Genomic DNA, 72,089 nt, shown 5'->3' with positions numbered 1-72,089 from the left:
AAATAAGCAATAATTCTTATTTCCTCATCTACTATTGAATCAACTTTTGCAGCCATACATCATTTTCACGCAGCTCACTTCTGAGATTAACCTGCAGAAACCAAACATTTGCTCAAACAACACTTTCTACACATCTAAAACCTACAAACAACAAATTATTGAATTCTAGGTACTTAACCAAACATTTTCAAACCAAAAGCCTATAAACTTACCAATTGTTTATGGACATTTTTATAACGCGGATACAGGTAGGCAGCGTCTCGTATATATCGATCTAGCCATATAATGCCGAAACCACAAGCCTACTGCAGCTCTATCTCTATCGGTGGGAGGTAGATGCCTTATATTTCCTGTGATCAAACGCTCCAACGCCAAGCATACGAGAGGACCACAATCCCCTCTGGGTCCTTTCGTTTGTTGTGGTGCGGTCTCGTCTCTGCTAACTGTAATATTGAGCTTCTTTGGCTTCTTGTTTCCAGAACGAGTCTAATAATTTATCGCGTCCAAGAATTTAGCCAAATGAGAGCTCCATTCCTTAATAATATCTCTTAAATCAGCCAATGATATGTAATTTATCATGCTGTCATATACTATTGCCTTAAGGGATGGGAGTTGAAGCTCGACGAGAAGCCAATGTTTAAATTCCAAAACAGGGATAAACACCTACAATCATAAGTAATAATTCATTCATTTGCGCACTTATTTATGAATACCTTTAAACTCAATCTAAAATAAATACTTACCTTATCGACCTCCCACCATGCAGGATAAAGTTTAGCTTGTCCATTGCCCAACGCAAATGATTCATCTCGTTGATTCTTCAAGTGAACGGCGTTAAAAGACATCGGCATAATTGTATATCGTGTATTTCTTTTATTTTCCTTAAGTTTCCTAATTATTAGAAGACGTGACACCCACGCATCGATATGTTGTTTTACAAAAAAAAGACATATATTAGTAACTTACATAAATTTTAAAAAAAATAATCAAATTGAAATATAAGAAAAATATAAGACTTACCCCTCCATCGAAATAGCCATTGTCTTCGACCCCTAATAATACGCCCCACCAAGACCGATCAAGCAATAAATAGATATCATCGTTGAGCTTGCATATGTCAGTGAAACACCCCTGGCTCCGCTCATGTAGATAAAATCAACTGCGGTCTTAGCCCAAAGGGTGTTATCTAGAATTGTGTCCAGTAGTTGTCTCCTCTCCACTTCAGATACCAGTATGGTACTGGCCGGTAACTCATACGAGAGCCAACTCTCATCCATCATGTCCGGCACGTCAAAGGGTTTCTCAAGAATCTTACATATGACGCCATGTGAATCGGGCTCTTGAATGGTGGGAGGTACCTCTTCAACGATGACAGTGGCCTCTTGAACGGTGGGAGGGGACTCTCGAGGAATGATAGGGGCCTCTTCAACGATAGGAGTGGACTCTTTAGGGATGACAGGCGAGTCGGGCTTCTTCTTGCGGTGTCTTCGCACTATTGGGGTGTACGGAGACTTAATAGCACGTGCACGCCGTCTGATGCATGAACTCTATCGTGCAAGAAAAACCCGACGTAAAGCATCCACCTTATCGGGCCGCTAAATAATTAAATACAAAAATCAGTAAATAAATAGACATGATATTTAAACAGTGAAAACAAAGACAAATATGTTTCAAACTTGCATTGAATTCACCAAAGTCATTATTCTATCATAGTTCACAAAATGCATCAGATAACAAAGGCAAATATGTTTCAAACTTGCAACACTGTCAACTTAGTATTTGTCTTTGTCTATTGGTTGAAGTAATGCAATTCATTCAAGTTTCAATTTACAGAAGAATAATAGTTTATGGAACTTAAAATCGCAACGTGAAAAATGACTATCGCAACGCGAAATGAAAATCGCAACGAGAGAATCGTAATGCGAAATTAAAATCGAATTGCGATTTTTGGTTTCGCGTTGCGATTTTTGGTTTCGCGTTGCGATTTTGTCGTTGCGATTTTCATTTCGCGTTGCGATTTTCATTCTCTCGTTGCAATTTTCATTTCAACCAAAAGATAAAACAGTGTTTCTAAAATATAGTTTCAAGAATAAACTATTTCTTCTTCTTCTGCAAATTGAAACTTGAATGATTGCATTACTTCAACCAAAAGACAAATACTAACTTCAGAGTATTAAAGAATACATAGTTTAGCAGAATTGGCAGCAAACGAACAAATTTACTTTCAACCAAAAGACAAAACAAAGACAAATACTAACTTCACAGTGTTAAAGAATACACAATTTAGCAGAATTGGCAGCAACCGAACAAATTTACTTTCAACCAAAAGACAAAACAAAGACAAATACTAACTTCACAGTGTTAAAGAATACACAGTTTAGCAGAATTGGCAGCAACCGAATAAATTTACTTCAACCAAAAGATAAAACAAAAGACAAATACTAACTTCACAGTGTTAATAAACAGTTGAGCAGTATTGGCAGCAACCGAATAAATTTACTAAGCAATCTAAGTGAAATTACGAGTAAATTTATCATCAAGTTAAATATGGAAAATCTTAAACTTACCTCGTTGCGTAGAGTATGAACCTCATTCTGTAATGATACTACCATCTCATGTAGAGCGGCAACCTCACCACGTAAAGTAGGCACCTCCACACGCCATGCACCATCGTTATCGCGTAGAGTACTGATCTCCTCACGCAAGGCATTCACCTCATCACGTAACTCCCTTGACTCATCCCATGGAGGTGGAGAACAGGGAGATAGAAGTCGTGGCATCTTTGCCGGTCGCCTATCATGAGGTGATGGTGGAGAAGAGGCTTGATGATGTGACGGGATAGGTGATGGCTCTCATTGTAGAGGTGTATAGTCTGGTCGATCAGGTGATGGCTCTGGGTGAGGTGATGGCTCTCGAAGTGGAGGAAGTGGAGGCTGCTCATCATTCGTTCCATCAAGAAAACGCTGACTAGCTTGCCACCAATCAGTGGTAAGCTCAGCCTCCGTGGGTGTCAGTCTCATTAATGGAGTGTTGGCCTCCTAAAAATATAAAAACTCAAACAAAGTTAAACGTCTACTATTAATAACTTGTTTATATATGATAGTATTTGTGTTAACTTACATTATTTATTGTCGCATATGGTATTAAGTCTTCCCAATCCAACAGACGTTTCCTCTTCCAGGAAATAGCCCTAGGAATATCATTTGAAGTTTTTGATGCATATGCCCGCATGCTGGGGAAAGCCTCGAATATCCAAATCTACAAACAATATAATAACAAACATTAGTAATTGTTAAATAATTAATTATAATTTTGAAAACATTATATAGAAATTCTTACCTTAAAGGCCCAAACAAAGCCTGACAAAGTGTATTTCGACCCATCGCCACGCAAACTTTTGCGGTCACCAAAGGCATACGACAACTTAGTCTAGGTAGCTTTCCATATATACGAACCCCACGGAAACAGATTCCATGCATTTAGGTCCTCTACCAATAATATTAGCTCCTGAGGAATAGGTTTTCTGGACTCTCTGCCTAAAAAGCCAGCATACAAAAGTAGTAGAAGGCATACTCGGATAACATCGACGTCATTCATCCGAGTAAAACCATCTTTCTTATTAAACAATTTCTTCAGGTCGTTGACGTGTAAGTTCGGCTTCTCTATTGACTCATTAGGAAAAACCATGGATAACCATGATGGGCGGGTGATATGACGAGTGTACCGGCATCATCGTGTCTGAATCGTAGACCAGTGATTAAGCAGAACTCCTTCCGCCCAAAACAAGTATACGCCAATGGAAAATGAAACCATATCTCTTCCTCACCACGTTGTATACTGTCGGGTAGATCGCTAGTCATGGTCTGAAGTCACAAATGGGTCAAATTAGCATCTCCACCCGGATGCTGTACTCTCAGCCATGGCCTGAAGCAGGTTTTCTCAAACAATTTTCTTTGTGCAGGTGAAAGCTTCGAAGCAATTGTAGTGGCTAGGCTAACTTTATTCCTTAATGTCATTGAAACCGAAAAAAATTTCTATAAAAACAATAAACATACCAAGTTAGATATACCAAAAACTACACTGTGAAGATATACCAAAAACAATAAACATAAATAGTAGTTTATTCTTGAAACTAAACTTTGCAACACTGTTTTGTCTTTTGGTTGAAATGAAAATCGCAACGAGAGAATGAAAATCGCAACGCGAAATGAAAATCGCAATGCGATTTTTGTTTCGCGTTGTGATTATCTCGTTGCGATTTTCATTTCTCTCGTTGCGATAGTCATTTTCGTATTGCGATTTTCATTTTCATGTTGCGATTTTAAGTTTAGAAACTATTCTTCTTCTGCATTACTTCAACCAAAAGACAAAACAAAGACAAATACTAACTTCACAGGGTTAAAGACTAAACAGTTTAGCAGTATTGGCAGCAATAGAATGAATTTAATAAGAAATCTAAGTGAAATGGTTAATCTATTATTGAAATTACCAGTAAACTTATCATCAATTTCAATATGAAAAACCTAAAATAATGCAAAAATTTCAAAATAAAAATAATTAAAAATACTAACCCTCGGAGGTTGATTTTCTATTTCTGAATGATTGTGAGGGATTTCTGACCGTGAATGGTTGTGAGGGATTTCGTCGGCGATGGGGACGGAAATCTTCGGAGATGGGGACGGATTTCGCCGTAGAGAGTGAGAGATGGAGATGGGGTTGAGTTGTGATTTTAGGTTTTAGGTTATGAGTTACGATTATGGGATATACTGTGGACGGTTCAGTTTTTGATATATTAAGAAATTCATGTTTGGAATTTGAAAAAAAAATACGCGTTAATACGAATGGCGCTATGTAAATTGCATTGCGATTTTCCTAATTCGCATTGCGATTTACGTATTCGCATTGCAATTTTCCTAATTCGCATTACGATTTACGTAATCGCGTTGTGATTTACGTAATCGCGTTGCGATTTACATATTTTGCGAATTAGGAAAATCGCAATGCGAATACGTAAATCGCAATGCGAATTAGGAAAATCGCAATGCGAATACGTAATCACATTGCGATTTACGTAATCGCGTTGTGATTTTCCTAATTCGCATTGCGATTTAGGAAAATCGCAACGCGAATTTGGGAAATCGCAATGTGATAGTCAGAATCGCGTTGCGAATCTGGAAACTGATTTGCGATACCGGAGATCGCGTTGCGAATTATCGATCGCATTGCGATTTAGTTGGTCATTTTGGCGAATCCAAAAAAAGTTGGTTAAAATCGTATATTATAAGGCATTTTTGGTCACTGAGGTTATTTTCTCTAATAAATAAATATTATTTGGTTTGAAACGGGGGCCAGGCAGCAGGTTTGGTTCGAATATAACAGACCGTCGGTATACTAAAACAGGATTGTCGGCGCCGAGACTTTACCGGCAACAGGATTACGGATTGACAAACTCACAGTCAGCCTTACCGTGGCCTTAAACGGCCGACCACCGTACCACAGTAGTTGACAAAACAAAACATAACCGACTGGAAGGGTTCACGGCCAAGACAACAACTGCCAACTGCGACCCAAGGCTTATGGGTCTTCCTCAATGAGCCTCTGACCATGTTAGACCTTCCCCTTGCAAACGCCGGTCGCGTAAAGCTATACATAGCCAAACGAGGCCCTCCCTCATGACGAACGCGAGCTGATGTTTGTGGGTTCCACGAAACCCCTTACCAACGATGACGTTCGGGCTTAAGAATGATGGTTGACGGCTCACCTGCACGGACGGCGAACGGCGACGATTGGAAGAGAGGGCGGTGACGTTAGAGTTTAGGAAGAGAATGGAGAAAATGAGGAATCGGGGAAGGGGCATCGCACAGTTAAAACATATAGGTGCCTTTGGTGTAAGAAATGTAAGATTACCAGTGAGAATGTAAGATTATCAGGGAATAAAATTACTGAGAATGTTATATTTTGTATTTGGTTGGTTTAGCTAGAATGTAAGATTATCGTATTTGGTTAAAGAAATAAAAGATTATTGGATTGTATATTTGACCAAATTGTTCTTATTATATATTTATTTTTTTAACAAGTTGAAAAGTATTTATATATTTTCTTTTAAAAAAATTAAATTTCATAAAATTTATATATTTTTTATATAAAATTCAAAATAGAAAAAGGTTTAATGAAATGATAAAATTTTATTTTAACCCTTGAACTTCATATAAAATTTTAATTATAGATTTTTTAAAAAACTAAAATAGTTTAAGGATAAATTTTTAATTGAATCTTCGTAGAATTTTTATTATTCAATGACAGAAGAATGATGTTTTTGAAAAAAAAAATTAAGGGCATTTTAGTCTAAAAAGTTGGTAATCTAACAACACTTAAGAAAATGGAGGTAATGACATTCCCAGTAATATACCCCAAAAAATCTACTATTTGTAATAAAACATTACCAGGAATGAGATTCCCGACCAACCAAACAAGGGAATGAGGATTCCATTTCCATGGGAATCTCGTATTCCTTGAACCAAACAACCCCATAGAGATAGAGTTCTAAATAAAATAAAATTGGGTTATTTATAATGTTGGCCATTGTACTTTTTAGGGTTCATGAAATATATTCTAATTTTCTAGTTTTATCAATTTAGTAAACAATTAAAATTAGGGATTTAAGGCAAAACCCCCATATTCTAAGGTTTGAGATTTGGGGAAAATTTGGAGTGTTACAATTCTTCGATCCTTAAGGAAAAATTCGTCCTTGAAATTTATCAAAATGAAAATAGAATGAATTAAGGAAATACCTTTGGTATCATCTAGCTTATTTCGATTCTCATACCCCTGAGTAGCATATACCAACTCATGTTATCTCACTGCAGATCTATCTAAATCGGTTTACCTCTACTAGCCGAACCAAAATTTATCGATCTAGCCTAATCCCTAACTCGTGTCGATGCTTGAAATGAAACATGAGACTGACTAGGACCATAATAACCAATATATAGGAGAGGACAATCCCTGAAGCGATGCTCTAAAGACCCACAATGAGGATACACTCAAGTCTTCCTCCAACACTCTCCCAGATGCCTCTTCTGATGATACAAACATTGTGGTACACCTCGAGTATCAGTCGAAACCCCCAACACTAACAGTCAAAACAACAAATGTCATCAATTAACTCGTGTATATTATTGAGAATCATAATCTTCTCTCCATCTCTTACCAAACAAATTCACATACGCAACCTAAGTAGATGGTTCCGATTGCCTCCAAGATCTATCAAGATTTTATAGTTTAGGTCCCGACGACAGTGGCTCAATCAAGTTCTATACCTCCAATCGTTGTTTAAACTTATCTTAAACTTGACCGATAGCTAATCGAGAATTCATACGGGGTAACATAATGAACTATTTATAAATGAAAAAATCCTAAGGTTTAATTTGATACTTGAAGTTCTGACATAAAACATTTATTTACTTATGAAAAATAGGGGAAAATAAGAAGGAAATGTTTTTTTTAAAATTCCATAAATCCCATCTTTACCAGAAAATTTTATATGCATGAAAAAATCATTTTTAGTTAAAAAACTTTATGGTCGAGCTCTACAGTTCGAGGGTTGAACCAGGCTCTGATACAACTAAATTTAACCCCTTAAATCTGACCTAGAAGAATTTAGGTTGAAGCTAGAGAGTTGTGTTGAAACTTGTCTCTTACAAAACCATAAAACCATTTTTGATTCAAAACTCAAAATTTAAAATTAATATTTCAGAAATATTTTTCAAATTCAAACTTTAAAATTTATTATTAAAAATAAATAATAGTATAAGGAATTCATATATGAAAAATAAATATTTAAAACATGCATAATTAATCTCAAAATTAATTATAATGTTTGAAGTCCCAATTACAAGTAATAAAAATAATTCTCAAAATAAAAAGTCAAATAAAATTAATAAAGTTTTATTCAAAGTGATAACTGTGATTCTCCAAGTATTGATTTTTCTAAGTACGGGTATCTGAAAGAGAGAAACTAAGGGGGTGTAAGCTATTAAGCTCAGTGTGTCTCTATAGTGCAGTAGTAAAAAATAATACATCACAAGACAAACATACAATTTGATTCAACAAAATATTCACAATTTGAGAAAATATGCAATATATATGCATCCAAACACCTTATACCATCCGAAGAGTAGGTTTCCCATAACCACTCTAACTACTGACACCATCCAAAGTGGGGTCCGCCACAAAGGTAGAGAACATTGAATCCGAAGTGAAATTCACCCCGTCAGGGGAAAAACTTAACTTCCCCTATCAATAATTGTACCAACATGAAATGAAGAACGGAATACAAATCTGAAGTCTGATCCGATCCTAATAACACATACTCAAATATCATATATCTGAATTTTGATTCGATCCAAACGTAATATTTATATATACAAATAATCCGAATGCATCTCATAAAATTTCAGTCTGCCATATCAACATATTTCACATAACATATGTTTTTGAATTATATCATATACAATAATATCACAAAATCCACCATGCTCGAAGTCAACTTCTAAACAACATGCTTAACCGAATTATATTTAAAGCAACAATACACATAACAGTCATGCTTCAATCAATTTTTCAGTCAGACAAACAATCAATCAACACAACATAATATATCACCGGATAGAGACACACATTGACAAAATAATTCTAACGGTTAACATAACTTTTCCCACGATCAGTTCAAACAGTGGGTCTAACTAAACCAACTCCTACACCAAAAATAATAATTATTATTATTTATCTAATTTATCAACAAATCCGAATCCAAAACTAAAGTATAACTAAACTCATGTTCGATTCTCGTAATACGAGTCGATTCAAAATTAACGGATAACGTAGAAGGAGGTGGTAAATCTGATTACGGTTTGATATTTCCTGCTAAATACGAAATTCGAATTAAAATCTCAATTCACCGATTTTCAAAATTTTTACGGTAAAGAGGCATTGTATCGATAATAAATAAATATTATCTGGTTTGAGACAGGGGTCGAGCAACGATTTGGTTCGAATATAACAGATTGTAAAGAAAGTTTTGAGGTACCTGAAAGAGATAAAGAACTACATGCTTACATTCAAACGATCAGATTGTTTAGAGGTTATTGGCTACTCCGATTCAGACTTTGTTTGTTGTGTTGATTCATGTAAATCAATATCGGGTTACATACTTATGTTTGCCAATAGAGCTATATCTTGGAGGAGTGTCAATCAAACCTTAACTGCTACTTCCACTATGGAGGCTAAGTTCGTTTCTTGTTTTGAGGCTACCTCACATGGAGTATGACTAAAGAGTTTCATTTTGGAAGTCTAAGTAAACACATCTACATTAAGGATCTAGCCATAAGGGAACATATTAAAGAAAAGAAAGTCATCATTGAGTACATTAACACTGAGCAAGTGTTAGCTGATCCTTTAACTAAAGGCATACCACTACATAAATTTAAGGATCATGTTGTCACTATTAACCATGTTTCCACTTTGTAAATATTTGTTGTAAGAACTATTTTAATAAAATTCTATTCAATTTGATATTTCTCATTTTGTTTTGTGCACATTAATTTTAATTATTTCGATAAATATCATTAAAGTTTGGACCTAGAATAAACATTGGGTTTATTCATTAAGAAAATTGGCTAAGAGTTGAGACATGATACATTGTGATACATGGAAGATATGACTTAACTATAGGAGAAAATATCGATATGATTCATGCATTATGTTTTTGTAACCCCCTCAGACCGATGCGGATAACCCGATCCAGTTTGGAGTGTCACATTAGGGCCACCGGAGTGACCCACTGTAAAAATGGCGAAAAATTTAAAACTTTTATTAAAACATGTAACTTATAAAATCATTTATCTGTATGTAGAAATGAATCAGATTTTCAAACTCATATATAAACTAAAATACAATTACATGCCCCCTAATCAAATGTACCGTACTCTGCAAACAGCACCAACTCCCTCACTGGAGTCGATAACTGCACTGATACGATTCTTTTAACCTGAAAAGGTGAATAGCAGAGTGAGCTTCAGAAAGCTTAGTAATACAGAACTACCAGATGACGCTGAAGAACGTGCAGATATAGATAAATGTATTTTTCCTTATTGGTTCAGATATTTACATATTTCTTTGGCTGAGCTGAGGTCCAATTGATATTTCAGGTAGTAACAGATAATATTTAGTTCAGATGGAAATATTTTAGATATCTAGGTTCAGGAGATCAGAATAGGTTATCTAGTGTGTTCCCATAAAACCAGTGAAGAGATACGGATCTTTTCTTTTTAAATAGTAGTAGTTTAAAAACATATTTTTATTCAAAAACCATATTAATCCCTCCAACCAAACGCTCCATAATGTGTAGGTTCCCCAGAACCATACACCCACCTATACACCAAGTAAGGACTTACCCTGAGCACAAAGCAGAAGAGCCTGCAGTAATGGTAACTTCCTCTAATAACACCTTCCCATAAAATGTTTATCAAAAATCATATTATTCCCTCCAACCAACACTCCATAATGTGTAGGTTCCACAGAACCTTACACCCACGTGCACACCAACTAAATTCCATGATTTCATAAATCAAGAACAAGTCATATTTTCTATTGAAAACATGAAACCATATAACACATTTCATTTAACCATAATTCCATTATTTCATAAATCATGTACAATTCATACTTTTCGATGAAAACTGTAATTAGAGATCACATACCATTTGACATGGTTCATAAACCAGAAAATCAATACTTTCATTAAACTCATTTGAAACATATAAAACTACCATGTAGTACATGTGGAACACACTAGAGGATCAAAATATTTATCAGATATTCTACAGAGATACTGGATAATCTTATGGGCAGAAAAACAATGATCTTCAATTTACCGATAGAATGTCGAAATTTAGAACCACTATAGGAATAGTTCAATAACTAACGGAATCATCAGTTATTCAGAATATAACTTGAGCTGATAAGGAAGAAATGAAGATTCAAGACATTTACAGTCGGCGTCGATTTATCATATTATTAAAATAACTCAAGTTTAATAACTCCCAAAACTAATGCATGTTGACCGGTCTATTCGTTTTCCGACCAGGTATTCACTCTTTAATACCAACAGTTATTATCCATAAATCAACTTTTGAGTCATCACTGAACATATCTTAAGGAGATGAACAAATATTCTAATGGTCTTTATTTCATTTTGACGCTTTCACGATACCATGAAATGCTGACGTACTTGATTTGTGGTTCATAATCCATAGGGATGATAGATCATGTAAGTTCATCAGAATTTCCAGGCTTATACTAATCACTTACTTAATCCTCAGTCATTGAGGTTACTTAGTTCATTTAGCATTCAAGTCTATTCCAGTTACCTCGGGATTTTCTAGATTAATACAAACGTTCCTGAATTTCAGATACATATTTTACTTCCGATCCATTTAATTTGGTCTTTATGGTTGATTTGTCGAACAAACGTCCAATTCTTAGTACTAAATGCGATCTATAGTTGAGCTGAGCTGAATACTTCCAAAATTATCATCGAGCTAAACTTGAGTAGACGATCACGCATTCAAGTAATATCTATGCCGTTCAGGTACTGACATATTATTAAGGTTGATCGGTTTACTTAAGTTGTGTTCCATAACTTTTTAAAGGTATCCAATACCTATGCTTATTTAGATTCCTTAATTAATCCAAGGCATTTACTTAGAATAGAACATAAGGGTATTTTGGTAATTTTGGTGTTCAGTTTTATTCCATTTATTTTAGAGCTCGAAGATATCCAATCATTCATGAGCTTGGTGGTATTCTTGGGTCATTTCCATTATAGGGGTATTTTGGTCATTTTACAGTTTCAATGTATTTTAATCATTTCGAACAATTATGACAACAAAACACCCCCGACAAATTGTTCTTCAGGTATTTACTCATAACTTGTATATTTCCGGGTCAAGTGCCTTCTGAGATTTTACAAACGGAATATCATGAATTTTCCTACACTAAGTCAGGATCTTAACAATCAAATCCGTACTTAATTGAGTTAAGTACGAATTCTCAAAGTATTTTCCCATTCAGGGTCAACTCAGACTATTTTACCTCTCAAGGGCATTTTAGTAATTTCTTAACCAGATAATTTCGATATTAGCTCTTAACGAAATAATTATAATTTAGAGATCATATGATTAATTACTTTCTTGAACACTCTCTGATCTTGAAATGATTCCCTTAACAGACTTCTAGTATCATTCATAAACCCTCATAGGATTAAAAACTGGTTATCCATAATTTCCAAGTAAAACTAATATTTCTTATGCACATCACTATTTTTATCAAATTATTATGTCTGTAAAAACCTCTTATTCAACTTCCATATTCAAATCTTGGCTTTTTATAACATAAGGGTATTTTCGTAAATTTACCCTACCAAAGTATTCTCATAATTTCTCATCCAAGTACCTTTAACATTTAACCTTTCATGAAATAAATTATAAGTTATAGATCTAGGTTGATTTCTTTATCACTAAGTACATAACTTGTAATTTAATTTTAACAATCCCTCAATTTCTTATAAAAGTCATCTGAACCATAATCAATTACTGAATCTTTTTACCATATTCAGATCGAGTGTAGAAATTAATTAACTACACAAATAAGACTAACATTATCTTAATCATGCATTTACCAATATTCACTTGTTTCGTAAAGCATAAAGAGGTAGTAAAGTATTACCTCGATTTTCATGCTATATTGCTCGACCATTTAAATTAAATTCGAACGCCCTCGATCTTGAAATCGACTTCCAATAATTCCTCAGATACATATTAACAGAAATTTTATAAAAAACGAAACTTAATTCCGAAAAACATATCGAATTGGGTGATTAATCAGTGAAAACAGCTTATCGGATTTGAATTTGGTGAAACGAACTTCAAAATCAGAACATCAACAAAACCCAAAATATTAGTCTTAAATTCCAGCTCACCAACTTGATTTCTAGCTTCCAATCTTTTTCTAACGAACACGGATAATTTATCGTACAAATACGACTTCCAATAATTTTCCTTTCCATAAAAAAATAACTTATTAAAATATAATTAATAATTTGAAAACCCAATTCGCATAACTAAAAGCTTGAAGAGCTAGTAATATTTAATTACTAACATCATGGACTAAATTGATCTTGTAAAAACTATTATGTCATAACTATAAACACTTGGAAATTAAGAGACAAAGTAAATATCTCACCAAACTTGGATGACATACCATGTGGTTTACCCCTTTATTTTCCTAGAGAACACCAACGTAATTTTTCATGTTGGAATCATAACCCTATTTTCCCTTTGTCTTCATATGATATTCCTTTTTGTTTTCCCTTAATTTTTGAATTTCCAAGAATCTCTTTGATCTTATTCTATCTCTCTTAAAAAGTTAAATTGCCTTTTCTTTCTTGGCTTTAACGAGGCAGTAGTAATAACCATAGTAGAGCCATCGTTAGCTGCTCCATCTTCTTCCTCTGTAGTCTGAACCCCTCGGTTTGCTTGTTGGTAACTATGACCACCCCAAAACTTAAAGCTGCTATAAATAGTAAGATCCGAAGAGCAACATCGACTAGCGAATAGTTGAAAGTGAACTTAATTGGCGCTGCAACCGCTTATTCTTCCAGTACTTCTTCACCAACAATATTTTCTCCGATGAAACCTTGAAAATAATATGTTTTTTTTCTGAACAAGGTCGACAATACCCTTAAAGTTTTCTTCTAAGCCAATCGGAACTTACACAGCTGCAACTTGATGCCAGAGCTTAGACCTAGACTGGTTGAGAACTTTCCATGGTTCAACAGAGCTCGTAGAGAACAACGAAGCATGAGAACGAGTGAAGATAAGGATAAGTTTGGGCTTGTATTTTTGTCCTCCTAAATGATTTCCTCCATTACGTATATACACTATATAAAAGAAAGACTTTCAAAATATCTCAATTGTATGGTTCATGGAAATCTAAATAAAATAATAATATAAAAAATAATAAAATTCCCATCTCACCTAACAATTTGTCCACATTCAACCTAATTCTGAACAAACCACGTGAATGTTATAATTAACTAAAGATTGAGGTGTTACAATTCTCCTCTCCTTGAAAGAATTTCGTCCTCGAAATTCATTTATGTCACAGAATTGCAGAAATGAAAATTCCTAATAATTCTTCCATATTTTCAAGTAGCTTTTATAGAAATATGGATCCTCCACTAATCCTTAACCAATTGAGCATACATTCTTATCAGAACTTTTCCTCATTTCAATAAAAGAATCTGAACAAAAATTTCCTTGATGAGTCAATTCAGTCTTGGTTACGTGAATAGGCTCATAAAGCAATAGCATATCTCAATTTCATTTATGGAGTCGGGTAAGCATTTCTCGGATAATTAACTCTCACATGGCTCGTGAGGTACTTTACAGCATTTAGACATATATTATTGGAATTCCTTTTTGTATAAGTATAGCCTTAACAGATAGAAACTTCAGTTTACTCGTTACAGATAGGGACTCAGTCCTAGAGTTCCGGCTCAGAGAGGTACGATTGCAGTCTAGGGGCATGTATTGATCAGACATATTTTGACATTCGACAGGCCGGTCTATCTTGAAAATTTTTGACTCAAACCATACCTCTGATACCACTAAATGTAACCCCCTCAGACCGATATGGATAACCCGATCCAGTCTGGAGTGTCACATTAGCGCCACCGGAGCGACCCACTGTAAAAATGGTGAAAAATTTAAAACTTTTATTAAAACATGTAACTTATAAAATCATTTATTTGTATGCAAAAATAAATCAAATTTTCAGACTCATATATAAACCAAAATACAATTACATGCACCCTAATCACATGTACCGTACTCTGCAAACAGCACAGGTAAAACTCCCATACTGGAGTCGATAGCTGCACTGGTATGATTCTTTTAACCTGAAAAGGGGAATAACATAGTGAGCTTCGGAAAGCTCAGTAATACAGAATTACCAGATGATGCTAAAGAACGTGCAGATACATATAAATGTATTTTTCCTTATTGGTTCAGATATTTACAGATTTCTTTGGTTGAGCTGAAGTCCAATTGATATTTCAGGTAATAACAGATAATATTCAGTTTAGATGGAAATATTTCAGATATCTAGGTTCAAGAGATCAGAATAGGTTATCTAGTGTGTTCCCATAAAACCAGTGAAAAGATACGGATATTTTCTTTTTTAAATAGTAGTAGTTTAAAAACATATTTTTATTCAAAAACCATATTAATCCCTCCAACCAAACGCTCCATAATGTGTAGGTTCCCCAGAACCATACACCCAACTACACACCAAGTAAGGACTTACCTTGAGCACAAAGCAAATGAGCCCGCAGTAACAGTAACTTCCTCCAACAACACCTTCCCATAAAATGTTTATCAAAATTCATATTATTCCCTCCAACCAACACTCCATAATGTGTAGGTTCCACAGAACCTTACACCCACCTGCACACCAACTAAATTCCATGATTTCATAAATCAGGAACAAGTCATATATTCTATTGAAAATAGGAAACCATATAATATATTTCATTTAACCATAATTCCATTATTTTATAAATCATGTACAATTCATACTTCTCGATGAGAACCATAATCGGAGATTACATACCATGTTGACATGGTTTATAAACCAGTAAATCAATACTTTCATTAAACTCATTTGAAACATATAAAAATACCATGTAGTACATGTGGAACACATTAGAGGATCAAAATATTTATCAGATATTCTACAAAGATACTGGATAATCTTATGGGCAGAGAAACAATGATCTTCAGTTTACCGATAGAATGTCAAAATTTAGAATCACTATAGGAATAGTTTAATAACTAACAGAATCATCAGTTATTCAGAATATAACTTAAGCTGATAAGAAAGAAATGAAGATACAGGACATTTACAGTCGGCGTCGATTTATCGGATTATTGAAATAACTCAAGTTTAATAACTCCCAAAACTAATGCATATTGACCGGTCCATTCGTTTTTCGACCAGGTATTCACTCTTTAATACCAACAGTTATTATACATAAATCAACTTTTGAGTCATCACTGAACATATCTTAAGGAGATGAACAAATAATTTAATGGTCTTTATTTCATTTTGACACTTTCACGATACCATGAAATGCTGACGTACTTGATTTATGGTTTATAATCCATAGAGATGATACATCATGTAAGTTCATCAGAATTTCCAGGCTTATCCTAATAAGTTACTTAATCCTCAGTCATTTAGGTTACTTAGTTCATTTAGCATTCAAGTCCATTCCAGTTACTTCGGGATTTTCCAGTTACTTCAGGATTTTCCAGAGTAATACAAACGTTCCTGAATTTCAGATACATATTGTATTTCCGATCCATTCAATTTGGTCTTTGTGGTTGATTTGTCGAACAAACGTCCAATTCTTAGTACTGAATGTGATCTAGAGTTGAGCTGAGCTGAATACTTCCAAAATTATCATTGAGCTAAACATGAGTAGACGAACACGCATTCAAGTAATATGTATACTGTTCAGGTACTGACATATCATTAAGGTTGATTGGTTTACTTAACTTGTGTTCCATAACTTTTTAAAGGTAGTCTTATACCTATGCTTATTTGGATTCCTTAATTAATCCAAGGCATTTACTTAGAATAGGACACAAGGGTATTTTGGTAATTTTGGTGTTCAATTTTATTTCATTTATTTCAGAGCTCGAAGATATCTAATCATTCCTGAGCTTGGTGGTATTCTTGGGTCATTTTCATTACAGGGTCATTTTCATTACAGGGGTATTTTGGTCATTTTACAGATTCAATGTATTTCAATCCTTTCGAACAATTATGACAATAGAACACCCCCGACAAATTGTTCTTCAGGTATTTACTCATAACTCAGATATTTCCGGGTCAAGTGCCTTCTCAGATTTTACAAACGGAATATCAGGAATTTTCCAACACTAAGTCAGGATCTTAACAATCAAATATGTACTTAAGCGAGTTAAGTACGAATCCTCAAAGTATTTTCCCATTCAGGGTTAACTCAGACTATTTTACCTCTCAAGGGAATTTTAGAAATTTCTTAACCGGATAATTTCGATATTAGCTCTTAACGAAATAATTATAATTTAGAGATCCTATGATTAATTACTTTCTTGAACACTCTCTAATCTTGAAATGATTCCCTTTACAGACTTCTAGTATCCTATACAAACCCTCCTAAGATTAAAAACCGGTTATCCAGAATTTCCAAGTAAAACTAACATTTCTTATGCACATCAATATTTTTATCATATCAATATGTCTGTAAAAACCTCTTATTCAACTTCTGTATTCAAATCTTGGCTTTTTATAACATAAGGGTATTTTCATAAATTTACCCTACCGGAGTATTCTCATAATTTCTCATCCAAGTACCTTTAACATTTAACCTTTGATGAAATAAATTATAAGTTACAGATCTAGGTTGATTTCTTTATCACTAAGTACATAACTTGTAATTTATTTCTAACAGTCCCTCAATTTCTTATAAAAGTCATCTGAACCATAATCAATTACTCAACCTTTTTACCATATTCAGATCGAGTGTAGAAATTAATTAACTACACAAATGAGACTAACATTATCTTAATCACGCATTTACCAATATTCACATGTTCCATAAAGCATAAAGAGGTAGTAAAGTATTACCTCGATTTTCATGCCATATTGCTCGACCATTTAAATTAAATTTGAATGCCCTCGATCTTGAAATCGACTTCCAATAATTCCTCAGATACATATTAACAGAAATTTTATAAAAAATGAAACTTAATTTTGAAAAACGAATCGAATTGGGTGATTAATCAGTGAAAAACAGTTTACCGGATTTGAATTTGGCGAAATGAACCTCAAAATCGGAACATCAACAAAACACAAAATATTAGTCTTAAATTCCAGCTCACCAACTTGATTTCTAGCTTCCAATATTTTTCTAACGAACATGGATAATTTATCGTACAAACTTCTAATAATTTTTGTTTCCATAAAAAAATAACTTATTAGAATATAATTAATAATTTGGAAACCCAATTTGCATAACTAAAAACTTGAAGAGCTAGTAATATTTAATTACGAACATCATGGACTAAATTGATCTTGAAAAACTATTATGTCATAACTATAAACACTTGGAAATTAAGAGACAAAGTAAAGATCTCACCAAACTTGGATGACATACCTTGTGGTTTACCCCTTTATTTTCCTAGACAACACCCATGTGATTTTTCATGTTGGAATCATAACCCCATTTTTCTTTATCTTCATATGATATTCCTTTTTGTTTTCCCTTAATTTTTAAATTTCCAAGAATCTCTTGGATCTCATTATATCTCTCTTAAAAAGGTAAACTGCCTTTTCTTTCTTGGTTTTAACGGAGCAGTAGTAGTAACCATAGTAGAGCCATCGTTAGCTGCTACATCTTCTTCCTCTGTAGTCTGAACCCCTCGGTTTGCTTGTTGGTAACTATGACCACCCCAAAACTTAAAGCTGCTACAAATAGTAAGATCCGAAGAGTAACATCGACTAGTGAATAGTTGAAAGTGAACTTAATTGGCTCTGCGACCGCTTCTTCTTCCGGTACTTATTCACCAACAACATTTTCTCCGATGAAACCTTGAAAATAGTAAGTTTTTTTTTGAACAAGGTCGGCAATACCCTTAAAGTTTTCTTCTAAGCCAATCAGAACTTACACTGCCGCAGCATGATGTCGGAGCTTATACCTTGACTGGTTGAGAACTTTCCATGGTTCAGCAGAGCTCGTAGAAAACAACGAAGCATGAGAACGGGTGAAGATAAGGGTATGTTTGGGTTTGTATTTTTGACCTCCCAAATGATTTCCTCCATTACGTATATACACTATATAAAAGAAAGACTTTCAAAATATCTCAATTGTATGGTTCATGGAAATCTAAATAAAATAATAATATAAAAAATAATAAAATTCCCATCTCATCCAATAATTTGTCCACATTCAACCTAATTCTGAACAAACAACGTGAATGTTATAATTAACTAAAGATTGAGGTGTTACAATTCTCCTCTCCTTAAAAGAATTTCGTCCTCGAAATTCATTTATGTCACAGAATTACAGAAATGAAAATTCCAAATAATCCTTCCATATTTTCAAGTAGCTTTTATAGAAATACGGATCCTCCACTAATCCTTAACCAGTTGAGCATACATTCTTATCAGAACATTTCCTCATTTCAATAAAAGAATCTGAACAAAAATTTCCTTGATGAGTCAATTCAGTCTTGGTTACATGAATAGGCTCATAAAGCAATAGCATATCTCAATTTCATTTCTGGAGTCGGGTCATCATTTCTCGGATAATTAACTCTCACATGGCTCGTGAGGTACTTTACAGTGTTTAGATATATGTTATTGGAATTACTTTTTGTAAAAGTATAGCCTTAACAGATAGAAACTTCGGTTTACTCGTTATAGATAGGGACTCAGCCCTGGAGTTCCGGCTCAGTGAGATACGATTGCAGTCTAGGGGCATGTACTTATTAGACATATTTTGACATTCGACCGGCCGGTCTATCTTGAAAATTTTTGACTCAAACCATAGCTCTGATACCACTAAATATAACCCCCTCAGACCGATGCGGATAACCCGATCCAGTCTGGAGTGTCACATTAGGGCCACCGGAGTAACCCACTTTAAAAATGGCAAAAAATTTAAAACTTTTATTAAAACATGTAACTTATAAAATCATTTATCTGTATGTAGAAATAAATCAGATTTTCAAACTCATATATAAACCAAAATATAATTACATGCCCCCTAATCACATGTACCGTACTCTGCAAACAGCTCCGGAAGAACTCCCTCACTGGAGTCGATAACTGCACTGGTACAATTCTTTTAACCTGAAAAGGTGAATAACAGAGTGATCTTCGGAAAGCTCAGTAATACAGAACTACCAGATGATGCTGAAGAATGTGTAGATATAGATAAATGTATTTTTCCTTATTGGTTCAGATATTTACAGATTTCTTTGGCTGAGCTGAGGTCCAATTGATATTTCAGGTAGTAACAGATAATATTCAGTTCAGATGGAAATATTTCAGATATCTAGGTTCAGGAGATCAGAATAGGTTATCTAGTGTGTTCTCATAAAACCAGTGAAGAGATACGAATCTTTTCTTTTTAAACAGTAGTAGTTTAAAAACATATTTTTATTCAAAAACCATATTAATCCCTCCAACCAAACGCTCCATAATGTGTAGGTTCCCCAGAACCATACACCCACCTACACACCAAGTAAGGACTTACCCTGAGCATAAAGCAAAGGAGCCTGCAGTAACGGTAACTTCCTCCAACAACACCTTCCCATAAAACGTTTATAAAAAATCATATTATTCCCTCCAACCAACACTCCATAATGTGTAGGTTCCAGAGAACCTTACACCCACATGCACACCAACTAAATTCCATGATTTCATAAATCAGGAACAAGTCATATTTTCTTTTGAAAACAGGAAACCAGATAACACATTTCATTTAACCATAATTCCATTATTTCATAAATCATGTACAATTCACACTTTTCAATGAAAACCGTCGGAGATCACATACCATGTTGACATGGTTCATAAACCAGTAAATCAATACTTTCATTAAACTCATTTAAAACATATAAAACACCATGTAGTACATGTGGAACACACTAGAGGATCAAAATATTTATCAGATATTCTACAGAGATACTGGATAATCTTATGGACAGAGAAACAATGATCTTCAGTTTACCGATAGAATGTTGAAATTTAGAATCACTATAGGAATAGTTCAATAACTAACGGAATCATCAGTTATTCAGAACATAACTTAAGCTGATAAGGAAGAAATGAAGATTCAGGACATTTACAGTCGACATCGATTTATCGGATTATTGGAATAACTCAAGTTTAATAACTCCCAAAACTAATGCATGTTGACCGATCCATTCGTTTTTCGACCAGGTATTCACTCTTTAATACCAACAGTTATTATCCATAAATCAACTTTTGAGTCATCACTGAACATATCTTAAGGAGATGAACAATTATTCTAATGGTATTTATTTCATTTTAAAGCTTTCACGATATCATGAAATGCTGACGTACTTGATTTATGGTTCATAATCCATAGGGATAATACATCATGTAAGTTCATCAGAATTTCTTGGCTTATCCAAATCACTTACTTAATCCTCAGTCATTAAGGTTACTTAGTTCATTTAGCATTCAAGTCCATTCCAGTTACTTCGAGATTTTCCAAAGTAATGCAAACGTTCCTGAATTTCAGATACATATTGTACTTCCGATCCATTCAATTTGGTCTTTGTCGTTGATTTGTCAAACAAACATCCAATTCTTAGTACTGAATGCGATCTAGAGTTGAGCTGAGCTGAATACTTCCAAAATTATCATCGAGCTAAACTTGAGTAGACGAACACGCATTCAAGTAATATATATGCCATTCAGGTACTGACATATCATTAAGGTTGATCGGTTTACTTAAGTTGTGTTCCATAACTTTTTAAAGGTAATCCAATGCCTATGCTTATTAGGATTCCTTAATTAATCCAAGGCATTTACTTAGAATAGGAGACAAGGGTATTTTGGTAATTTTGGTGTTCAGTTTTATTCCATTTATTTCAGAGCTTGAAGATATCCAATCATTCCTAAGCTTGGTGGTATTCTTGGGTCATTTCCATTATAGGGGTATTTTGGTTATTTTACAGATTCAATGTATTTTAATCTTTTCGAATAATTATGACAACAGAACACCACCGACAAATTGTTCTTCAGGTATTTCTCATAACTCGGATATTTTCGGGTCAAGTGTCTTCTCAGATTTTACAAACGGAATATCAGGAATTTTCCTGCACTAAGTCAGGATCTTAACAATCAAATCCGTACTTAATCGAGTTAAGTATGAATTCTTAAAGTATTTTCCTATTCAGGGTCAACTTAGACTATTTTACCTCTCAAGGGCATTTTAGTAATTTCTTAACCAGTTAATTTCGATATTAGCTCTTAACGAAATAATTATAATTTAGAGATCCTATGATTAATTGCTTTCTTGAACACTCTCTGATCTTGAAATGATTCCCTTAACAGACTTCTAGTATCATTCACAAACCCTTCTAGGATAAAAATCCGGTTATCCATAATTTCCAAGTAAATCTAACATTTCTTATGCACATCAATATTTTTATCATATCAATATGTCAGTATAAACCTCTTATTCAGCTTCCATATTCAAATCTTGGCTTTTTATAACATAAGGTTATTTTCGTAAATTTACCCTACCAGAGTATTCTCATAATTTCTCATCCAAGTACCTTTAACATTTAACCTTTGATGAAATAAATTATAAGTTACAGATCTAGGTTGACTTCTTTATCACTAAGTACATAACTTGTAATTTATTTCTAGCAGTCCCTCAATTTCTTATAAAAGTCATCTAAACCATAATCAATTACTGAATCTTTTTACCATATTCAGATCGAGTGTAGAAATTAATTAACTACACAAATGAGACTAACATTATCTTAATCATGCATTTACCAATATTCACATGTTCCATAAAGCATAAAGAGGTAGTGAAGTATTACCTCGATTTTCATGCCATATTTCTCGACCATTTAAATTAAATTCGAACGCCCTCGATCTTGAAATCGACTTCCAATAATTCCTCAGATACATATTAATAGAAATTTTATAAAAAATGAAACTTAATTATGAAAAATGGATCGAATTGGCTGATTAATCAGTGAAAAAATAGTTTACCGGATTTGAATTTGGTGAAATGAACCTCAAAATCGGAACATCAACAAAACCCAAAATATTAGTCTTAAATTCCAGCTCACCAACTTGATTTCTAGCTTCCAATCTTTTTCTAACGAACACGGATAATTTATCGTACAAATACGACTTCTAATAATATTCATTTCCATAAAAAATAACTTATTAGAATCTAATTAATAATTTGGAAACCCAATTTGCATAACTAAAAACTTGAAGAGCTAGTAATATTTAATTACTAATATCATGGACTAAATTGATCTTGTAAAAACTATTATGTCATAACTATAAACACTTGGAAATTAAGAGACAAAGTAAAGATCTCACCAAACATGGATGACATACCTTGTGGTTTACCCTTTTATTTTCCTAGACAACACCCACGTGATTTTTCATGTTGGAATCATAACCCCATTTTCCCTTTGTCTTCATATGATATTCCTTTTTATTTTCCCTTAATTTTTGAATTTCCAAGAATCTCTTGGATCTCATTCTGTCTCTCTTAAAAAGGTAAACTGCCTTTTCTTTCTTGGTTATAACGGGGCAGTAGTAGTAACCATAGTAGAGCCATCGTTAGTAGCTCCACCTTCTTCCTCTGTAGTCTGAACCCCTCGGTTTGCTTGTTGGTAAATATTACCACCACAAAACTTAAAGTTATTACAAATAGTAAGATTCGAAGAGCAACATCGACTAGAAAATAGTTGAAAGTGAACTTAATCGGTGTTGCGACCGCTTCTTCTTCCAGTACTTCTTCACCAACAACATTTTCTCCTACGAAACTTTGAAAATAGTAAGTTTTTTTTCTGAACAAGGTCGAAAATACCATTAAAGTTTTCTTCTAAGCCAATCGGAACTTACACAGCTGTAGTATGATGCCAGAGCTTAGACCTAGACTAGTTGAGAACTTTCCATGGTTCAGCAGAGCTCGTAGAGAACAACGAAGCATGAGAAGGGGTGAAGATAAGGATAAGTTTGGGTTTGTATTTTTGTCCTCCCAAATGATTTCCTCCATTACGTATATACACTATATAAAAGAGAGACTTTCAAAATATCTCAATTGTATGGTTCATGGAAATCTAAATAAAATAATAATATAAAAAATAATAAAATTCCCATCTCACCCAACAATTTGTCCACATTCAACCTAATTATGAACAAACCACGTGAATGTTATAATTAACTAAAGATTGAGGTGTTACAGTTTTGACTTTAAGTTATCTTGGGCAATATGAACCAAGAAGGAGAATGTAAATAATTAAAGTAACTAGCACTTAATTAAAGTAGCCCTTAAAGTTGGTTCATGCTCAACTCCCAACTTCCATGTAGGTTCCACTCTATTTGGAGTTTAAAATGGACATGTGTTAAAGGTAAGATATAATGGGTAGTTTTTGGGTGGTTTTTTATGGGAAACCACACCTATAAATATCTCTCTGAGCCAAAGTCCCTAAGCACCAAAAGCATTCAAAGCATTTACAAATTTAGAAAGTTAGGAATTTATTTCATCTAGTGAGATTTTTGAGTGGTTGAAAGATCCTTGGCAGTTCTAGCTTTGGTGCAGTCAAGTTCGAAGTGCTCGACGGTGTTTCGTGGTGGTTCATAGTTGTCGATGGTGGTTTGACGTATTTCATGGTGGTGCATTCAAATCTCGGATTTCGACATAAGGTATAAGCAATGGTTGAAGATATTTATAATGCTCCTTTACGCTATATTTATGCTCAATGTATAAAAGCATGTCTAACAAATTTTTCTCTCAGCAACTTTGTCTGCTTATTTCTTAAAATAAAGAAGTGAGAAAAAATAGGGATAATCATTTGTTTAGTTGGTTTTGACAATAGACGAGTAATACAATACAAAAAAGATGACGCCATTCTTGTTTCAACAAAACCAATCTGTCTCGAAGAATATCTAAATTCAAAATATTAACCACATTTTTATCCTTATTCCATTAAAAAGATGCTCAAAAGTACGGTTGTTGGTGATCAAGATCAATGATCATGCATTGTTCTGACTCAAACAGTGCAATCTAAATTCAATATCCAAAAGATTTTATCAACTTTTCGGATAAGAATTAAACCATGTATAATATCGTCTAACACTATGTTCTAACTCTAGTCTTTCAACTTTCCAATGATCTAAACACCCATTAATGAAGCTAAAACAAACGTCGTCGATCTTATAGTAAAAAAATCAGGAGTAATAATTAGAAAGTACCTTAAATACTAATTCCTAACCCTAATTAGGTTAGGGATAGAGTTTTTATTTAAAGGGGAAAATGTAATCATTGGAGATATTTGACTCTCCACCGTAGCAATCCAAGTAAGTAAATAATGGTCTACTTGTGCTTTTTGTTATCCCTGTTTACGGTTAACATCGAGTGAACAATTGTAACAAACAATAACATTAGTGACTGATTTGTGACTTTTGAAACATCAGTAGTGAAAATGAAAACTTACTTGAACATTAGTGACCATTTACGTAATTTACCCTTGTTATAATTTTTTTCATATCTTTTTTTAATACAAAGGGGATGAAATTAAGTTATCTTGCTAAAGGTAAGCTTCTATCAACATGCAGAATCCATGCAATAGCGGTAGGGTTGTGCATAATGAGTGACAACGAGAGGGTGACTCCAAGAGGCCTCTGTGATAGCATTTGTATCTTTATTACCTTCATGGCATATAACACTCAAATCCAGTCCAATCCGAATATCCATGGATTACAATGTCACACGGGACTACCGAATATCCATGGATTACAATGTCACACGGGACTACCGAATAGTAACCCATAAAATTTTCTTTAAAATATGTTTTGTAAAACGATTGATAATAATTCATCCATAATAATTAAAATAAACATGGTAATAATATAAGTTTACAAAATATGGGGAGCTCCCAAAACTTATCCAAAATAATAAAATATTGATTTCAAATCAAAAGTTACGGCTGAATACACATAAGGGTCCATAAATAGTACATACCCTCTAAGAAAGACTCAAGATATACTCTGATGGTCTCTACTGATATGATCTGCATCACTGGAACATCTATGATGATAACTCCCCATGAATGACCTCTTGAGAACCTGCACACGGAAAAACATTCTGAATGATGAGGTTATGAGCTCAGTGTCTCACTAATAATTGTACTACACTACATGCATTCATTAAATGAGTTGGCTAGTGGCACAAGTCTAAAACATGCAAAATACTGATCTACTAAGTTGTGACTGACATCATGGTGCAGCCAAGGGTTCTGCATCTCAGAGCTCACACACCCCTCTAGCCTGTCGGTATACCCTCGGGCACACTAGGGTGAGATATAGAATCTGCATCAGAAATGTACACCCGTCAACTTACATCATCGAGTCTTGGGGCATCCACTCCCAGTCGGCTGCTAAAGCGCCTTGGCACTAACTTGGATATCCATTGGCTGTCGTATTCTACTAAGAGAGACTCGAGTGTCCTAGTTATTTCCCGAGTGTCAAACAAGGCTAGTTTTATGTAAACCTAGCTATTACTGTTTTTATTGTTATGATATTAATTATTATTCTCGCTTGAAGTCTTATTTGTTGTTATACTGGTGTATTGGGATACCTTGTGTATGATCCCTTAACCTTTAGATTATTTATCCAAAATTGTTCGTGGGTATCGATACTGACCCTTTAGTATCGATATTAAACCTCTCGTATCGATACCTTCCTACCGATATTGATACTCCCCGACTGATATAGGCAAATTGGGTAAGGTAGTATCGATACTTTATGTTGAGTATCGATACTCTGATGTTAGGGTATTGATACTTTTCTGAGTATTGATACCAAAATTAGGTTTGATGTTTTAAAAATTATCCCAGTATCGATACCCCCATTGGGAGTATCAATACCCCTGCCTTGGTATCGATATTATATATGAGTACCGATACCAATTTTGTATTCTGGAATGTTGGTCTCGATACCAACCCAGCCAATATAGAAATCGAGACCCTAATATCGATACTCCTTTGATTATTATTGATACTGCCCTTTAAAACTTGCCTAATTTTTTTCTTGGTTTATGAACAGTGTTGATATTGTTCTTACAGTATCAATACCCCTGCTACAGGATGCTCTGTTTTGGCATGAAAAAATCTTTATCTTTCTACCCCAAAATCCCCATTGAGGTCCCCAAATGATGTTTAAGTGTTTTTATCTAATATTAGGGGTCATAAAAAGTCTGTAAACATGCTTAAAACACCTAAACAATGCAATCTATCATGATCATGCTTCAAGCTTATGCAACCTACCAAAACTAACCTAAAGAGCTACATGTGGTACAGTTGAGTTAGAAGAGAGTTACCTTGCTAATATAGGCTGCTGAAAACATCCACGGTTTAACCCAATGTGAGCTTCTCTTTACCCCTTGCTTTGGAGTTTTCACCAACTTCTCTCACTAAGTAAGAAATCAAAACAAGGATTACTAACATTGTTGGGAAGCTTAGAGGAGAGTCTAAAACATTTCTAAAAGTTTAAATCATTCCAAAATAAGATGGTTTGCTATAGGTATCTAAAACCCCCCACTAAACCCATATTTAGTAACCTTAACCAAAACTTGTCATTGAGAGCTTAAATGGAAGCTAAGGAAATGGAGATTATGATTTTTACCTTCAGAATATTTAACTAAGCCTACTAGTTCAACAAGTTATTACCTTTAACTTGTCCACTTGAAGAAATAAGGAAGAAATAAAATGAAGGCTTCGAAGAAGAAAATAAAAAATGGTGGGAAATGGGTTCTGCCATGTGACTGCAACACCCCAACCCGTATCCGACCCATATACTAATCCGGGCTGTCACATTGACTTCTCAAATCGTTTACTTTTAAAAGATAGTTGAAAATTTAAACTTTTTATTATATAAAAACGGTGAAATCCCTTGATCGAAGTATATAAAGAAAATTCAAACTCCCTCTGAAAATAAATGACTTATTAATTTACATAAATACAATAAAGTCCATTTACAAAAATGATTAGAGCATATACGATTTAACCTTTAATTACATGCCAACCATATTTAATACAACAAAACACGTACTATTAAATCTATTCTGATCTGATCTTTGGAAGGCTTATGTTGTCTTGACTCCTAACTTTAATCTTCTTGCTTCTCTGAACCTACGTGTGAAACACTCACACGCTAAGTCATTGACTTAGTGAGACATATAAAATGTATAATAAAACATATTCTAAGCATTCCATACAATATTGTAAATAAACTATAAAACACATCATATAACAAAAGCATAAGTGCACATATTTATATCCTCATCAGCATCAGCATCATTATCATCATCATCATCAATATCATTATCAACATCATTATCATTGTCACTATCATTATCATATTTCATTATATCTTTTCTTTTAATAGCCCATGGTACATCATTGAGAACTTAAGGTATGTGAGTGCATTGAGGTTGTGCACTAGTGTTGCCACCACAGCTCATATAAATTGCATCGAAGTGCCACATAGATATGTCCCGAAGGACCACATAGTATTGTCCCGAAGAACCGCGTAGAAATGTCTCAAAGGACCACATAGAATTGTCCCGAAGGATCGCGTAGAACCCTCGACTCTTGGCATGCCAATTATACCCTTAGCTTTCATATCACATACTTATGGGCTTTACCATTTACACATTTCACATATTCATATAATCACGTAGTTCAATATCACATAGACATATAATCACATAAGTTCTTGTCACGTAGCTTATATCACATGTTCATATAATCACTTATGCCAATCCCACATAGCTTATATCATATTTTCATGTAATCATATAGGTAAATGTTATTTAGCTTATCTCACTTTTTCATTTAATCACATAGGTCAATTATATCATTTCACGTAGGTTATCACACAAACATGTATTCACATAGACATGTAACACATAGTATAACATGTAATACATAGCTCAAGTATAACAATGCACGTAACATATAGACAAATGCATGTACTTATGTACACATATAAACTATATCAATAATATACTTGAATTCATAAAATCATGCAATCTAACATTGGAAATAGACTCATCACAAGTCTTATTTCCCATACACCATATATTATATTAGTATGCACTCACTTTGGCCTCACTTAATCAAAGCAAAATACTTATAACTCTTGAATACTTTTATGACTTCGAATCATCTTAGACTTGCCTTCATTCGATATCTACACAATAATATGATTGGTATAAATATCGGTATTCATATCAATATAATCAACCCTTAATAACATAAGCTAAACGAAGCACTTAGTTCAAAATTTCAATCTGAATAGTATCAGTACCCCAGGCACAATACCAATACTTCCTCAATAAGGTATCGATACTTTACTTCAGTATCGATGCTCTTCCTAGATTCTGGAATTCATCTTATAAAAATGGTATCGATACTTGAACATAGGTATCGATACCCCTGGTATCGATACCATTCCTTCGATATCGATACTCTTAAAATGATTCATCAACTTTTACCTTATGGTATCGATACTGCTCATCTAGTATCGATACCCAGACCCCAATATCATCTATTTTTTCTTTGAAGTATCTGTATTGTTCATCTAGTACCGATACCCCTTACCCAGAACTTGCTCATTTCAACATGAAATTTGTTCATACTCCCTTAAACCTTCCACTATGACCTCCTCTCAATCCTTTAAACTTAACTATACTAATAAAAACTAACTTATTTTACTCTAACACACTTAATCATCCAAAATCCCATAATTTCACTTGAAACTAAAAATCTTACAAAAAATTCAACATATTCTAAATTCATTTCTAACACTTTAGATTTCTTATTTCAGCTTATGACAAGTCAAATATGACTTCAAATTCCATTTATTAACCTTTTCTCATCAATTCACTTAAAACCTTTTTTCTTCAATCACCCATAACTTGAAATTCTTTTAGTTTATACTTCTCTTTTAGCTTCCTTAAGCTTTCCTAACACTCCAAGAAACAAAACCAAATTAAAAATGAAAGAAATAATCAAAAGCAAACATACTCACCTTAGGTAGGAACTCACGGTGGAGAGGAGGAAAAAACGATGAAGAAAATAGAGAATTCTAGACTTCCTTATTACTCATCTTCCCTTTTCCACGTGTTTATAATATACTCCTCATAAATTTTTAATTCATTAATTGTCAAAAGACCAAAATTCCCTTTCTTCTTTTAATCTTTGCTAAATAATCCTATATAAAAATATTCCAAGCAAATCCTTGAACTTTCTAATTTATCTAAATTGACCACAAAATTTTAAAATCTTGAACTTTGGTCACTAGACCGGTTTTTGGGATGTTACAATTCTCCCCTTAAGAAAATTTGTCCTCGAATTTTCATTGCACAAAAAGAGATGGTAAATTGTCTACGCATAACATCCTCACGTTCCTATGTTACCTTCTTTATAGATACACCAATATTTATCTCTTTGACTACGGTTACATAGCCAAGAAATACAACCATAAACAATTCCACGTCACACTTGGTCAACTTAGCCTGCCATTTTTCTTTAGATCCTTTTAACTCTATTACACTCACTTCCCATAATCTTTTTAAAACCTGAATAATCTACTTAAACTAACTATCTGTCTATACATGGATAGAAATTCTACAGTTAAATCAAATTTCTGAGATCACGTTCAAAGATTTCCATAACTATAAGATAGCCTTAAATCTTCATCAGATATAATTGAGGAATATACTTCACGAAATCAAACAATCTTTTCATATAATCACACGTACATATCCATAGAATATTCACCTTTCTAAAATAAAGGGTGATAACTTATTCAATTTGTTCATAAACATCCAAATTTAATCTCCAAAGAAATCCTGATACAAAGTTCATAACAACTCTTGATCATTTCCATTTCCATTGAAAATTGCTTACTTATATACCAAACTTATAATCTACACCTTGTAATAATCCTTGTCATATTTAATACTTGTCATATTGAATCCTTTAAACTCAATAATTTAATTTCCTTAGCTCTATATTCCTTTACAAATTAAAATCTCCTTGCAATATAGGTCATTTCTTTTATTCCGATCTTTTAAGCTCTTTAAAGGTTTCTCGGAATAAGTTTCTCATACCTCAAACAAATTTGACACAACTTATTCACCCGAGCACTATGCCATAATGGTTTAGTCAGTAGTACCTCGTTACTTATTGCTTTCAATTGAATTTTTCAATTCTCTCACCAATTACTACTAATATATAAATATTTTGATCCCGGATCTATCAAAACCAAAATTAATTTACCAAAGAGTTGAAAAGTACATGCGATGATCTCTGGATCATTGCGATCTTCATTAGTCTTTATGTTGTAGACTCGGGCAGTTGAACGCATATCATGTTGAGTGGATGACTCAGACTGATTTCTTCCTCGACCTCTGCCTCTACCTCTGTGAGATACCATAACAGATCATTCGGTTTGTGCAGCCTTATCAGTCATCAATGGACAATCCCGGATAAAATGTCTGGTGTCACCACATCTAAAGCAGGCTCCGGAGACCACTCGACATAATCCGGTATGATTCTTTCCACAATGTTGAAATTGCCTCGATTGACTTAGATTTGATCTTTTAGAAGAGGATGCAGCTGACTCAGACCTAGTATGAGGTTGAAAACCAAAATCTATGCCTATCTTTAATGGTATTGAACTCGATGAAACACCAGTTCTCTTAATCATCTGAGATTTTTGTTCTCCATACCTCTCATTCTAAGCTCTCTCTAGAGCTTTAGCACGATTAACCACTTCTTGAAACGAGGACAGATTCAAAGCTAACAACAACTCTTTTAATCTAGGGCATAAGCCCTCCAAAAACCAATCACATACAACCTTTTAAGTCGGGATTAGCTCAACAACAAATCTACTTAACTTATTAAACTCACATTCATACTCATACATGGTGTAATTCCCTTGCTTCAAGCTCATGAATTCTTGCTTCATTTGCCTAATAAATTGATCACCAATGTACTTATTCTTGAACTCTTCTAAAAAAAATGACCACGTCACTTGATCATTTGACATTCTCATGGTGACATTCGTCCTCCATACTCTAGCTTACCCGCGTAGTAACAAAACTTCTCCATTTCAGAATAGTGGAGACCTTCCAACATTATTTTCACATCATTTAACCAAAGATCCACAACGACAGGACCTTCCTCAGTTCACCCTTGAACTTGGGTGCTCTTAACCCTTTTAACTCTTTCACTACATTCATTCTAGGAGTTAAGGGAGTAGGAAGTTGAAAACGCGTCAGAATAACATTCAACGTCCTGAAAAATACCCCCTGATCTTGTACAGACACTCCCTGAGGTATCTTCTCTTCACCTTGCCTGGCTAGGGCAGGTGAATTACTACTAACATTCATGTCTATCATCTCCCGCTTCACTTCGGGAGCTCTCATGGTCAGACATCTAATAAAACATAACAATACAACTCTATTAGCAAGACAACACACTCTGTACACTATCAGATCAGAAATTTTCACTTTTTGTTAGCTTGTATACTTTTTAAAACACACTTGACTTCGATTTGAGCCTAGAATCGGCTAAACCATAACTCCGATACCATTAAATGTAACACCCCAACCTGTATCTGACCAGTATACTAATTTTGGGTGTCAAATTGACTTTTCAAATTGTTTACTTTTAAAAGATAGTTGAAAATTTAAACTTTTGATTATATAAAAATGGTGGAACCCCTTGATCGAAGTATATAAAGAAAATTCAAACTCCCTCTAAAAATAAATGACTTATTAATTTACATAAATACAATAAAGTTCATTTACAAAAATGATAAGAGCATATACAATTTAACCTTTAATTACATCCAAACATATTTAATACAACAAAACAAGTATTGTTAAATCTTTTCTGATCCGATCTTCGGAAGGCCTAGATTGTCTTGACTCCTAACTTTAATCTTCTTGCTTCTCTGAACCTACGTGTGAAACACTCACACGCTAAGTCATTGGCTTAGTGAGGCATATAAAATGTATAATAAAACATTTCATCACTTAATCATATTCTAAGCATTTCATACAATCAGGTAAAGAAACTATAGAACACATCATATAAAAAAACATAAGTGCATATATATATATATATGTATATATATACTCATCAACATCAGCATCATTATCATCATCATTATCAATATCATTATCAACACCATTATCATTGTCACTATCATTATCATTATCATAGTTCATTATATTGTTTTTCTTTTAATAGCTCATGGTACATCATTGAGAACTTAAGGTATGTGAGTGTATTGAGGTTGTGCACTAGTGTTGTCACCACAACTCGTATCAATTACACCGAAGTGCCACATAGATATATCCCGAAGGATCACATAGTATTGTCTCAAAGGACTGCGTAGAAATGTCTCGAATGACCACATAGAATTGTCTCGAATGACCGCGTAGAACCCTCGACTCTTGGCATGTCAATTATACATTTAGCTCTCATATCACATACTTATGGGCTTTACTATTTACATATTTCACATATTCATATAATCACGTAGTTCAATATCATATGGACATATAATCACATAAGTTGTTATCACGTAGGTTACATCACATGTTCATATAATCACTTATGTCAATCTCACATAGCTTATATCATATTCTCATGTAATCACATAGGTAAATGTTATTTAGCTTATCTTGTTTTTTCATTTAATCACATAGGTATCAATTACACTGAAGTGCCACATAGATATATCCCGAAGAATCACATAGTATTGTCTCAAAGGACTGCGTAGAAATGTCTCGAATGACCACATAGAATTGTCTCGAATGACCGCATAGAACCCTCGACTCTTGGCATGTCAATTATACATTTAGCTCTCATATCACATACTTATGGGCTTTACTATTTACACATTTCACATATTCATATAATCACGTAGTTCAATATCATATGGACATATAATCACATAAGTTGTTATCACGTAGGTTACATCACATGTTCATATAATCACTTATGTCAATCTCACATAGCTTATATCATATTCTCATGTAATCACATAGGTAAATGTTATTTAGCTTATCTCGTTTTTTCATTTAATCACATAGGTCAATTATACCAGTTCACATAGGTTATCACACAGACATATATTCACATAGACATGTAACACATAGTATAACATTTAACACATAGCTCATGTATAACAATGCACGTAACATATAGACATATGCATGACTTATGTACACATAAAAACTATATCAATAATATACTTGTATTCATAAAATCATGCAATTTAACATTGGAAATAGACTCATCACAAGTCTTATTTCCCATATCACCATATATTATAGTAGTATGCACTCACCTTGGCCTCATTTAGTCAAAGCAAAATACTTATAACTCTTGAACACTTTTATGGCTTGGAATCATCTTGGACTTTCCTTCGTTCGATATCTACACAATAATACGATTGGTATAAATATTGGTTTTCATATCACTATAGTCAATCCTTAAAAACATAAGCTAAACGAAGCACTTAGTTCAAAATTTCAATATGAATAGTATGATACCCCAGGCACAGTACCGATACTTCCTCACTGCGGTACCGATACTTTACTTTAGTATCGATACCCTTTCTAGATTCTGTAATTCATCTTATAAAAATGGTATCGATACTTGAACATTGGTATCGATACCCCTGGTATCTATACCACTCCTTCGGTTTTGATACTCTTAAAATGATTCATCAACTCTTACCTTATGGTATCGATACTACTCATCCAGTATCAATACCCATACCCTGATATCAACTATTTTTACTTTGAAGTATCAGTAATGTTCATCCAGTACCGATACCCCTTACCTAGAACTTGCTCATTTCAACATGAAATTTGACCAAACTCCCTTAAACCTTCCACTATGACCTCCTGTCAAGCCTTTAACTTAACTATACTTATAAAAACTAACTTATTTTACTATAAGACACTTAATCATCCAAACTCCCATAATTTCACTTGAAACTAAAAATCTTACCAAAAATTTAACATGTTCTAAATCCATTTCTAACTCTTTAGATTTCTTATTTCAGCTTATGACAAGTCAAATATGACTTCAAAATCCATTTATTAACCTTTTCTCATCAATTCACTTAAAAATCCTTTTTCTTCAATCACCCATAACTTGAAATTCTTTTAGTTTCTACACCTCTTTTAGCTTCCTAAAGCTTTCCTAACACTCTAAGAATCAAAACCAACATAAAATGAAAGGAATAATCAACCGGAAACATACTCAACTTAGGTAGAAACTCACGGTGGGGAGGAGGAAAAAAAGATGAAGAAAATAGAGAATTCTAGACTTCCTTATTACTCATCTTCCCTTTTCCACGTATTTATAATATACTCCTCATAAATTTTTAATTCATTAATTGTCAAAAGACCAAAATGCCCCTTCCTCTTTTAATCTTTGCTAAACAATCCTATATAAAAAATATTCCAAACAAAACCCTAAAATTTCCAATTTATCTAAATTGACCGCAAAATTTTAAAATCTTGCACTTTGGTGACTAGGCCAGTTTTTGGGATGCTACAGTGACCTCATAAAAATAAAATAAATTCAACCTTTCAAACTAAGAAGGGATTAATTACTTCCTTGGTCCTCCTGATTTTAGTTGTAAAATAAAAATGCCCTTTTTATCCACTATTAGGCTCAATCCAAGCCCAATTTCATTAAATCTTGGGTCAAGGCTTCCTAAAAGCCAAAGAATCAACCAAAGCCCATCTCAGGTTAGTACAAAACTCCTAGCCTGGGATTCGGGTCGTTATACGGCCAATATGCACGAATTGAATACTCTATCTTCTAGAGATTATCCCCTTCAAATGACTAACCATATATGAAATCCCATTCATGTACTCACCTTGCCTCAGTAGGAAAAATGCCTTCTTGCAATTAGTTTCCACCGTAACACGATGAGCACCAATCTCCCAAGCTAAATTCAAACCCTCATAAACTCCATAAAGTTTTGCATCCAATAGAGAGCAAGCATAAAGATATTTAGAGAAGCCCGATATCCATCGCCCTTGGAAATCTCGGATAATCCCTACACAAGAAGCAAGACCTGTAGAAAGATTTCTGGCCCCATCAGTGTTAATTTTCAACCAATTCGGAGGGGGAGGATGCCAATGAAATGAGTTGCATTGGCCACGCATGGGATTCATATGGATAAGACTTCTTCAAACTAAAGCGATAATAGTTTCTCTCTACAGTCTTCTAGCTCGGTGAATCATACTCTCACGATCGGGGTTATCCTGATTGAAGATAGTATTGTCTCTACAGTTCCATAAACACCACACCACAACCCTAAAAAAAATATCCCAATCGCTTCCATCAATCGAAAAATACGCATGGTCCCTAAGGTTCACACAAACCCACTCAATGAATTCTTTTCATTTCTTTAATTTTATGTTAGAATTGCTTAAAATATTCATCATATTTTATTAGTTTGGAGTGATTGCAAAATAATATATGTTTGAAATATTCTCAATCATTTAACAATGAACTCTCAAACACATGTGCATATTGTACTCGAATTCGAAACCTCTAAGAATAACAATTATCTCTTAACCACTAAAGTCGCTTATTTAATATAATTTACTGGTTGTTGTGCTGGTATAATATGAAATTATTCTATTTGGACATTAATAGTGCCGAACTGTTTTAGGTTGACAAAAAATATTTTCTAAAGATGTATGTTTTCCAAATAAAAAAACATCATTAATTATATTAAATTAAGTATAATTTCATGCTTATAAAATCAATTCCAATAAAAAATATTAAGAAATTTTGAAAGTTAGTTATACGTGAAAAAAATTAAACTACTCCATGATATCCAAAATTGGACCTTGATGATTATATATTGTCTTGTTTTTTTAAAAAAAAAAATGTGTCGCGACCGTCTTTTGGGTGGGCCAGAATTGGGCTTCGACTTAAATAAAACACGTTAGAGTCACCACCGATTATTTTTAAAACATTATTTAGGCTGATTGAACACCATCTTACCTGATCTGTGTCTTACCAAAGAAATGTCAAATTCGGAAGTCGGTTACAGTCACGGAATGATTAGCACCCTTGAACTGCCCTTTCGGTTCTAATTAATTTCCATTTGTCTTTAATTAAGAAAATTGCAAGTTAGATTAAAAGGTAATATATGATCCAAATTACTTACCTCTGACGAATTTAAAAGTGTACCCTTAAGAAGTCAAGAAACGTGTTAGATAGAAAAAAAAGTTAATGAAAATAAAGAAAATAAAAAAACAAATGAAATAAAAAATGAGATAAAGAAAATAAAAATAAAGATAAAGAAAAAAATAAAGATAAAGTAAAGATAAAAAGTAAATGAAATAAAGATAAAGAAAATAAAAGAAATAAAAAAATAAAGATAGAAAATAAAGAAAATAATAATAATATATATATAATAAATAAATAAAGATAAAGAAAATAAAAATAATAAAAAATAAGATAAAGATAAATAAGATAAATACAATAAAGATAAAGAAAATAAAATAAAATAAAGAAAACATAATAATAAAAAAAAGAAAATAATAGTAAAAATAATATATATATATAATAAATAAATAAAAACAAGAATAAAACAGAGAAATTAAAAAGCGCAAGGACCAAATTGAAAGAAAAATAAGTTTGGTGTTAAATTTCAAAGCAACATCGGGATATAAATTCAATTTAAGGCCAAAATGGACTTCTAAAAATAACGGGGGACCAAAATAGAATTTCCCCTTTTATATTGAAAACACACGGATCCTAAGGGTGTATCGAGTCAATACGCGGGTCAGAAACTGGGTCAAGGGTCGACTATAAAAGTCAAAAACCATAAACAATAAACAGATTTTCATAATGCCCCCTCTCAAAAGATCAAAACGCAGACCCAAAAAATCCTCTGGGAGTTCTTCATGTTCTTTGTGAAATGAAGAACACCGCTACAAATACCTAGTTTCCGGCCAGCCACCGCCTCACCGACCACCATATATCGGCACCGGCCACCGTTCATCGGTGGTGGCAAAAAAACTTTTTGTATTTTTTTGAAAACTCTTCCCCTCCCCATCTCGAAAATCCAAACCTTTTTTAAAAACTAGCCTCGATGAGGGTTAGATCTGAGTTTGAAACTCTAGAACCCTCCCCTAGTTCATCGGCTTTTCGAAGCAAAATAAAGGGAAAATGAAGCTACATGCAACGACCACTATACGCACGAGGTAAGAAAAAATACCTTCTTTATTTCTTCAAGGTTTTTACAAATCTTTTTTTATGCTTCTCATGTTTTCTTGATAATTTTCCGTCCATTGTGTTCCATTTACATGCTTATTTATAGTCTAGAGTTTACTTTTTTTAGTTTTGATATTCCTAGAGTTGTATTCGAACCAAAAGACTATTTGTTGTGTTACTTGACTTGATACCAAAGAAACACCGAGAAACTCGGGTTGTTGGAGGCGGCTGAATTGTAACTCCTCTTTGCGGTGTTGAAATAACTAATTAGTAGATTAGGGTTTAGGAACCCTAATTGATCTGGGCCAGTTCAGGTCTGGGTTTACTTTGGTCATATGGGCTTGTAATAGATGATGGGTGTAATTGGGCTTGTAAAAAAACATGTATTAGTTTAAATAAGACAATCATAGTATATATATATATATAATGTATGGACGAAAATTAGTGTCCACAGTTGCCCCTCTTTGCCCATAGTCGTGTAACGGGAATAGGGCAAAGATTACAAGACACAATTTTCATCTATAAATGTATCCATGCATTTAACATCCTCCATCTCATCGAATGTCCTCTGTCATGGAGTTGAAATTCGATGTTAAGACTGGTTTGGCAATTTGGATTAAATCGTGAAATGACTCCCTCACTATGAGGTTGAGTTGAAAGGAAAACTCTGAGCACGATATTCTTCGTCGCGAAGTTGAAACCGAACTCAAAGCTTTGGCAAGTAGCTCCTAGATCGTCTTCTAGTCCAAGACACTTTGTTGTTAAGCTGAAACTTGTCTTGAAGACTTCGGTGTTGCTGTGTTACAGATGACTCCTTCGTCGTGAAGTTGGGTCAATCTTTTGGGAACGATATTCTTCGTTGTGAAGTTGAAATCGTAGGAAAATCGAAAAGTGACTTCTTGTTGCTACTCTTGACCTTGGTCTTCTTATTGACTTAAAGACCTTGGAGTAAAAATTTTGGCCGGAAAGTAGTTCCTTGTTGCTATCATGTGGTTGATATGTCATCGAGCTGAATGGAGTCAAACTCGACAGTTTTTGTTGACAGAATAATTTTTCTCGACTTAAGCTATACTGTAAATTTGACATGCCCTTGAGATGAATGTAATCGAACTCAAAGGTATTTGTTGACAGATAGCCCTTCACGCCTTGAGCTATGTTGTAATAGGATGGGAGATAACCCCCTATTGTTGAAGATGACTCATTTGCTGTGAAATTGAGTCAATACACTTGGGCACAATATCCTTCATCGTGAAGTTGAAATCATGGATGGCTCATTCGCTGTGAAGTTGAGCTTTTAATTGGATATCCTTCGTTGTGAAGTTGAAATTCAATCTTGTGAAAGTTGCATTGTTTCGAGTCCAATATCCTTCACTGTGAAGTTGAAATTGGCTCCAAATAAAACTGGAAAGTTGCTTGTTGACAAACAACTTTTCTCGACTTAAGTTGTGTTGTAACTCTCCTCTAAATGAAGGATAGCCCCCCTTCGTTGGCCTAAGTCGATCTTAAATATTTAGATGACTCCCTTTCACGGGAAAGCTCATTGATAAATTCTATCAGTCGGATATCATCCGTCGTGGAATTGAAATCTGGCTTGAAAATGTTAACTGGAAACTAGCTACTCATTGTTGAGTTAAGCTTAACTGGATATGTTCTGAATTGGTACTCAAACCCATCTGAATTTGATTCTAAGATCTGTCGGTCTTTCAATAGGTCAAATCTGTTGAGGTGTAGCTCCACGATGCTAAGTTAAGCAACCAACATCAATTTCTGAAGGTGCTTTTAAATCGAGTATCTTTCTTCTTAAAGTTGAAACTTGACTCTAAAATCTGAAAAAAAATATATATATGCAAAAAATGATAAATGTGATGCTCTTAAGCATGTATAAGATGCATGTAACATGAATTAGTTCTGTTTTATCTCCTGGACAGAGTCTCGTGCTTTGTCTACCGATCTGGTCCTTGGAATCGATCATGCCCCATTTCTTATTGGGTTGCAACCTTTCACATTTGAGACTGTCTTGGTTGAAAATGTTTTTCTTCTTTATCTTATTTTAGGAGGGAAAAAGATATAAGAATTCTATAAAACATTGCCCCTTAATTCAGGCTTGCAATCGAATCAAAACATAAACATGGGTTCATAGAAAATCAAAAGAATCAATAACTCTTAAATACTTTCAGAGTTATAACTCTTTGAAAAATGTTCAAGTTGATGAGTTGGTTTCAGGTTGGCTTCCTATTTTCTAAGATTTTGGCCACCAAAGTGTCATTTTTTTAACATCACAACATGCCCCTCTTTATCGGCTTGTCATTTTAATCGGATGCAGACAAAATGACGTAACTAACATAATCAATTACTAGACCTTCTATTTCGATCCTCTGAAATCTTCCATTTGTTCAAGCTTTGTAGGCTCCTCTAACAAAGGCAGTGCAGAAGTATCGGTCTAAAAAATGAAATTCTTGGGTGCTCATGTGAAATTGACTATAACAAGTCTTCTTTAACTCCCTTAGTCCATCTTTACCGAAATTCCTTATTTAGATAAATTTAATTTGTCATTGTCTGGCTAGCTGAATCTTATCCATAAATTCGGGGCGTTTAACCAATTGCTTTAGAGGGACAGCTTAATATCATATTAACTGAAGGGTTCATCTCATCACAAAGTCTTCGGCCTAACAATTGCAGTGGAGCAAACACCGAATTGCCAAGTGTTTGAGCAATGTCATGGTTTGAATGCAATCTATTCATAAATCCAGGGCTTTCGAGTTTCCTCTATAACCAATTACTTTAGTGGAATAGCTCAGTTTTTACGGATTCAATTTCTTAAGATTGTCAAGAAGAACATGTCATAGTCTAGGTGTTTATTGAAAGTCAAAAATTTCATCTTTAGAGTTCAATTTCCAAGCAATTGACTTAAACTAGATTCACCTACTCGACCATTCCATCTGCGAAGATCATCATCATCATTGAATGTCTTAAACAAAAGTATAGTAATTTCATATGCAAAAGATGCCACATGTTGTCCGCTCGTATGCATACCTAAATACCAAGCCTCTTGTTCATTCCCTTACGAGAGGAGAAGGCTATATCGGTTCTTGTAAGAGAAGGGTACGGTGTTCGAGCGTATCTTCTGGGGTAAGGTCAAATTCCTTTGTTTTATTGATTTTTAATTATGTCACTTTGTCAAAGATATATGTAATCCCAAATCATTTGCAGAGTTTTTTAATTCAGCTGATATTCAAAGAATTTCAAGTCTGCAAATTTGATTCATTTCTCGTTATTGTTAAAGTAGCATGAATTCATTTAAATCTCTTTACAAAACAAAAAGAAAGCTTGAGAAAAGAAAAAACGAATTCAAACAAAATGCTGCAAATGATAAAATGATCTTTCTCCTCACTTGGATGCCCCCGAGTTATTGATGTCGATCCAATCCTTTTTACGCACCTTCTGCATAATTATCTTGAACTCATAACATTTCTCAATAGTGTGCCCTGGGATACCTCCATGGTATTCACAGTTAGCGTTCTCATCATACCATCTGGGGTAAGGGGGATTCATGGGTTCCACCGGATATGGTGACACTACGTGGGTGTCAAAAAGTTGTTGGTAAAGCTCTTTGTAGGTCATGGGAATAGGGTTGAAATGTTCCCTTTTCATTTTCTTCTTATGTTCTCTAGAATCTTGCCTAGAAATACCTGACGGTACAACTGCAGTTGATTTTGGGTTGAAGATTGTAACATCTTTATTAGTGTTGTAGGTGTTGATGTTGTTAATCTCTATGTCCCTCTTCTTCATAGGGGGTTTCTTGCTTGCCTCTCCTTCCTCAATCTTGCCTTGTTTTATGGCCGTTTTACCATTTCTCCGGTCATGACTAAGTCTGAAAAATTACCAGATGTGATTGCAACCAGGTACCTGAAGTAAGGAGCCTTCAGTGTTTGCATGAAGAGCCTCCGATTTTATTTCTCATCCAAGGGTGGATGAACTTGCACAGCCAAATCCCTTCATTTTTGTGTTTATTTTTTGAAACTTTCGTTACGCTTCTTTTTCATGCCTTGTAGCATAGCTCAATCTGGCCTCATGTCATTGACGTGTTTGTATTATTCCATAAATGACTTGGCTAATTCCTTCCAAGTCTTGATATGGGATCGGATTAGCTGATGGTACCACCGTATGGCTGAACCGGACAAGCTCTCCTAGAAGTAATGAATCAGGAGTTGATCATTTCCCACGTATCTTGTCATCTTCTGACATAACATAGTGATGTGGGCTGAAGGGCAACTGTTTCCATTGAACTTCTTGAATTCGGGGACTTTAAACTTTGGTAGAAGCACCAAATCTGAGACTAGGCATAGCTCTAATGCATCTACTCTGTAGTAATCATAGTCCCCTTTGATCGTCTTTATTTGGTCTTCCAACAGTTTAATTTTTTCTTACATCTTCTTTGCTTTGTCTTCCTCATCAAAATACGGGATATGGTAATCGTCCAGATTATTGTCAGGGTTGGTTGCAGAAGTTTGTATCTTTGCAACAGATGAGGCTTTTCCTTTTGCCATAGATAAGTCCCCTTGTAGTCCGGGTAATATTTCGGGTGAAATAACCACCTGTGGGGTCGGTGGTATAGTTACCCCTTTAGACGAACCTGCCCCTGGTACACTCGCTTATTGTAAACCATATAACTTGGCCACAATTTGATCGACCAAGGATTCTTGGCTTTTCGTGATTGTGTCTAGGGTGCTCTGACTATTCTGAGTTATCTTTTCTTTTAGCTATCTATGTAGCTTCAACATATTCTCCTCGATTTGAGCGATTATGGCCTCCATTTGTCTTTTCTTTGTTTTGGTATTGTACGGATGATACGTGTCTAGAGTTTATGGAGGCAAACTTGGCGTTTGTTCTTTCTTCTGATGAGACATTTTCTGTTAGTTAATATGAATGTAAAAACATGGAAAAAAGAAAAATAAATATGGAAAATAAAATGCAAAGTATGAGATGCATGATGTATGAAATTTAGGGGCATTGATCCAAAAATGTGTTTGTTATTATAAATAGTACTTATTTAAACAAAAGTGTTTTATCTTTTAAGAGACAAAATAATCTAAAGGTACATCCGGACTAAATCCTCTAGACCTCGAACAACTTCTAATAGGTTGACAAGTCTTCTTCCTTCATCTGTCACTAGTTGAATGCCTTGTCGAACCACTTCGGCTTCCCTTTTTAAACCATGCAAATGACGAGCTCCCTTCTGTACTTGCTATATGAAATCACGGATAACTGCATCTCTAGCCTTCACCCTTTCCTGAGCTTGTTCCCAACGAAAACGTCACTGTAAACCTCCGTCAAAGGGCATTGTCTGAAGCTCGCTTGCTTGTTTCTTGAATCCGTCCACAATGGCTTCTAACTCAGCTATGGTTTTGTTGTCCCGTTCTTGTTGTTTCTAGAGAGACTTCTCTAAGTCAGCTTCCTGGATTCTCAAGCGCTTGTTCTGATGTTGACTGTCTATCAAACACCTCTGAGCAGTCTTTAGATGTTCCTTCAGAGTCTCTATTTCATCATGCCCTTCAAACTTCCTTCTTAAGCTACTGGCTTCGCCTTTCCAGTACTTAGAAGTCCTTTTCAGATTGGAGTTTGTAATACCCCAAAAATTTAGACAATGACCAAAATGAAAATTTTGAAAGTTTGATGGTCAAAGTAGAAAATTAGGAAAATATTTAGGGAATTATGTGATAAATTTCCTAAAAATAATTTTATTCCATAATAGATGGTTTACTCTTGAGAGTAGAGTTTTATAGAAATCATATATTTTGGATTTGGAATTTTAGTAAAGAAAAACTAGAAAGGGTTAAAGCTGGTAAGGAAATCAGTATTTCAGAACAAATTGGAATTTAACAAAAATTGGAAGGATTTTATAAAATGGTTGGAAATCTTATTTTAATATTTTGGATCAGAGAAATTTGGTTTGGAAATGTGCAATTTTTTAGATTTAACCAAAACAGTGGAATTTAGTGACTAAAACGCAAGTTTTGAAAATTTCATGGCATTTTCGTAGGTCAAAGTCAAATTAATTCATATTTGACTTTTTAATATGATAAGGATCAAATGGCTTGGTTTTATGGTGATTATGGATATTCATTAATGGCAAAAATGGAATTTCCTATGGTGTTGAATAAAAAAATTCTATGATATATTATTAAGCATATGTTAGATCTATTATATTATAAAATATCAATCATTGAAGAGCAATTTCAGCTTCTTCTTCATCCAAGACCGACACCCCCAAGCTTGCAAGGTAGGTATTCTTGTTTTGAATTTTGAAGCAATCTTGTTGAGAATTAGACTTCGGTGTGATTAGGAAAAATGTTCTACATTCAATTCTCTACATTTTGACATGAATATTACTAGGGTTTCATGTTCAAGTTCATCTTGATTTGATGAAGGGGATTTTGATTCTTGTTTTTTATGGGTTTTTAAGAGTTAAGTGATTTTAAAGAATTGATTGTAAGAATTGATGAAGAACCTAAGAATGAAGTTAAAGAAAACAGTTTGGATTTTGAATCTGGCAGTAGGTTCGAAAATTCACCAGATATTATATAAAAATAATTTCGAGGTTATTTTTATATATTTGTGTTCATATATCAATCTAGTTTTTTTTTTAAATAAACGGGGATCAATTTCAAGGTGTATACAAAAAGATATGAATTTTTAACCAATGAAAGGTCAGAAAAATCGGACAGCAGATTCTGCAAAATAGATTTTGTTGATCAACTTTGAAAATTAACCATAAATTGTAAAGAATGAATTAGAATGATTTCTTTATATGAATAGATTCCTATTCGCGTCTAGTTTTCAAAGGAATAAACGGAATTGAATTCCAGTGTGTATATCAATACATAATACTGATTCTTTAAAGGTAGTACGAGTTGTCTGAATATGGAAAATTGATGGGTTGTTCTATAAGTGTTGTGTAATTGATGTACTATGCTGGAATTATTGGTATTAAGAATCTAAGTGGTAAAATGGTGAAGGGCCATTTTGGGTAAATTGGAAAAGTTGGTTACAAGGTTAAAAGGAATTATTAAGAGTTACGTATTTTGATAGATAATGAGTATCAAAATTATTATGGAGTTATTTGGGATATGTTTATGTTAGTAAAATACTAACATATATATCATTATGAAATTGTGAATTATACAGATTATGATTGATTTGCGATTGAAACAAGTCAAGTGGGTTTATTGTGGACAATAGTGAGGCATAAATTTGGAAAATTATAAAGTGTCAAGGTGAGTGAAATACATGCATGACATTATACATGGATGTTTTATACATCATCAGGAAGACTTGCGATAAGTCGACCTTGTTTATGTTGACATGATATTTATGTCATTTATCATATATTTGATATATTCTAAATATGTCAAAGGTTGAAAATAAAATGCATTGATCACTGATTTTTGCATATGATGTTATTATGAACATATATGATTTTTATCATGAATGTTATTTCGGGTATGAACTGCCCAATGTTAAATATTGATAATATAATTTGCCATGGATTGATCAAATAAAATAGAGTGTATGCCCAAGTAAGTCATTGAGGGACAGGGTATAGTTGGCACGCCATAGAGTCCAACAACAGGCTGCATACGGGATACACTAAAGGATACCTAGTGTATATGGTGGCAACCTTATGTGTCATACGAGACTGTACTTAATGATACCTAGAATAGATGGTGGACACGACCTTATGTGTCATACGGATTATAGTGGACACGACCTTATGTGTCATACAGATTAGCACTACGGTGCTTATATTTGACTCGTGTACCCAAGGTCCTCAGGGTTGTATATTGGGCTATTGTCTATTGTTTATGGCTATTGTCTATGGTATATGGTTATGGAATAATGGCAAGTGTATTGGTAAAATAAGCTTACGAGCTTATGGAATTAAATGGTAAGTATATGGGTAAAATAAGCTTATAAGCTTATGAGATAAATGGTAAGTATTTTTGGTAAAATAAGCTTATGAGCTTATGGTTAATAAATGGTAAAATATTGGATATGCAAATAAAATGATTTTATGGCATTTTGAATTTAACATTGAAAATCATGCATGAATTGTATTGCACTGTTTATGTTTTAATTGCCTCACTAAGTTTATACTTAGTGTGTGATGATTTTCACGCGTAGGTAAAAAACAGTAGTAGAATAAAGAGTTTGGAATGACATCAAGCATCGATAAGTATATTTCAATATCAGTAAAGACATCCTAAGTTGTAATGTTAATTTTATTAGTGGCATGTAATTATAAATGTTTTATTTGTTTTGTTAAATAAATTTGGAAACAAAAATAGAATTTTATTGAGTTTATATGTATTTTCGAAAGTTACTGTAGCAGTATTGTAGTATGAATAGTAACCACATTTTATAAAAAATATCCAGTATATAAATGGGGAACCGATTCCCCCACTAGTCACTATCCACTGTACATTGGACACTGTTCACTGTTCACTATTCACTATAAAAAAAACTTTCGAATTAAATTTGTTATAACGAATCATAATTTTTATGATATGATATTTTTATAATATCAGTTACCATCTTATGAACCTTCCTGAAGATGTGTAAAGACTTTCATCCATTTTTCCTTTGAGGCACCCTCATGCCATTTCAGAGTGATAAATTCTCCTAAAGATGAATAAGTGGTGCTTAATCGGTGGTAGGAAATCCTGTTAGTCTTCCAGAAATGGATGTGAATCCAGACTTAGAGAATGTGAGCACACCCTATGAACCTTCCTCCGCCAGTCTTTCTGTAGTGGTTGAGAGAGCGGAAGGTCTCAGCTAAAATGGTTGGTGCTGGATTTACTCGCCTGGGGAGTTATTCAAACAGTTCCACCACAGCTGCATCAATGCACCCCAAAGTCTTTGGGAAAATAACCAAACTATACAAGCCCAATGCAAAGAGATCTATTGCCTTGCATTCATCGGGGTGGTTCATCATTAGTTACTTAATATGGATTCACTCAAATCCTTCCCCGCTACCCTTGCGCCGGAGTCGGTCAGTTACCCATTTTTCATCTACCCCTGTAACCTTCGCCAGTCCGTTCTTGAAAGGCTGACTTTTGATGTGCTTGATATAGACCCGTTCCAATCTAATGCTATCACAATGTAGTAGTGTAGTATACTCCTCGATTGTGGGCACCATGACCTCATGGTTAAAGGTAAAATAGTTGTATCTCGGATTTTAGAATTGAATCAATGCTTTGATTAGGGGCTCATCAGTCTTGACATAAAGCAAGAGTGCAATATCACCATATTGCTGGCTGAATTTCTATTTTCGGTCACTCTTCCAACTATCCCACATGTTCCGTAGCTCTTTTACATCATTCTGCTTTAGGATGACAGAGGCGTAGCTAACCAGTTCTGACACATAGCTTCCTTGAAGACTGTCTCCCTTTTCTTTTTAGGTCTTTTCGGACCATAGTCGTACCACATCATTTTTTACCTCTTGCATTACAACCCCTTTGTCCATTAATGTAGATTATTTGTGTAAAACTAACACTTTTTTATGGATCAATAACCTCTTTTATGATGCAAATGCTAGAAAGATAAACACGAAAGCACAAAGTTAGTAAGATAAAAAAATATAAATGATGAAAGTAAATATAAATGAAAATAACAAGCTGCATGATTAAGGTGAAAACATCCTAGGTTTTGAAATGGAGTTTTGGGGTAGGCTCTAATTCCTCGTCGTCTCCCGGTTTAGGTTCTAAAGAAAGTACCCGAGTTCTCCTTGTCGGTGCCCCCTTGGGCCAGACCCTTAGTCCTAAACTCATTACAAGCTCATGTGGACTAAGTTAAACTCGAGATGATACATTCCCTTATGCCCGCACGGAGAATAAATTCTCACGAAGACATAAGGTATATGAATCCCAAAGGCTACTTGCTAGGACCGCACGGAGAATAAATTCTCGCGAAGACGTCACTTTTACCCCCACTTAAACAGGGTTCAGAGCTCAGGTATAGAGCCTTAAATGGAAAAACAAGTTTGATAAGCTGAAACCACTGAAAGAAATCGTCAATACAACTATTTTATTGAAAAAAAAATCAAAACTAAGCAATAAGGATCGAAAAGTAACGTTAAAATTTAAACTTACCATTTTCATTAAAAAGACAACTGAAAATTAACCTTAGCCTGACTCATTTACCAGTCCCCAGCAAAGTCGCCAAGTTGCCGTGACCGTCTTTCGGGTGGGCCCGGAATTGGGCTTCTACTTAAATAGAACACGTTACAGTCACCATCGATCATTTTTAAAACATTACTTAGGTTGATCGGACACCATCTTACCTGATATGCGTCTTACTAAAGATATGTCAGATTCAGGAGTCGGTTACAATCAAGGAAGGATTAACACCTTTGAATTGTCCTTTCGGTACTAATTAATTTCCAGTTAGATTAAAAGGTAAAATATTATCCAAATTGCTTACCTCTTGCGGATTTAAAAGTATACCCTTAAGAAGTCAAGAAACGTGCTAGATAGAAAAAAGGAAAAAAAAGTAACGAAAATAAAAAAATAAAAAAACAAATTAAATAAAGAAAATGAGATAAAGAAAATAAAATAAATATAAAGAAAAATAAATAAAGATAATGTAAAGATAAAAAAGTAAATAAAATAAACAAGATACAGAAAATAAAAGAAAAAAATAATGATAAAAATAAAGAAAATAAATAAATATATATAATTAATAAATAAATAAAAACAATAATAAAATAAAAATAAATAAAGAAATAAAAAAATATAAAGAAAATAAAAAATAAAGAAAAGATAAAGAAAATAAATAATGAAAAAAATAAAGAAAAAAATAAAGAAAATAAAGATAAAGAACATAAAAAATTAAAAAAATAAAAAAAATAAAAATAAAATAAAGATAAATAAGATAAATACAATATAGATAAAGAAAATAAAAATATATATAAAAAAAGAATAGAATAGAAAAAATAATATATATATATATATATATAATAAATAAAAACAAGAATAAAAGAAAGAAATTAAAACGTGAAGGGGCCAAATTGAAAGAAAACCAAGTTGGGTGTTAAATTTCAAAGCAAAATCGGGATATAAATTCAATTTATGGCCAAAATGGACTTCTAAAAACAATGGGGGACCAAAAATAGAATTTTCCCTTTTTATATTGAAAACGTGCGGATCCTAAGAGTGGATCGGGTCAACACGCGGGTCAAAAACCCGGTTAGCAGGTCGACTATAAAAGTCAAAAACCATAAACAGATTTTCATAATTCCCTCCTCAAAAGATCAAAAGTTGACCCAAAAAAATCCTCTGGGTGTTCTTCATGTTCTTAGAGGAATGAAGAACACCACCACCAATACCCAGTTTCCGGCCAACCACTGACTCACCAGCCGTCGTTCATCTGCGGTGGTAGAAAAAAAAATTACATTTTTTTTGAAAGCTCTTCCCCTCCCCATCTTGAAAATCCGAACCTTTTTAAAAACTAGCCTCGGGGAGGGCTAGATTTGAGTTTGAAACTCTCGAACCCTCCCCTAGTTCATCGGTTTTTCGAAGCAAAATAAAAGAAAAAAATGAAGATACATGCAACGGCCATTATACGCATGAGGTAAGAAAAAAATGCCTTCTTTATTTCTTAAAGGTTTTTACATATCGTTTCGTATGCTTCTCGTGTTTGCTTGATAATTTTGCGTCCATTGTGTTCGATTTACATGCTTATTTATAGTCTAGAGTTTACTATTTTTAGTTTTGATTTTCCTAGAGTTGTATTCGAACTAAAAGACTGTTTGTTGTGTTGCTTGACTTGATGCCGAGGAAACGTCAGGAAACTCGGGTTGTTGGAGGCGGCTGGATCGGAACTCCTCTTTGCGGCACTGAAACAACGAAGTAGCATATTAGGGTTTGAGAACCCTAACTGATCTGGGCCGGTTCGGGTCTGGGTTTGCTTTTGTCATCTGAGCTTGTAATGGGTGATGGGTGTATTTGGGCCTGTAAAAAATATGTATTAGTTTAAATAAGATAATCATAGTGTATATATACATATAATGTATGGGCGAAAATTAGTGTCGACAATATGAATTTAAATTTAATTTTAAAATTAAATTTAATTTTAAAATGTTATTCCTTAATGTATACTTAATTTATTAATTTTGAATCGAGTAAATCATTTAAATTTATGTTTAAATTCAAATCATAATTTACATTTTAATTGATTTCAATGTAAATGATTTTTTATAAGGGTAAATTACACCGTACCTTATCGAACAATACTCTTTCTTATTTTTCTAATCCAACTTTCAATTTTTCTATTTTGCTCACTAAACTTACATATTGAATCATTTTAATCACTTCCTCGTTTTCTCTCTAGCAGCTGGATGAAGTGGCATTTTTATTATTTTTAATATAAAATAATTGAAAAAACAAAAAAAACCAAACGGTGGTCGGATGCCACCGTCGACCGCCGTAGATAGTGACCGTTTGGTCCCAAATTTCATGGGTCGCTTTGCCTCGACATCATGATTTGAAATTCGACCTCCATTTTCTTGGAAGTTGCTCCAAAGTCCACGAATTTGAGATTGAAAGTGATGAGGTTGAAACGTTTCAGTCGAGATTCACGAGTTTTGAGACATTTTTGGTCAAAACAGCCAACATATTCAGACTGAGGGGGGTCAAGATGAACCAACCCATGAAATTTGAGACTGAAGAGCCACCGTTAACGATGGTGGACAGTGGCTAGAATGAAAATGACATAGTGAGCGACGGAGAGAAAATGAAGAAGAAAAGAAAAAGGATAAATTACACAATTCCTTAATGAACTTTACTCCATCTCCTATTCCACTCATCGAACTTTTAATATAGGGGTTGAAACGATGTCGTTTTGGTGTATATTTGAGTTTTTCAAAATGACGTCGTTTTGATGATTGTGGCACGTCATAACGCCGTTAAATAGTTAATGATAGAGTGAGCAAAATGATTCAATATGTAGAGTTTAGTGAGCAAAATAGAAAAATTGTAAGTTGGGTGAGGAAAAAAAAAAGAGAGTATAATTCAATGAGGAACGGTGTAATTTACCTTTTTAAAATCATATATATATAAACTCAAACTTAAAAATCAATCTACTAATTAATAAAAGTTTTAAATTATTTAAATCTTATTTCATAATTCATACATTATTTAAATTTTTTTCGAATCAAATTACAGATTTTAAATCAAGTCAAGCTAAAAAAAATTAATTTTTATGAGTCTTTACGAATTTTACTCACCCGTATTTATGTTCATGTAAACATAATGACCAATTAATAGGAACGAGCGTTCAATAGAATTAAGCCAATTTAAAAAATTTCAAGCTCTCTTGAATAATCCTATTTTATAACTCGAATTGGACTTGAAATTTTTTTAAATCAAATTTATTTGAATCAAGTTGAACTATTTGAATTTCTATTTAATAATTATAAATATTTATAATATTATAATATTATTTAATTTTAATTTAAACAAATTTTTATAATCATATACAATGCATATATATTTTTTCGTTATAGTTCATATATATATATATATATATATATATGTATGATGCAAAGCCGAGACATTCAACTCAAACTTAAAAACCAATATGTTAATTACTAAAATTTTCTAGTTATTAATTTATATTTTACAACTTGATTTAAACTTAAAAAATTTTTCGAGTTTAGTCGAGTTTATAAAATTACAACTCGAACTCGATTCAAGTCGAGTTTTTTTCGAGTAAAGTCAAATCAAAATATCCCGTTCCTCTAGTCGAGTTTTACTCACCCACCCATTAGTCATTTTCTCCCTTTTCTCACCGCACTGCTAAAGGAGGCTTTTCCACCCCAACGCATTCAAATGACGACTAAACACCTCAATTGCAAACAATCTCGTATTCGGCACGAATAATATATTAAATAACTCGAACACGACATGAATATAAGAATTATGATGCCAAAAGACTTATTTGGTTCCATTGTCACAGTGCATTTAGGTAGAATGCATGGTAGGAAGGTACATTTGATAGAGCCCCAGCAGCCATCTAAGTACAACAGCAAACAAGTATTGATGTTTTTTTTTTTCCTTCTATTAGTATCCAAACAAAAGACAGTATTATAGTTATACTTACCCATGTCTTGAAAATGCAAAGCAATTCAAGCTCTTATAAAAATAATCCCATTTAAGATTGCAATAACATACTGAGAATCGATCTCTGACTATTTCGGACCAATGTCCTTGAGAGCACAGATCTGCTCCTCACCCATTGCCGACATAACCGACACCACCAGGTCTTTCCCCTCTGCAAACCCATCCTTGATCTGCATTTTGCCAATATATAACTATCATCATGGTATATAGAAATCCAATCTCAGCTTCAGCAAATCAAGAATGAGAAATGCAAATGAAGTACGTTTAAACATATTACACCAACTATATTCCTCAGTCAGGATGCTCACATCGAGAGGACAAAAATGCAAAACAAAAACGAAACATGAAACCCTCTCAGGCATAAGTTTTACTTGCTTTCTTCTTTAAAGAAAAAGGGACCAACTTGTGATGCCAGTGGATCCCCTTGACACAAGAGCAATGTGGCCAAAGGGACTGCACCAGCACGGTATGATACAAAGTATTCGAACTTGGAACCCAAATATCAGTAAATTAGACAACAAAATGCACATCTCAATAGAAAGTCATTTGCCAAAAACACAACAGGAAAAAAGGCAGTTAATTGACCTGTTTCAACAAGCTCTCATCGGTTGGGAGCCTCAGATCATCCTTCGTGTCTCCACTATCAGTCAGCAAACTCACCTAAAACAAAGTAGTGTAACTAATTAAGAACCCACATGCACACAAACCAACATCAACCAGAAGCAAAGCAAAACAACTTACGAATCCATCCTCAGAAATGTCGATCAACTGGTAGTCAGTACGATTGACATGTGGAACCTGTAGAAACAGGAACAAAAACATTCGACAACACCGAAGCAATCACACAACCAAGATATCAGAAAAAAACTATAAAGATTTATCAATTTCATATTCCATACATCACAGTTGTGTGAAGAGGGAACGATATCTTCCAGCTTCTTGCCAGTGAAGATGTCGATTCCGACAAAGTGACACTTAGCATGACCGTGTTTCCCTGTCTTGGAGGTGGAAACTTCAACAACCTGGCACACGTCCACAGTAAAAGAACAATCAAGTTAGCTAAAATTGTAAATCATCATAAACCCAAATTTATATAGCAACCATAGGGTGCAAATCAACAGTCAACCATTAAAAACTAACTGATCACATGCCAATAACTTTTATCACTCCAACAAGATTGACCATAATTAGAATATTCAATAGAAACTATTAATTTCTTAATATTATATACTCTAATTTACTTGTTCTTTTTGTTATCTTCTTTTCACTTTGATTTTGCTACCTCGGAAGTAAAAAAAACATATCCAATTACTAAAACTTTAAAAAGCTCAACAAATACTTGCAATTAATTCCAGAAAAGAAATACTAATATATATACATATCAGATCTCAATTTTCCAAACATTAAAGCTTTTGTTATCTAAGAAAAAACCGGAACCATCAAAACTTCAACTAGAATTCATAAATAAATCTAAACCGTAAATTTCAAGAAGAACAGAATTAAATAAATATAGATATTGAAAATAGTACCTTGCAGGGACGATTTTTTATGACGATGTATCCGTTCTTACGGATGGTGCCAGCCTGCTGAGGGAAGGTTTTGGAAGCGCCAGCGTCGGCCTTAGATTCAAAATGGTGCTCTTCATCCGACATATTCGGGTTTCAAAATTTCACTCTGCCTTTTGTTGAAATAGAATAACTACGGGGAGAAATGAGAATGGTTTTTTTTATACAGGAACATCTTGATGTTAAAAGGGTTTCCCAGATTTGATTCGTTGCTATCCAGTGAGCCTGGTGATCCAAGGTTTGGGGTTGGAGCCGTTGATATTCAGTGATGATGGATTTCTTTGCATATGATTGGAGATATATGATGCGTTTCTTGAACGCAACAATTTTAATATGAGAAAAAAACTTTAGTAATTGAACATGTTTTACAATATACGATTTTAATCAAATTTTTTTAGATTTACGAAAATGATCAATAAATTTGCAAAATGAACTCTAATTTCACAACACAGTTTCCAAATTCGCAACGCAATTTCTAAATTCGTAATACTGAATTTCAAATTCGCAACTTGATTTTCTGAATTCGCAACTCGATTTTCGAATTCACAACACGAATTTTAATTTCGTAACAGGTTTTATTTTCGCAACACAAATATTTTGGGTATATAACTACGCAGCAACAACAACTCATAATCTAAATCCCTAAATTGCAACTCAATCCATCTTCATCTATCACTCTCTCCGACGACATTCGTTCCTATATCCAACGACATCCTTCCCCATCTCTATTTGTTTTACATAATTTTATTTCTATATAATTTTTCAATGATTTCTCTCGCAAATTATCAACTATCAACTTAATAAAGGTATGTTTTTCTCTAAGTTAGTGATGATATGTAGTTTATAGCTTGTTTGTTTAGTAACTTAATTTACAATTTGTAGAATGAAATCATCTAATGTTGATCATGTTTGGATAGATTTGTATTTTGGAGGGTCATGGGAGAATGTTCATGGTGTTTTACAATAGATGTCTTTACCTATGAATCTTCAACTAAAATTGTCATTAAAAAATTTAACTTATGAAACTCTAATGTTACGTGTTGCAAAGAAATTGAATTTAGAGTCTCTAAGTGGATTTAGGTTATCTTATCAGAGAAAAGGTAAAGTTTATTTGTTAACCGACAATAAAGATGTTGAACGATTCATTGCTTACATTAGTGTTTCGCAAGAAGATGATGTTACATTGTATGTTGTTGAACCTAGAAGTAGTGAAGTTGGGTCAGTAGTGGGTAGTAATCAACTAAGTTCTTCAACCTCAGTTTATGGTGCTCACAACGTACAACGTTGTTATCAATCTCAAAATTTAATGGTTCCACCACAATTTCATCACCAAGAAAATTTTGTTTCACCACATTTCCAATACCAAACACATTCTCAAAACCCACAACTTTTTCCTAATCCAAATCCCAATAAACTTTCAGCACAAAATTTCGGTTTTCGTATTGAGCAGTTAGACGATTATGAGCCAACAGAAAAAATTGTGAGTACTAGTCAGTATTCGAAATTTGATCTTGGTCAATACATGGACTTTGATCTTGGTCAATACTCGGATTTTGATGATGTTTCAGAAGAATAAACAGACCATGTGTGTAATGATTTTGATATTGGTCAATACCCGAATTTTGATGATGAAGCAGCCGCTGCCGAGGAAGATGTTGTTAATAATAATGAGGAGGAAGTTACGACTGTGAATGAACATGTTGAACATCCATTCTATAATTCATATAACCCTGAAGAAGAAGAAGAAGAAGAAGTCCTCGAAGAAAAGAAAAAGAAGAAAATGCCACGAGAGAATAACTGGAATATGCCAGAATTACTTGAGATACCGGAAGAAGAGTTGGTAAAGATAACAGTTGATTGTTACACAAAAGTTATTTGTATCAAGAAAGATGATTGTTTTGATACAAAGGAAGACTTGAAGATAGCTTTGTATACGAAATGTGTGGAAGATGACTATCAAATAAAAGTTAACAAATCAAGTAAAGATCATTTCGAAACAAAGTGTATGATTGACAAAAACTGTACATGGCGTATGATTGCAAAGAGGATAAAAGATTGCGAAATGTTTCAAGTTAGGACTTTTATTGATAAACATACATGTTCAAAAACCAAAGTTTTTCCTCACCATAGACAAGAAAACAAAAAGGTATTGGGTGGTTTTCTGGCTGAGTTAATGTTTTTGAATGGCAGGGTATATCGGGGACATGAAATTATGACTGACATGAATGCTCGGTTCAATATTAGTATCTCATATTCTCAAGCTTGGATAGCCAAATGTTATGCCTTGGAATTGTTGAGGGGGTCTCCAGAAGCATCGTTTGCCCAACTATCGGCTTATTGTCACAATTTAAAGCTAAAAAATCCTGGGTCGGTAACTCATATCAAAACAGATAGAGATGCACGCTTTGAGTTGTTGTTTATCACCATTAGTTATGCGGTTAGTAAATCAATATAATTTTGTTGACTCATTTTTGTTAGTTACATGCATTTCACATTTAAATGATTATATTTCTTGTGTATAATATTTTGTAGATTCGTTCGTTTATTACTTGCATGTGCCCAGTTATTATAGTTGACGGAGCACATTTGAAAGGTCGATACCTTGGAGTAAACTTATTAACAGTAGCCATGAATTCTAACAATGGGATACTACCAATAGCTTACGGGGTTGGCAAATCTGAAACCTCTCTGATTCATGGACATGGTTTATGGGGCATCTTAGGGATTGTATAGGTCTTATTAGCAATCTGACAATCATATCAGATAGGGCAAACTCAATTGACAACGCTATTAGAACGTGTTTCCCAGATTTTTTTATGGACTTTGTGGTGTTCATTTGTACAAAAATTTAAAATAAAGGTCTGCTGGTATAAAAAATCACAAATGGACATACTGAAAGGCTGTAAAAGCTTATCGGGAAGAGGATTTTAATAAGCATATAAATTGTTTAAGACGTGTTTTGCCTCAATGTGCTCAAACACTAGAAGATGTCAGGTTTGAAATATGGTCAAGAGTACATCAACTTGGAGTAATATATGGTTTCATGATGTCTAATAGTGCAGAATCAATCAACGCTCTAAGTCGTCATTCCCAAAAATTACCCATTACTATGTTAATGGAGTTTTTTCGAGCCTCTATTCAACAGTGGTACTACAAGAAAAGAAACCATGCATTTATTATTTCTTTAAATTCGTAACTTATCATATTTATATATTTTACTAAGTATTTTTTATTTAAATTTACAGGAACATTGGAACGTCGTGTTATACCATGGACTGAAAAAAAGATAACGAAACGTGTTGTGAAGTCAACGTCATGGAGAGTTGAACCATGTTCAAACACTTTGTTTGAAGTATTGGATAATAACTTAAATGGTCTTGTCGATCTAAATACAATGACGTGTAGTTGTATGAAATGGCAAACATCTGGTTATCCGTGTGGCCATGTTATAAAAGTTTCTCTTCATCTAAACCAAGATGATTCAAGCGCATACGCTATGGATTGCTACACTACAGAAGTATATCGACAGACTTATGCCGAGATTGTCTACCCTATTCCACATCCTTCTGAGTGGGACATACCAGATGACTTACAAATAGTTTTTCCACCAGCCATAGAGAGCAGGCTACCTGGCCAACCAAAAAAATCATGATCATATACCGTCTAAGGGTGAAGATAAGAGGATATCGACATGTAGTCGGTGCAAGGAAAGTAGTCATACAAGGTTGACCTGTGGATCACCAGTTCCATCACAATAATCTTTTCCTCTACCAAAATATGGATCCTCATCAAAATCCAAAGATCATATGGTGCCAAGCAAAAGGAAATCAAAATCGCAATCAAAATCTCAATCACAACCGACTTCACCTTTTGGGACTTATTAACTTAGGTGATTTTTAAATGTAAACGTTGTATTATGTGTATTTTATGTGTGAATGCATACATTTTCAGTTAGACATGCATTAGTAACTTGAGTTTGAACATTGCTATGATCTGTTCAGTTGTTATCACTTATCAGATTGTTGTATGTTATCTTTTTTAAGGTTTTTTCCTTGAATTAACAACGCGAAAGTCAAATTCACGTTGCGATTTTTTATTGCGATTATTGCAAAAGTCAAATTCGCGTTGCGATTATTGTGAAAGTCAAATTCGAAACGCGAAAGTAAAATTCGCAACATGAAAATCGCAACGAGAATTTGACTTTCGCAACAATCGTAACTCGAATTTGACTTTCGCGTTGCGAATTTGACTTTCGCATTGCGAAAGTGGACCTTCAACAGGTCTTTTTTGCCTTCAACATAATGCAGATTGAAATTTTCTTAAACAACAAATCAACTTTTACAAATCAATTAAACAAGCAAAAAAAAAATCTTATTTACACATCTAAAAAAACAAATCAACAGAACATTGATACAATTAGCCCAGACAGCAAATTTCACGCAGCTCACTTCAGGATTAACCTGCATAAACCAAACATTTGCTCAAACAACACTTTCTACACATCTAAAACCAACAAACAACAAATTATTGAATTCTAGGTACTTAACCAAACATTTTCAAATCAACAAAGAGTATATATGTTAACAACACTTGCTCAAACTTACCAATAACAAATGGTTGTTTATGCACACTTTCAGCACGCGGATGCAGGTAGACAATGTCTCGAATATATCGCTCTAACCATAAAATGATGAAACCACAACCCTACTACACCTCTATCTCTATCTGTGGGAGGTAGAAACTATTTACCTCATGTCGTCAAACGTTCCAAGCACATGCATACAAGAAGACCACAATCCCCTCTGGCTCACACCGTTTATTATGGCGCTGTCTCATCTCTCATCATTGTAACTTTGAACTTTTTTGGCTTCTTGTTTCCAGAATTAGTCCAATAATCAATCACATCCATGTATTTAGCCAAATGAGCACTCCATCCCTTACAAATAATATCTTTCAAATTAGACAATGGTATGTAATTCAACATGATGTCATATAATATCGTCTTCAGGGATGGGAGCTGAAGCTCGACGAGAAGCCAATGATGACGTTCCATAACAGGGACAAACACCTGCAATCATAAATAATAATTCAATTGCGCACATCAAATAAAATTTATGAACACCTTTAAAATATTCAAAAATAAATACTAACCTTATCGACCTCCCACCACGCAGGATAAAGCTTAGCTTTTCTATTACCCAACGCATATAAAGCGTTTCTCTAATCCTTCAAGTGAGCTACGTGAAAAGACGAAGGCATAATAGTCCATCGCGTCTTTTTTATTTTCTTCAATTTCCTTATAATCAGAAGACGTGACACCCATGCATCAATATGCTGTGGATAAAAAAATACATATATTAGTGAATTTAATAAATTAAAAAAAATGAAAATGTAATATAAGAAGAATATAAGACTTACCCCCCATTCGAAATAGCCATTATCTTCAACCCCTAATAAAACACCCCACCAAGACCGATCAAGAAAGAAATGCATACTATCGTCAATTTTGCATATGTCAGCGTAACACCCCTAGCTCTGCTCATGTAGATAAAAAACTACAACGGTCCTCAAAGGCAGACAACAACTTTTTACAGGTAGCTTTCCATAGATATGAACCCCAGGGAAACACGTTCCATGCATCTAGGTCCTCTACCAATAATATTAGGTCCTCAGAAATAGGTTGTATGGCCTCTTTGCATAAAAAGTCGGCATTCAAAAGTAATAAAAGGCATACTCGGATAACATCAAGGTCATCCATCCGAGTAAAACCATCTTTAAGAAGTAATCTTTTCAAGTCGTCGACTTGTAAAATGGGCTTCATCTTTGCCAGCTCAGGAAAAACCTGAGATAACCATGATGGGCGGGCGATATGACTAGTGTACCGACCTACTTCATCGTGTCCAAAACGTAATCCAGTGATTAAGCAAAACTCCTCCCGCCCAAAACAAGTATACGCCGGTGGAAAATGAAACCATATCTATTCATCACCACGTTGTATCCTCTTAGTTAGATCATTAGTCATGGTTTGAAGAAACAAATGGGTCAACATAGCATCTCCACCTAGATGTTGTACTTTCAGCCATGGCCCGAAGCAAGTATCCTCAAACAATTTTCTTTGTACATGTATAAGTGTCAACACTATTGTAGTGGCTAGGCTTAATTTATTCCTTAGAGTCAATGAAGCCGAAAAAATTTTCTAACAAAAACAATAAACATACCAAGTTAGATATACCAAAAACTACAAATTGTACACTATAAACAGACATGATATTAAACAGTTAAAACAAAGCCAAATATGTTTCAAACTAGCACGGTATTCACCCAAGTCATTATTCTATCATAGTTTTTTGGTTGAAGTGATGCAATTCATTCAAGTTTTAATTTGCAGAAGAAGAGTAGTTTCTGAAACTTAAATTCGCAACGCAAAAATCGCAACGTGGAACTAAAATCACGTTGCGATTTTCGTGTTGCGAATTTAAGTTTCAAAAACTATTCTTCTGCAAATTGAAACTTGAATGAATTGCATTACTTCAACCAAAAGACAAAACAAAGACAAATACTAACTTCATAGGGTTAAAGACTAAACAGTTTAGCAGTATTGGCAGCAACCGAATGAATTTACTAAGCAATCTAAGTGAAATGGTTAATCTATATATTGAATTTACTAAGCAGTATTCCAATTGCGAAATTAAACGCGCTTTGCGAATTTGATTTCTGTGCTGCGAATTTAGAAATTGTGTTGCGAAATTGGAGTTCGCGTTACAAATTTGTTGGTCATTTTCGCAAATCCAAAAAAAGTTGGTTAAAATCGTATATTATAAGGCATTTTCGGTCACTGAAGTTATTTTCTCTTTTAATAATGTATTCTAATTCATCTTCTTTAAATTATTATTATCATTTTTTGGCTTAAATAAATTACAAATGTTAAGTAGCAGTATTAATTATAATGAAAAATATTATTACAAATATTAAATTAAATAATGAATTTAATAAGTGGTTAAAAATGTCTCCTTTTTTGAGATTTTAATTTTTTTAAAAATAATCAAGATATTTTATTAATCAAAAGTTGTATCAAAAAATGTCTTGTCAGTACAGACTAATCAAATACGGTCATGATTAAAAAATAAAATATAATAATGAACGCTTAGAGATAGCTTGATAAACAAAACAATTAACAAGTGAAGCAACGACGTACATAAACTGAAACACCAACAACTTCGAGCATTAGACATGGAGGAGAGAAACCTGAAGAAGAACCAAATAGCCATCGGCAAAAGTGATCTCCCATTAACAACAATCACATCCGGCATATATATATATGCGATTACTAATGAATCGTCTTGTACAAACGAACTAAGGAACCATGCATCGAGAAAACAATCAACCGTGTATGGAGGGAAAAATAAAAGACCGAGAAGAATATCAATAAAAAAACTTACACCAAGAGTCCAAAAACACCAATAACCTTAATACCCTTTATAAGAAAAAGGACAGAGAATTTATTTTCGTAAATACGATAATCTAAAACTAAAAATGACAGCCACCACCGCTGCCATAAACGAAGAGATTTTGAAAGCATCTTCACAACTTTGTAACTTCCATAGAGAACTTTAATTTATTTTAAATAATTGTATTTAGGTAGTGTATATTATGAATGCATAAAAATTTATAAATAAATATTATTTTAAATTAATTTATTTAAAATCAAAACTAATAAAGTAAATATTGAATTTATAATTAACTCAGAAACCAAGTCAATTTAAATCAGAAACAAAAAAATTCATATAAAATAACTTGCGAGGAAACTCAAATTTATTCAATAGTTATAGATTTTAACCTTTTCCAATTGCACGACATCATTAGAAAAATATTATAATTTTTAAGGATAAATTACACGGTTCCTCACTCTACTTTACTCTCTCTCCTATATCGCTCACTAAACTTTTATTTTTTCTAATTTGCTCACTAAACTTTACAGATTGAATCATTTAGCTCCCTACCATTAACTTTTTAACGGCGTTATGACGTGAGACATGAATCAAAATGACTCCTTTTTGAAAAACCTAAATATACTCTAAAACGAAGTTGTTTTGGTGAGTAAAATATGAGATAGAGTAAAGTTTAATGACTCATGGTGTAATTTACCCTTTTTCCTTCTATTCTCCATTTTCTCTCCATCGGCCACCACATCATTTTCATTTCGGCCACCGTTGACCACCATAGATGATTGTTGTTCGGTCCCAAAATAGGATGGGTCGGTTCGTTTCGACTCCATGAGTCTAGATCTGATGGTTGTTTCACCGGAAAATGTCTCAAACCCGTGAATTTGGACTGAAACGTTTCAATGTCCTCACTTTCAATCTCAAATTCATGTACTTCGAAGCAACTTTCGACAAAATGAAGGTTGGTTATGAACTCACGACGTCAAGGCGAAGCGACCCATCATATTTTTGGACCAAACGACTGTCTTCTACGGCAGTCAACAGTGGCAGGTGGTGGCATCCGACCACATTCTATTTTTATTTTATTTTTAATTATTTTATATTAAATAATAAAAAATCAGTAGTTAGAGAGAAAACAGGGAAGTGAGCAAAATGATTCAATTTGTAAAATTCAGTGAGCAGATTAGAAAAACTGAAAGTTCAGTGAGTAAAATAGGAGAGATAATAAAGTAGAGTGGGGATAGTGTAATTTACCCTATTTTTTTTATAAGAAAGATAAAGAGATTGTCCAGGTCAAATTTAAACTTAATATTAATTAGGATTAAAGTGACCCATCTTATTAGTTAGTAAGATTATTCTACGGGTAAACTACACAAACAGTCAATTTCGTTTGAGTTTTATAAATTTATGGTCATTGGATTCAAAAAACATAATATATATTCTTTTTTGTTTCATTTTAATTATGATGTGATAACTGAGACATTAACTTACGTTAACTTCTGTTATTTTGATGACGTGACACGTTAGTACAAGGGTTTAATTTTATTTTAACCCCTGAAATTTAGGTAAAATATTAATTAGAGACCTTTTATAAATTCAAAGTAGTTTAGGATCAAAGTTCTAATTTACCCTTTTCTTGTTCCTCACTTGCCGTTCATTTTCTTTGCTTCATCCATAACGAAGCCTGTTTTTGTATTTCAAAACAAAAATATCAAATCAATTCCTTGTGCCCAACGCGTGTGGAAAGATTAATTTGCGATCTTGCTGATCTGGATATTATAATTTTGATTGAACACGAAAGGGGTAATCAATGAATTTTCACAATTCTTCTGGGGATTAAAACCAAGGAGGGTTTTTAGAAAAAGGGTAAGCGGGATTTTTGAAGCGTGGATCTTCTTTCTTTTAGAAATTCAAGAATCGGGTATTTTTTTGTTTTGATATGAATTGAGGTAGGGACGAACTCAGGGTTTTATCGATCAAATGATAACGAATTCAGATTAGAATTCAAGAACCCTAAATGGAGAGAATATCAAAATCGGAGGATGAAGTCGATAATCAAATATTAGTGATGGATGGGATTTTGAAAAGAATGGTGAAAGCAAAGAAATCGGGAGACAAAGTAAGGAACAAAGATCAAGCGGTGCATAATTCAATTTCCTCTCCTCCATTACGTTTTACAATCAAGAAACTCAACAGCATTTTGATATTTTATCACTTTCGTTTGGGGAAGATGAAGCAATGGAAGGCGGAGAATATTGGTTTAGGGAAGAAAACATATGGAGAAAGGGGTAAATTGATATTTGATCTCTAAATTATAATGGATTTAGAAAAAGATTTATGATTAGTAATTTATCTAAACTTAATTTATCTAAATTTTAAGGGTTCAAATAAAAACTAAACCCTTTTATTAATGCGCCACATCATTAAACTAACAGAAATTCATGTCTTAGAGATTACATCTTAATTAAAACGAAAAAAAGCGATCATATATTATATTTTTTGAAACTAATGAACATAAATTTATAAAAATCAAATAAAATCGACCATTTATGTAGTTTACCCTATTCTATAAGAAAATAACACCTCTTTGGTTCGTCAGTACATTTTTTTAGAAACATAGATAGTTAATTTGACTAAAAAAATTAAAACTACAATAAAATTTTATAACAACAACAATAATAAATTAAACATATAATTAGGATTTTCTCCTATAATTGTCACTTGAGATCATAGAATGATCATACAAGAAAAATAAAAAATTATCTAAAAAATTCAAACAAAAATAAGTACGAACATATTTGATTATATTCGAAAACGAAACACAATAAGAGATCAAACTATTGAAAGATCATTATCAGATATAAATTATAGTCAAGTATTGTGAGAAAACTACCTACGAACGTAAATCACATATTCATATCCAATTTGATGGTCTAAACCAAGAAAGATCACTAGAATAACAAATAAGTGACATATTAATCAATCATGACGATATTAAATTCAACTTTAAGAAAAATAAAAGAAATAAACAACTAAACAACCAATAAAGAAGATAAAAAAATGTGTCAAAAATTTAAATAACATATTATAAAAATATAATTATTAGAAATAAAGAAAATATAAAGAATGTAAAATGAAAAGATAAAGAAAAATAAGAGATATGGAAATGATTATCAACACCAATAATAATGTGACCAACTATCAATCAAAGATAAAAGAAAAGCAATCGGTGTTAGAAATTTTTTTCTCGGTTAGCACAGAGAAAATACTAGTATATTTTTATTTATTTGTTTGGTTTGTTTGATTGAAAAAATATTTTAAAAAATATTTTTCATTATATAAATTATATTTTTTTAAAATATTTTATGATATTTAAAAAGAGGTTGTGTTAAACTATTTTTCACTAATTGATGATTTTTTTTAAAATTATTTATTACAAATATTAAATACAATAATTAATATTATTTATTATAAAAAATTAATATTATTAGCTTTAAAATATTAGATTTTTTTTTAATTACAAAGGAGAAACTATCATCTAAACTCCACTAACAGTGGATTGCAAAACTCGACGATCCTGCTGCAAGAGGTCCAGAACAGACTCCGGCGGATCCCGGTGAACGTGGTAATTTATTTATTTATTATTAAAATATCATTTTTATAATTTTTTGATAAAATTATTAAGATTAGTATATTTTATTGTAATAAAAATTATAGAAACTCATTTTCGTCTTACCTTTTTATTTTTATTATATAGTATATATTATATATATATACGATAATATATTATATTATATACATGTTATAGATTATATTATATAGTGTATATATATATTAATATTATATTATATAGTATATATATTATATATTATATAATATATATATAGTGTATATATATATTATATTATTTAGTATTATATTATATTTATATTATATAGTATATATATTATATTATATATTATATAATATATGTGTTATTATTATATAGTATTATTATTATTTATCATTAATTTATTTATTTTATTTTTAGGGTCCAATAAAAAGTCCAGAAGTCCAAAGAGTTCAGCAAGGAGCCCAACCGGGTAGGCTAGAATGACCCAGCAAGCCTGTAAAAACCAGTTTCCGTATATGTTTCCGTACACGAGTCACAAATGCCACATATCTTTTAAAACTTTCCGCTTTTAAAAGAAAATCAATAAATTTTTGTTTCTAATCATAAAACATGTTAATTTAATAATAAAACATTCATTAACCTTTAGTATGTAAACAAATCTTAAAGTTCAACATTTTATCTTTTTACATTATCATAAGTCAAATACTTTTTAGAGCATTATAATAATTCTATTACATGCCAGCTAATAATATCAAAACTAGACATAGTTGTCATACAGTTACTGATGAGGCGACCATTGATTTGCGATGTCAGTCACACTCATTACTCCGCTTGCTAAGACCTACGCGTGAAATCAACACACGCTAAGTATTTACTTAGTGAGGCAATACTAATAATGAGGTGAAATAAATACATAAGTATGTCATAGTTATCGAAATAAAAATTAATCATTGCAACTCATTATAAGTTTCATGGTATGCACACGTAGTGCCGATAATCATTCGTAAACCTTATTATGAATTCCCTGGGTTGCACACTTAGTTTCGATTCGGTCGTTCATAAAATTATTATAAATTCTGTGAGTTGCACACTTAGTGCCGATACGGTCGTTCATAAAATTATTATAAATTCCGTGGGTTGCACACTTAGTGCCGATACGATCGTTCATAAACTTATTATGAATTTCTTAGGTTGCACACTTAGTGCCGATACGGTCGTTCATAAACTTATTATTAATTTCGTGGGTTGCATATTTGGTACCTATACGTAAAAATTATTGAAAACATTTTGATGTTTCGATATAACAAATTAAGTATTATTAATTTTTAAGATTTTATATTCGATTTGAAAAATAATATTTGATTAAATTATTCAAATATAAAAAATATTACTTCAAGCTTTCAAATGTCAATTTCAATCCTTACTTAGTGTAAAATTATGTTTCATACTTCAAGTGTTTTTGAAACAATTTTTACAAAGTATTTCGAACCTTAATCGAGCCAAAAATAAATTTTAAATAAGGAGGTACCGATACCCCTCATAGGGTGTACCGACACCCCTATGCTAATTTTGACTATGAGAAAAACAGAATGCCAAATGGGTACTGATACCCCTCATAGGGTACCGATACCCCTATGCCAATTTTGGCTCCGAGAAAAATAGAATGCCTAATGGGTACCGATACCCCCTAGAGGTACCGATATCCCTAGACATTTAACGGTCGAAATATTTGAATTTTACATTGCAGGTACCGATACCCATTGAAGGGGTACTGATACCCCACGCTCCCAACAGCCTTTTTCAAGAGTGTTTTCACACTACAACGACTCTAAAATACCCAAATGATTCCCAACGGCTAGAATCAATCCAAGGTGTATTTAAACAAGTTATAAAGCCATTAATCAAAAAGAATTGAAAGAGAAACAAAGAGAAAGCCTTAAACATTAAGTTTGAGCAATTCAAGCCAATTTTCATTCAATATTCATTTTTACTTTCAAGAACACTACTTGTACTCAATTGTATTCCTTTTTGAGTGTTCTTTCTTTGTTCTAGAATTGTGCAAACATCTTGCCTAGTGAGGTTTTTCTGTAAGTTTGCGAAATTTGTATTCTTCTATTTGAGAGAGAGTGTTCTCAAGAATTTGGGGTATAATTCTTGAGGGAGTTGTAAGGCTACTCTTTGTCCTCAAAAGAAAGAACAAATTAGTGAATTTGTTGGAAAATCCTTAGTGTGGATAACTAAGGTAATGGACGTAGACTTTGGTTAAGAAAGTCAAACCACTCTAAATCGCTGTGCAAATATTTTCTATTTTCTGTAAAAGCTTCCACCAAAATTTTAATTGCCAATTCACCCACTGTTGGCTATTTCATCGATCGATTAACTCAACAATTGGTATCAGAGCCTCACTCATTTGAAGGTTTAATCGCCTCTTGAGTCGATTCGGGAAGAGTTATATCGATATTCAAGTCATAAATGGCCTCTACTTCAAACTTCGACTTTGGTCTTGATTCAATGCCCGTCTACAAGCCTCATTTCTTCAATGGAGCTAATTATGCTTATTGGAAGAATATAATGAGGTACTTCATTCAAGCAAGTGACATGAGAGGATGGAATATCATAGAAGACAGATACATCATACCTTCCACTCATTCAAGATTGTGGAGTGAAGGAGAGACAAGAATGTTCCAGCTCAACTCAAAGACTATCCATGTTATTTTTTGTGCTCTTGGACCAGATGAATACGGGAGAGTTTCATCTTGTACATCCGCCAAAGAAATATGGGATAAACTACAAGTCACTCATGAAGGCACAAACGAGGTAAAAGAATCTAAAATTAGTCTTCTAACTCATAGCTATGAAAATTTTAGGATGAAACCGGATGAAGACATCAAAGCTATGAAGGATAGATTTTTCGTGATTGTCAATGGTCTCAAATCATATGGAGATATCATTCCAAACGAGAAGTTTATGAGAAAGTTAGTTTACTCTCTTCCAAAAGCTTGACAATCAAAGAAGACGACAATTATCGAGGCTAAAAATTTAAAATCTTTAACCCTCGATGAACTTATTGGTTCTCCCATTAAGCATGAAATGATGCTTCAAGATAAGGAAGACCTCGAGAAAAGAGACGAGACAAAGAAGGAGATGGAGAAGAAGAAGAACATTGGAGTTGCTCTCAAATCCATAAAATATGAGAGTGATTCTAATGAAGATGACGATGACGAGGAAATGTCATTATTTGCCAAACGATTCAGAAAACTAATGAAGCCCAATAGAGGAAGAAAATTCAAAAGAAATGAAGTCTTCAAAACTGAATCAAAGGAGAATGACCCTATTATTTGCTACAAATGCAAAAAGCCAGGGCATATCAAATACGATTGCCCATTATTAAAGAAAAAGGGTCAATTCAAGAAGAAGCATAAGGCACACGTGGCTACATAGAGCGATGATGAAGCTTCCGACGAAGAGGAACAAGAAGTAGAAAACTTGTGCTTGATGGTTTTCGGGGAGGATTCTCAGGTAACCTCTAGCTCATTTAATTTCGATGATTATTCTTTTGATGAGCTGTTAGAGAAATATACTAGGTTGGCTTCGGATTATGAGAAATTATTTTTAAAATACAAAAATGATATTTCAAAATTGAAAAACGAAAATAATCTCATATCCAAGACCAACATTGATCTTGAAAGTAAGGTCAAAGAATTGCAAATCAAATAGGATGAATTTGAAAAGAAAAATACTGATTTGTATAACCTACTTTCAAGAGTAACAGATGATCATCAAAAGAAAATTGATGATCTTAAAGCTTGTTTTAATAAAGTTGAAACAAAACATTTTGAAAAAGGAGAGAATTCAAAATCCAACTTTGTTTGAAAAAGTTTTAGAAGCTACAATCATAGAGGTCCCCAAAGAACCTCAAATGGAAAAAATTATTAGAAGTATATGGGTTCCTAAAGAACTCATTACTACTAAAGATAAGGATATCCTACACAAATGGATACCCAAGGGGACTAGAATTTTAGAAACTAATGAATATGAACCCAAAAGAAGTTGGGTACCAAAAAATAAAAAATCAATCTATGTTTGTAGGGAAAGGAGCATTGATACAAGGTACGATAAACAAGTTCAAACTCATGGTACCTTGATAGTGGATGCTCAAGACATATGACCGAAGACAAGAGCCGGTTCATAGAGCTTAACGAAAAAAATGGAGAAGAGGTGACTTTTGGTGATAATTCAAAAGGTCACATTGAAGGTATTGGTACTATAGGTAATACCTATTCCATACAAATTAAATTTTTTTTATATATGAATGGGTTGAAGCATAATCTATTGAGTATTAGTCAATTATGCGATAAAGGATACAATGTCTTATTTGAAACAAATGGTTGTAAAGTTATTGACATTGCAACTAATCGGATTATGCTTGTTGGTCATAGAATAGGAAACATATATATGGTGTATTTAGATACAATGAATATGACTAATTTATTCCTAGTTGCTAAGGATGAACATGATAGTTGGTTATGGCATATGAGATTATGACATACTAGCATGAGTATTTTACAAAGACTAATTCAAGGAGATTTAGTAAGAGGGTTGCCAAAGCTAAAATTTGATAATGATAAAATATGTGATACATGTGCTAAAGGAAAATATAGAAGAGCTTCCTTTAAATCCATTAATGATGTATCAACTACTAGAGTATTACAATTAATCCATATAGATCTTTTTGGGCCAATTAGAACTGTTAGCTAGTGTGGAAAACAATATTGCTTTGTATTGGTAAATGACTATTCTAGAAATACTTGGGTTCTATTTTTAAGTACTAAAGATGAAGCATTAGAAAAATTCATCACATTTTCAAAAGTAATCCAAAACGAAAAAGGTTACTCCATAACTAGTGTTAGGAGTGATCATGGTACTGAATTTAAAAATCTTGGATTTATTGATTTTTGTAATTCTAATGGTATTAGCCATATTTTTTCAGCACCTAGAACTCCTCAACAAAATGGAGTTGTTGAGAGGAAAAATCAAACCTTAGAAGAAATGGTAAGAACCATGCTTTGTGAAAACAATTTGCCAAAATATTTTTGGGCGGAAGCCTCAAATACTATTTGTTATGTTATAAACCGAGTAATGATTAGGCCAATTTTAAAGAAAACTCCATATGGACTTTTCAAAAATAAAAATCCTAACATTAGTTATTTTCATCCTTTTGGATGTAAATGTTTTGTTTTAAACAATGATAAAGAAAATCTTGGCAAATTTGATGCTAAAAGTGATGAAGGAATTTTTCTGGGTCATTCCTTAAATTCTAAAGCTTATTTAGTATTTAATAAAACAACTTTAGTGGTAGAAAAGTCTATACATGTTGTTTTCGATGAAAATCCCCTTCCGAGGAAGGATTCTTGTGTTGATGATGACGTAGGTATTGTAAAAGCAAATGACGTTATACATGACATTCGAGAACCATCATCAAAGGAAGAAACGAAAGATGAGGAATCCCACAATGTTCTCGAGAATCCAACCATTGAAGAAAGGGATGTCTCTTACCCAAGAGAATACAACTATGTCAAGGATGGTAAGATAATAGGTGATCCATCCAAAGGGGTAACAACTCGATCTTCTCTTAATGCAGAGTGAATTTGAGATGAGCATGATGGGAGAGCTCTCATTTTTCTTGGTACTCCAAATCAAGCAAAGAAAAGATGACATATTCATCAATCAAGCAAAATACGTCAAAGATATGCTCAGAAAGTTTGGACTAGAAAATGGAAAACCCCAAGCCACTTCAATGAGCTCATATACAAAGCTTGACAAAGATGAAGGAGGTAAATGTGTGGATGTTAAATTATATAGGTCAATGATTGGTTCTTTACTTTATCTAACCGTAAGTAGACTGACCATTATGTTTAGTGTTTTTTTATGTGCTAGATTTGAATCATGCCCTAAGGAATCACATTTACTAGCCGTTAAGAGAATCTTTAGATACCTTAAGGACACCCTTAGTTTAGGACTTTGGTATCCTAAAGACTCTAGCTTTAGCTTGCATGCTTTCTCTGATACGGATTATGGAGGATGCAAAATAGATAGGAAAAGTACCTCTGGTACTTGTCAATTCCTAGGAAATATGTTGATTTCTTGGTTTTCAAAGAAAAAAAATTGTGTTGCATTATCTACCACTGAAGCAGAATATATTTCAGCCGGTAGTTGTTGTGCACAAGTTTTATGGATGAAACAACAACTTTTAGATTATGGAATTGAAGTAGGTACTATACTAATCAAGTGTGACAATACTAGTGCTATTTATCTCACAAAAAATCCCATCCAACATTCTAGAACTAAGCACATTGAAATTAGACATCATTTCATTATAAATCATGTCACAAAATGAGATATAGTTCTAGAATATGTTGATACTTTACATCAATTAGCGGATATTTTTACAAAACCTTTAGATAAAGAAAGATTTTGGACACTTAGGAGAGAATTAGATTTAACTGACCTATTTTCACTTAGTGTTTAAAATGATTTTAGCACTTTTAATTAAAAGATGAAAAATGCTTTTAAAAATAACATTTTTGAGTGCATTCTATGCTAATAGTTAGGGAGAGTTTTTGATCCTTAGAGATAATTAATAATATGTTCAAATAAAATTTAAGGATATATTTGATTAATTGAACAAAGTTAATTTTCGTAATATGAGTTTCTAATACCACTAGAGCTTATTAATTTAGCATTTTGAGTGTTTAAATACATATTTTTGACTTTTTTGTGCATAGTGTATCGATACCCCTAAAACTGGTATCGATACCCCCTTGCTAGGTATCGATATCCCTTCAACGTGTATCGATACCCTCTTTGAATGTGTATCGATACCCCTCGATGGGTATCGATACCCCTGTCGGGTTTAGGCTTAAATCCCTAAAATTTCCTCATTTTATCAAAACCCTTAAAAACACTCAAGCCCACCGTTCATCTCTTCTCTCAACCCTAATCTCCATTTTTCTCAAATCAACAAATACAAGTCGAAAACCACTTGTTTT

At 33.3% G+C, this 72,089-nt stretch overlaps 1 protein-coding gene across 1 annotated transcript; it reads right to left on the bottom strand.

Annotated features, from left to right (window-relative positions):
* Positions 1–42,901: 42,901 nt before the first annotated feature.
* LOC120165030 (eukaryotic translation initiation factor 5A) lies at positions 42,902–54,104 on the bottom strand. The gene is made up of 7 exons (XM_039174626.1): positions 53,950–54,104; positions 53,320–53,442; positions 53,162–53,218; positions 53,006–53,080; positions 52,401–52,590; positions 52,138–52,144; positions 42,902–42,913 (listed from the first exon to the last, which is right to left on the bottom strand). Exons 1-5 carry the CDS (start codon positions 54,070–54,072, stop codon positions 52,489–52,491), a joined length of 480 nt encoding a protein of 159 aa, XP_039030557.1. The 5' UTR covers positions 54,073–54,104; the 3' UTR covers positions 42,902–42,913; positions 52,138–52,144; positions 52,401–52,488.
* Between the last annotated feature and the right edge of the window lie 17,985 nt (positions 54,105–72,089).

The sequence above is a fragment of the Hibiscus syriacus genome, unplaced genomic scaffold (genome assembly GCF_006381635.1).
Source record: "Hibiscus syriacus cultivar Baekdansim isolate YM2019G1 unplaced genomic scaffold, ASM638163v2 tig00111566_pilon, whole genome shotgun sequence".
Lineage (NCBI taxonomy): Eukaryota > Viridiplantae > Streptophyta > Magnoliopsida > Malvales > Malvaceae > Hibiscus > Hibiscus syriacus.
The sequence above is the reverse complement of the archived record's forward strand: the minus strand, read 5'-3'. Positions and strand labels throughout refer to the sequence as shown.

Bases quoted from the DNA above. Each gene is read 5' to 3' on its own strand.
- LOC120165030 (XM_039174626.1), bottom strand. From the start codon at position 54,072: ATGTCGGATGAAGAGCACCATTTTGAATCTAAGGCCGACGCTGGCGCT. The intron at 53,081-53,161 runs GTAAGTTGTTTT...ACTTTGTTTTAG, and splicing joins ACATTTCTGAGGATGGATTC to GTGAGTTTGCTGACTGATAG. The intron at 52,591-53,005 runs GTCAATTAACTG...GGCAAAATGCAG, and splicing joins ATGAGAGCTTGTTGAAACAG to ATCAAGGATGGGTTTGCAGA.